A 72,089-nucleotide genomic window follows, 5' to 3' on the forward strand; every position below is an offset into this window, starting at 1 on the left:
ATTTGAGGTCAAAGACTTCCTGGACATCAAGAAGCGTGGTAAGAAGACCTACTATCTTGTGGACTGGAAGGGCTTTGGTCCTGAGGAGAGATCTTTGGAACCAGAGGAAAACATTCATGCTCCGAGCCTGATTAAAAAGTTTCTGTCTCGTCGTGGACTCAAGAAGAGGGGTGGGGGTGGGGGGGTACTGTTCCCCTGCTTACCGCCACAGTCCCTGGCGCTGTGTTCAGTGGTGATCTACGGCCGCTGCAGTCCTGGGCTCTGTCTGTGTAGGTACTGTTGTTCTGGGATCCACTCCACAGTTTGCTCTCAGCCTTGGCCACAGCATGCTTGCTGCTTGTTTTCTGAAGCACTTCCTTAAGGGCCGGCGCGCGTCACTTCCTGGGCTTTATGAGTAAGGTCATGTGACCTCGCTGACCTATCCTAGTCCTCCTGCGCACATATAAGTGTCTCAGCCCCCTTTCCAGATGCCTCAGTGTCAAGGTCCTTGTGTCCTACTAAGGTTCTTGTTCTCAGCTTGTGTTCTTGTGTTCCTGACTCGTATCTGTATTCCTGGACTCTGCTACCTGTTATAGCCCTACCTGCTTGCCTTGACTCTCCTGTTGCCGACCCGGATTGCCTGACCTGTACCTGTGCCGTCTGCCCTGACCTTTTGCCTGTCTGACTACCCCTCTGCCTCATCCTTCAGTCCTGCACCTCTGGTACCTATCTCAGGAACCTCCTGGTCCGCCTGGACCAGCTACCTTGTGTGCAATCCTCCTCAAGAGATAGCGACTAGTGATGAGCGGGAGGTACCATATTCGATTTCGCGATATTTCGCGAATATTCGAATGAATATTCGCATTATTTTCGTCGAAATCGAATATTCGGAATTATTTCATTTTTCGCAAATAATACTGCTCTAACTTCGTCTTTTAGAATATTCGTAATATTCTAAAAGACGGAGTTAGAGCAATATTACGAATATTCTAAAAGACGAAGTTAGAGCAATATTAAGAAATTTCGTATAATACACATAGATTGTAATTTAGCTAATATAGTGCTATAATCCTTTTTTTTTTCTTATCTAATTTTTTTGGCCTCTTCTGAACTTCAGTTTTTGGAAAATATGTACACTATAAAAAAAATTACTTTAGCAGTATATTAGCTGAATTACAATCTATATGTGTATTTTACGAAATTTCTTAATATTGCTCTAACTTCGTCTTTTAGAATATTCGTAATATTGCTCTAACTCCGTCTTTTAGAATATTACGAATATGCCGTATTTTTCGTATTTTTCGAATATAGTGCTATATTCTTGATTTTCGTATATAGCACTATTTTCGAAAAATTTCGAGTCATTTCATCAGTCAAGTATTACTATGCTTATTGCTAATGCTTAAAGCTTGTGTGCGGATCGCATGTTGTAAAGACGTTTTTTTTTCGCAAAGGCAAAGGCTAGGTTATGTTCCATGACAAGCAACCGTGCCGAGAATTCACTTGACATGTAAAAAGTGTTCAGTTACTCATATAATTTTGACTCTTTCTTATATTGTATGCGAAAATTCGCTACCATTAAATTCCTAAAAAAATTCTGTTCGTGTAATGGTTAGCTGGCTCATCCAAACTACTGTTAGCTGCTTTTGCTTACAGCTTGTGTGTGATTTATAATATGTGAGTTGTTCTAAATGCATTGGGCCTAATAAATTATATTTCTATTATTTTATTAACTTAAAAGGAAACGAAATTTCGTTTTAACGAATATAGAGGCAAATATTCTTATTCTTCGCGAATTCTCGAAGTTGCGATATTCGCAATAAAAATTCGCAATTCGAATATTCGCGCTCAACACTAGTAGCGACCTGCTGTACCCCTCAGGAAAGTCTATCCCCACCATCAGGGGTACTGTGAAGATCCAGGGGTTCACTTAGACAACGCACTTAGAGGAGGTAGGACACATGGCACCCCGGAGAACTAGGATGACACCCCGGAGAACTAGGATTAATCATCAGATTTGTTCTCTTTTCATGAAGATCTTCTACTAAGATGTTCCTCACCATTGGAAGACCAAAGAAACTAAGTCTCATGTCATTGATGCGTTCCCTCATTGTGTTGCTGATACTGGATCAGATGCTGTGGGTAAAAGAAGACTCAATAAAACTATACAATGGTTCCACAGATCCCTGACTCGTCTCCTATCTGCTTTTCTGCTGACTCGTCTGCCTCAGAACATTTCTCAGAGCCACTTTCTCCATCATGAGGGAGCAGATTTGTTATGTGGAACCTGTAGAGCATCTGCTGACTGTGTCCTGAGTACATCAGATTATATCAGTGCTAGCGGAGATCTTCTGGTCATGTTCGGTAATCTATGGAGGGTCTTCAAGATGTCATATATTGAGAACACAGATACCACTGCTATATGTACAATGTTTATTATGTTTTAGGAGGAGTATATACAGTGAGAGGGACAAATATAAATAATAACACCCGAGATCCTGTCAGTACCAGAATGATGGATCCTAATCCATATCCCATCTCAAGACATCCAGTCCAATAGTTCATACGACACATCCCACAAAGACCTCATCAGTGTCTGGTGAAGATGTCCTCCTACCCATAGCTTTTCACCATTCATCCTTGGGTGACTCCATGAGTTCCTACAAACAATCATCTCTTGGGATGTCTATGGGTACTTGCCCTTTCATAACATCTCTGGTTTTCTCAGAGCCAACTGGAGCTGTGTTGATTAGGTAGGGAATGGACAGGCCATCTCCAGATGCTATAATGATTGAGCTACATGTGGATGGAGACGGGAATCTGGGCCATTTCCATTAATAAGTTAAAGATCAAAAGCATTCTCAAGAGCTGTGATGGCAACTAAATAAAGACTAGAGAAAAAAAAAAGTGGAGATCATGCCAACCAGCTGGACTGCAGCCAGAGACTATGAATAAAACTAAAGCATAGATAAAAGCACAACTAGTGGAGATCATGCTGATCAGCTGGACCACATCCAGAGATGATGAATAAAACTAAAGAATAGAGAAAAGTACAAGCAGTGGAGATCATGCTGACCAGCTGGACCACAGCCAGAGACGATGAATAAAACTAAAGAATAGAGAAAAGCAGAAGCAGTGGAGATCATGCTGACCAGCTGGACCACAGCCAGAGACGATGAATAAAACTAAATAATAGAGAAAAGTACAAGCAGTGGAGATCATGCTGACCAGCTGGACCACAGCCAGAGACGATGAATAAAACTAAATAATAGAGAAAAGTACAAGCAGTGGAGATCATGCTGACCAGCTGGACCACAGCCAGAGACAATGAATAAAACTAAATAATAGAGAAAAGCACAAGCAGTGGAGATTATGCTGATCAGCTGGACCACAGCCAGAGATGATGAATAAAACTAAAGAATAGAGAAAAGCAGAAGCAGTGGAGATCATGCTGACCAGCTGGACCACAGCCAGAGACGATGAATAAAACTAAATAATAGAGAAAAGTACAAGCAGTGGAGATCATGCTGACCAGCTGGACCACAGCCAGGGATGATGAATAAAACTAAAGAATAGAGAAAAGCAGAAGCAGTGGAGATCATGCTGACCAGCTGGACCACAGCCAGAGACGATGAATAAAACTAAATAATAGAGAAAAGCAGAAGCAGTGGAGATCATGCTGACCAGCTGGACCACAGCCAGAGATGATGAATAAAACTAAAGAATAGAGAAAAGCAGAAGCAGTGGAGATCATGCTGACCAGCTGGACCACAGCCAGAGACGATGAATAAAACTAAATAATAGAGAAAAGCAGAAGCAGTGGAGATCATGCTGACCAGCTGGACCACAGCCAGAGATGATGAATAAAACTAAATAATAGAGAAAAGTACAAGCAGTGGAGATCATGCTGACCAGCTGGACCACAGCCAGGGATGATGAATAAAACTAAAGAATAGAGAAAAGCAGAAGCAGTGGAGATCATGCTGACCAGCTGGACCACAGCCAGAGACGATGAATAAAACTAAATAATAGAGAAAAGTACAAGCAGTGGAGATCATGCTGACCAGCTGGACCACAGCCAGAGACGATGAATAAAACTAAATAATAGAGAAAAGTACAAGCAGTGGAGATCATGCTGATCAGCTGGACCACAGCCAGAGATGATGAATAAAACTAAATAGCAGAGAAAAGTACAAGCAGTGGAGATCATGCCGACCAGATGCACTGCAGCCAGAGGTGATGAATATGCCCGGACTTTTGATATGCTGGAGAGGACTTCAGATAATCCAGGACTTTAGATTCCATTATAGAGCTTCTATGACTTAACAGGCAGGACAGATAACTCCCAGCATCTGTGATGTCACCCACAGGCATGAGGCCTAAACAGTTCCTAATGATCTTGCTATTCCAGGCATGAAAGGCAGTTGAAGACTTCTTGATGGACATTCAGTAAACCATTGAAGAAGTAACCGAAGATAATCAAACCTAAGAAGAACAAGGATAAAATGCATCAGTCATTCCTTTCTTATTGACTATGGATCTTGTAGTGTGGCCCCTTAGCACCTTACATACTTCCAACTTCACTTGAATTCTACTGTCCATAGCTGTCTGCTCTGTGTACATTTATCTGCTCAGTCTTCCCACTTATCACAAATCCCTAATTCTTTGCTTCGTACTTTTCTTCTTGCACTACTCAAGGAGAATTGTGCCCTGAATTGGGTAATATGATGGGTGATTCTTTTACACAAGCAGATCTATTCCCATCCACAATATGGTGGCACTTGTTTACTACATTCACCTGCTGCAATTATCAAGGCTGGGGTCCACACGAACGGTCGTTCACATGATCCTTCCTTCCCTTCTCCTATTTACACTGTGCTGCTGACCACAAATAACTTTTCTAACTTGTGACCAACCGACAAATGGATAAGTTGTAGTTTATCGTTTGCTCACTGGGCATGTTGGGGCAATGTTTGAGAATGAACATTGTAGGAAGAACATTAGTTCGGGTGATCATCACCCCCATGTAAAGGCTCTTATGTTCCTTCTCCACCTAAAGATGAAGCAGCAGAACCGAGACCTACACAAAGCAGGACCCAGCAATAGAAGGGGAGTTGTCCAGCAGAACCTCCTGTAGATGGTTGGTACCTAATCCTTTCTTCAACATCTTTTGAAGTTCATGCATTACTTACTAAAACCACTTGGACCAGAAGAATGAAGCAAGGTTGGTTAGGAGATCTTTTGCAGCAAGAAACGGTTTTTCTACGATGGCATCTGTCTTTTTTGTCACTGCTGGTGGTCTGGTGGTGGGATGCCCATGATTCGCATAGTCTACTAAACATGCAACATACATAGGACTGTTAGTCTTGTTAGTATTGGTTAGTACAGTCATGACTGAAGCGCCATCCCTGTGAAGGTATAATCATTAATGGGTCATACAGAGTTAGTCATGTCATAGTTCAGTGCAAGCACAGACACCTGGAAAGGTGATGGTTCATTTTCTAGTTCTGGACCTCTGGGAAGCCCTGAAGCTACATGCAATCTCCTCAGCTCACAGGGTAAAACTGTCACTTACCTGCTTAGTGGACATTTGTCTTTTGCTGATCCTTAATGTTGTTGAGCAGGGGGGAGGTACAGGCTGTAAACGCCTCTCTTGTACCCTAACTGTCTCCAAAGCTGCTGGAAGCTGGGCTTTACGAGAGATTTACTGATCTTCTGGCTTTGCTCATCATATCCTCCCAAAGATGAAATGTGATTTGTGCGATAAAGAGGAAACACCAGTTGAGACTTTGACCTGGGACATGGGTATAGACAAGGCCTAGGAGCTCGTGCAAGGTGCCAGCTCTGGACAGGACGACCAAAGTATGTCTGCACTGGAGGTCCATCACAGAGCCAAAGATAAAAAAAAAAAATCTGCAGTTACTGAAGAGGATGAAATCAGTGAACTTGTCCTCAGCTAAATCTTCAGTATTTAATCACACAATGCTGTCTGCACATGCTATCACTAATAGATCAGAGGCCCTATAGACAGTCTAGTCTTCTCTATTCTGAACCAGTGGAAGAATAAGGTCCTTCCAGGGGAATAGGAAAGGTCCCTCAGGGATGAGAAAAGCAAAAACTCCAATTGTACAGAACTGGAGGAATCCCCAGTCAGGACGTGGAATGTATGCCCAGACAAGAAATGTCTGCCCAAAACCATGAGATTAGGAACAAGAAACAAATCAATGAAGAATGAAGAGAACAATGGTGCTGCCTCTGAGTAAAGATATACCAGTAATAACAACTACAGCCACGAACTTAAGAATAATGGGAGGTCAGCAGTAGATGATGGATGAATGGATGCAGGTGACAAGCACAGACATCAGGGATTACTTGATTTGTAGATTGCCTTAGATGATGGACAGATAATCAGAGATGATGGATGTATTTGGTGATTTGCAATGATGGATTTGCTATGTGGATGTCAGGGAGGAGGACTGGATGGATGAATGGATGATTGTTTGGAAGATCAGAGATGATTAATGGATGTTTGGAAAATCAACAATAATGGATGAGTGTATAGGTGACTTGCTGGATGGTTGGAAGATCATAGATGATAGGTCCTTAAAAGAAAAATGGATCCATGCTGGGAGGCTGATTACAACGGCAGAGTGGTGAGCTGATCACCTGCTTACGCCATATCCTACATGATAGATGGATGGCTTGTCATGAGGATGATCACAGATGATCACAAAAATCATGATAGATAAACAGAGATGATGGTTGGTTGGATGATCAATCATGGTAGATGGTCAGAGCTGATCAATGAATTCATGGTTAGATGGATGAGCAGCAATGATGCATGGCTGGATGATCAGAGATTATGGAAAGTTTGCCATGTCGATGGTCAAAGATGATGAATAATCAGGGATAAAGGTTCGATGATCAGACATGATGGATAATCATGGGTGGATGATCACTAATGATGGATAGCACCTCATTTTGAATGTAGACAAGGAATAATCAGGACATCAACACTGTAGATCTGCTCCCAGAACTTGACTTTAATAAAGAGTTTCCAAATTGCAGGTCTAGAACATTTCACCTGACTATTGCTTCTGACTACCTCACTAGTACTGCATACTCCTGTCTGACAATTGTGACATAGCAAGGGGTTTTGTTTGTGAGGGCAGGTATTTTCCTCCCAACATGGGCGGCTAGGCTGATTTCCAGCCAGTCCGGGTTTTGGCAGCACCTGGTTATCCTTTAAATAGGCAGCTGGGCTCAGAATCAGAGTCTCTGTATTGGGATCTGAGGCATGGTGCCGTACTAGAGGGCTGAGAGCCGCGTGCGGGGAAACAGGCCCCTAAAGCCTGCTGTGGATGCTGAAAGAACAAGATGACTGTTTTTGTGCTTTGGACTTTCCTTTGTGTGAACGAACACTAAGATTGTCAATGTTGCTTTATTTTTTTTCTCCTGTGTGAATAAACCCTGACGTTTTGTTTTACAAACTGTTTCTTTTGCCTCTGTTCTGCGTCTTCTTACCCTGCCTACCAGAGCGAATCCTCACACGATCCATACCTGATTCTGGCTCCTCTGCCTACTCCATGGTACTTCACAGATTTATGCCTGTAGATTAGATATACACTGGATTGACTGTTGTGTGTACAGTATAGTAACTTCAGGCCTTGTGCTGCATACCTGACCACAGATAAATGATGGCAGCTGACCACCCCCCAAACTCCTCAAAAGTGTTTATGAAGGCTAAACCCTTTGCCTCCTCCAGACTCCTCTGCCCTGTCCACAGAGATCTCTCTGTACCCCTCCAGAACATTGTTGCCCTCCAGACTGTCCCCCTTCAGACTCCAATGTTCCACTACAGACTTCTCAGTCCTCTCCAGACCCCACTGCCCCATCTAGATTCCTGTGTCCCATTAAATATTTCTCAGTCCATTCCAGACCCATCTATCCCCTCCAGACTCATGTGTCCCAATAAAGATTTCTCAGTCCTCTCGAGACTCCTCTGTCCCCTCCAAGCTCTTCATTCCTCCTGTAGACTCCAATGTCCCACTAAAGATTTCTGTCCCCTCCAGACTTCTCTACCCCTCAAGACTCTTCTGCTCTTTCCAGACTCTTCTTCCCCCTTCAGACTCTTCTGCTCCCTCCAGACTCTTCCGCTTCCCCCAGACACTTCTTCCCCCTCCAGACTCTTCTTCCCCCTCCAGACTCTTCTTCCCCCTCCAGACTCTTCTTCCCCCTCCAGACTCTTCTTCCCCCTCTAGACTCTTCTGCCCCCTCTAGACTCTTCTGCCCCCTCCAGACTCTTCTGAAGTAACCCTCCATTCTCCTCAAGACCCATGATTTGGTCATGCTTCATGGAACTTTATCTGCTTTTATTACCCTTTGCTCTGTTCTACCCCTATAGTCCTAGTCTCTGTGAAGTGATCTGTGAAATTTGATTTGTCGTTTGTGAAGTCAAGAAATACAATCCATACATTGGGAGATTTTTCATCACCACCAGTTTCTGTATTGTGGTGAATGTGGTGTTAATCTGGGGTCATATTCACTATAATGGGATCCGATAGGTTTCCATTCGGAAACACACGACTACAACAGGCGATGAAATACAACTACGACAGGCAGTGAAACACAAACAACTACAACAGGTGCTGTAAAATGACTACAACAGGTGATGAAACACACACAACTATGATAGGAGGTGAAAAACATACAACTTGTGTCCCTGCTATTTCAGGACAGGTTCTTGGGATGTTGAGAGTCATGTTGAGAGTCATCTTACCTGCCAGGCCTGATTTATAATCCCGTCTCATGGAAGAGGACAATTGGGTTTTCCATTTGTTTGATGTTACATTCATGTTTTTCTGCTTCTGCTTTTTCTTTTCTGAAGGAGCCTTTGGTGACTGTTGGTCTTTCCGTCTCGCCTGATCTTGGCTGGTTACTGTGTCCACAATTTTCTCCTGGGGTTTGTCTACTAATACAGACATGTCATGTGTTTTCACTGGCTGTGTGGTGGTAACTTTAACTGTTACTGGGATTCTTTGTTTTTCTGTTGGTGTATCTGGTTCATCGTTGAAAAAAACTTTCTCAATGGCAGTCTTATCAATGTGGGGTGTAGCGGTCACTGGAAGAGATGGTCTCACAGAGACAGAAAGGTATTCTTGATCTGGAAAGGCAATGACTTGGCTGGTGGGTTGTACTGATGTCTCTTCTATGACATCTGGACTGGACTTTTCCACTCTCTGTGTTGTGATTATTTCTAGAGGTTCTGTGGTAGTCCGGGTGGACATTAAGTCCTGCACCATCTCTGATGGTGTTAATTTTAATTCCGACTCTAGGTTCAACTCTGCTTGTGTAGGTTCTGGAACCAGCTCTGATTTTGTTGCTTTTTGATCCATCTCTGGTTTTGTTGGTTCAGGGACCATGTCTGACTGTGCAGGTTCTGGGACCAGCTCTGATTTTGTTGTTTTTGAATCTAGCTTTGGTTGTGTTGGTTCTAGGTCCAGCTCTGATTGTGTATGTTCTGGTACCAGCTCTGACTGTGTAGATTCTAGAAACAACTGTGATATTGTTTTTGGATCCGGCTCTGGTTGTGTTGGTTCTAGGTCCAGCTCTGATTGTGTATGTTCTGGTACCAGCTCTGACTGTGTAGATTCTAGAAACAACTGTGATATTGTTTTTGGATCCGGCTCTGGTTGTGTTGGTTCTAGGTCCAGCTCTGATTGTGTATGTTCTGGTACCAGCTCTGACTGTGTAGATTCTAGAAACAACTGTGATATTGTTTTTGGATCCGGCTCTGGTTGTGTTGGTTCTAGGTCCAGCTCTGATTGTATAGGTTCTGGTACCAGCTCTGAATTTTTAGGTTCTAGGAACAGCTGTGATATTGTTTTTGAATCCAGCTCTGGTTGTGTTGGTTCTAGGTCCAGCTCTGATTGTGTATGTTCTGGTACTAGCTCTGACTGTGTAGGTTCTAGGAATAGCTGTGATATTATTTTTGGATCCAGCTCTGGTTTTGTTGGTTCTAGGTCCAGCTCTGATTGTGTAGGTTCTGGATAAGGCTGTGAATGTGTTGTGTCTGACGGAAATTCTGACAACGTTGTGCCCAGTTGAGCTGTGCTGGTTTCTTCCTGCTCTAAGCTTTCATCTGATCATGAATAAAAAGAGAATTTTCAGTTAATTTTTGGGGCAATTGACATATTGTATCTATGATCAAAACTTTTATCACCCAATCAGGATTAGCCTGAACCTTTGTCTACCTCCACTGGACCAGACGGTAAGTATTTGGATACTTCCCGATTGCGGTCCAGGAACACTTCAGATGACGTTGTTTGTATGATGGTCTCCGTTCCTTCATTGACTTGTGTAACCCCGGACTTGATGTCTTCTGTACGATCTTCTTCTGGGAATTGTGTCACCACTAACACTAAGCTCTCATTTGGTATCATGATCCCCAATCGAATCCTCATGGAAGGGATGTTCTTTCTAATTGAACCTGACATTGTAATTACACCAGGATTATCTTTTCTCCATGACTGCCTGTAGAGGAGAAGCCATTGGGCAAGAACACTGTGAAACTCACAGTTGTAGATGACATTGTATGTGGGCCTTGTGGGATCTGGCTTTTTTCCCTATAAAAACCAGAAGCTGCAGTCCAGTTGAAGACTAAGGCTTGTTTCACACTTGCAGTAAGCAGATCCGGCAGGCTGTTCTGGATGGGAACAACCTGCCAGATCTTCTTACTAAAAATGTGAAACCGGGCTAAGCAGTTCAGAGGGACCAGGTTCTCAGTGATAATAGACCTGCCCTTCAGAAAGGAGAAGATTATCCAGGAGGACTGCAGTGAGAACCATCGCGAACGAGGAGAACAGGAAGAAGAGGCGCTTAGATGAAAAGACCTGAGCAAAGGGCAACAATCGAAGTTGAATCAAATGGGGTGAAATTACTAATGGGTGCTAAGTGGACACGAGCCTGCAGCAGCATAAGAGTTGCAGGGGCAGGGATAGGCTTATCAATAGACTGTCTTGTCAGAGTCTCATAGGGGCAATATTTCTGAAGCATGACCATGAACAGGTTAGAAGTCATTGTCCAATCCTCCCATCCACATCTCCATCTCGGAGGAGAGGACAGGAAGGACTCTACTGCAGTCCTGCTGACAAGTGGACTCCTCACTTATGTGGACATCAACACGAAATGTGTCCGGCACAATGCAACACTATAGAAGAAGCTGTAGAGAGCCTTCCGACCTGAGCATGATGTGCACGTCTTAGTGTATCAGAGTGCTCCCATAAAGTGTCAGAGTTCTCCTATAACTGGTGTCCGAGTGCTCCCATTAATGGTGTCCGATTGCCCCTATGTTCTGTTAGAATGATTCCTTAACCAGTGTCCTATAACCAGCATCAGATATGCCCTGTGAGGAATGTGGAATTATGATCTAATGCCAGCCATGATCTAATTCCAGCCATTTGCTGTGAGATAGCAGAGGGAGTGAACTCCGCAGGGGTCCTGGCTTCAAGCAGGCCACATGAGTACAATTCACACCCATGTAGGGGGTCTCAGCTATTCACCAGATCCCTCAAATCCATCAGACACCATGGAACTGGGGGTTAATAAGGAATTATGAATTGCCTGTCCATCACAGGCATAAACCGGTTCCATATCTGCGACCCTGGGACCAAGACGGACATGCCCCTGGTCATAGTTTGGAGGTCGGATGCCGGGAAGGGGAGATGCAAAGATCTCCAAGAAGGAACTTAATAACAGCGCCATGTTTGGTCTCCACCTGTAGACAGAACCCAGGCGAATCCGTTTGTCCCAGAACCATCTACCTGTGACCTTCCGGTCTGGAGCTATGGGCAATAATGGATGTTGATGGTCTTTCTTTGAAGGGGGTCACATCGAGTACTGTGTTTGGAGAGACCGTGGACAAACTGCTGATATCACTGCCCCCATGTGACTACAGCCAAGCATTATAGCACCCCAGAATTCATTATAACCCAAAGGACAACTCGTCCATCTGGTAACTGACTCTTGCTCTCTTTAACTCTGTTGATTCATACCACCTGTATTTGCACATCCGACCACTGTATATATTCTCTGTGTATATCGTGTATTGTCTAGTGCGCTCTTAAGGCAATTAAATATATAATTTAATCTTGTGCTGTTCTTGTATCTCGGTCCACGAATTCCCACTTCCGTATTTTGGCATAGTTATACGCTACCACAGGTCGGTTTCTCACCCTATATAATCCCGATAGCGGACCGGGCTTATATCAAACGAGAAACTGGTGGCAGTCTACAAGGCTGGGAAAGCTCTGTTTCACTGGGGCAGTGAAAAGGCTCTTCAGCTTGTCAGGGTTGTGAGCAAGTGTGGAGTTATGTCAGAGGTCGCGTGGACCACCGTCTCTCACATCCCTGTGCCCACGGGAGGCGTCTGTGTAAACTGTATCAAGCTGACCTTACATGCTCCCAGGGAGGGCATAACGTCACGTCTTGGAAACCAGTGACTAATCTCGTGAGCTTGACGTAGTTGAAGTCGGTGGGGCCGCGAGGCGCGGTATTCATCACATGCCCCCATAAATATTGTTGGAGCACCCCCAGAATCACAGTCAGAGTTCCCCCATACACAGTACCAGAGTGCCCCCTGGAACAATAGAGGGTAGATAGGTGAATCTGTGTGATTATTTACAGATTTGGGAGGTACAATCATTCATCTACAGGACTCTTTACATTGCTGACCATCGGTGATCTTGACCACCACACAAACAAGGACAACAAGTAGCAGCACACTGCTTTATGCACAATGATACAGCAAACCTGGAAACATGAACAAGTGTGAACTGCACCACTGCTGCACCTAAAGAAATGGGGGTGGTCGCGCCCCCAAATATACAATGCAAAAGAGAGTTAGACCAGCACCTCCAAACCACGTGAGAAAGTGCACTGAGCTTGCAGGAAGTCCATACATACAGGAACTCCATACATAGAGTAAGTCCATACATACGAGAAGTCCTTACATAAAGTAAGTCCATACATACGGGAAGTCCATACATGCGGGAAGTCCATACATATGGGAAGTCCATACATAGAGTAAGTCTATACGTACAGGAACTCCATACATAGAGTAAGTCCATACATACGGGAAGTCCTTACATAAAGTAAGTCCATACATACGGGAAGTCCATACATGCGGGAAGTCTATACATATGGGAAGTCCATACGTACAGGAAGTCCATACATACGGGAAGTCCATACATACAGGAAGTCCATACATACAGGAAGTCCATACATACAGGAAGTCCATACATACAGGAAGTCCAGCAGTAATGGAGTTCACACGTATTCTTTGTTGTGTCTTTGTGCATGGGGCAGTATGCTGCTACTTGTAGTCTTTGTTTGTGTTTGCACTGCAGCCATGGTAGCGGCAGAGAGAGAGGCCCAAGGGGAGGTCCAGAATGGGATGGATGAAGTGGCTTAGATAGAGAGAGAAAAGGACAAAGTGGTCGAGAGAAAAAGAGGCCTGAGCAGAGGTCCAGAGAGCGGGACGAAGTGGCCTACAGACAAAGAGGCCCAAGGGAGCATCAGCGTAAAGTGAGGGGGTCCAATGTAGCACACTAGATGGTCAGAAGTGTGGAGGGCTCAGAGCACAATCAGAAACTGAGACCAGCCAGCCCCAGTATGGGTGAACAACTATGGTCGAGCAGAGTAGTTCTCAGGTCCTCCAGGCTTATTGTGTGCACTGTGGAGGAAAACTAGATGATGTACGTAGCAGAACTGCGCTGGATGCCTACATGAATGCTTAAGCAGGGATATGGTCCCTAGTGCCACCCTGTCGAGGTCAGCCCGGCCAGCAGGAACATCTCACTAGAATTTCCCCAAGTTTCTCCAGAAAGCATTCATCAGGTGATGTACCGATACAAGAGTTTGTGGTGTGGTGAAATAGCAACTGTTTATTCCCGAAGCAGTGGTGGGTTAAGACCAGCCTTAACCCATCACTGAAGGTCTGGCCATCTGTCATACCACCAAGAAAGGATGTTAGATGGAGGGTGGAGTGAGTGGCCGATTCCTCGTTCATCAAAAATCCACCAGTCTGTGAGTAGTCTGCTGTGTGAGCAAGACTAGGTCAAGAGAGGTTCAGTTCTTGAACATGGTGGAAAGTGAAGCACATCACTCATCAAAACTGTGTGGTAGTCAGCAACCTGAGTGCGGCTTTCATTTTTCCAGGGAAGAAAGCTGCTCTATCATAGGTTGCTATGGCTAACAAAGACAGTCTGGCAATTAGACAGCTTTGATAAAGGAGGCCCACAGTCTATCTGAAAGCTACAAAACTTTATACCATGGTGAAGTTTTTAGGATTCCGTACTGATTCATCAGTCAAAGTTCACCTTCATGTGAGAAGAGCTTCCCTCCTATGTCCCAATGACAACCCTGCCTGAGTGGAACATGTTATATCAGGTTTATAGACTGTTCTGAGGTGTGACCATGTCCCTGCAGCCATTTCTGGAAGGATTGTGAAGGTAAAGACTAGGGATGAGTGAATCGACTTCGGATGAAAGATCCGAAGTCGATTAGCTCATCCCTAGTAAAGACCCAAGTGAAAGAGGGGACCTGGTGGAAACCTGTTGCAGTCTACAAGATACATGATGCTGGGGAGAAGATTCATCATCCAGCGGAGGGCACTTTTACTAAAAGTTATTTTCAGGAGTAAATAGGTGTATTTATGGTCCCAAACATGATTACCAAAGGAAAAGTCATGAGAAGTGAATTCCTTCCAGGAAAGGCAGCATAGGAACAGGTATCAGCTAGGAGACTGCTTTATCTTCAGGACCAGCCCCATTGGACACATGAAAGGCATGGTCATCCACTAAATGGGGTGTCCTCAGTGTACCACGGCTCCATCACTTTCTAGAGAATAATTTGTTGGAGATTTTATTATTAGCTGTATACACAGGGAATGGCGCCCTGGACCTACTGTACCTGCACATAAAGACTCTCTGCAGACGTGTGAGGATGGACAGGAGGAACAGAAGGCTCCAGGTGTGTACGGCTTCTCTCCTTGAAAGTTTCCCCTGCGGAATGAAACATAAAAGGTTCCGATTAGGCTAGTTTCAGCCTGTCGGATCCGTCCTGCCACTAGTAACCGTGTGCCCCCGGACTGCCGCTCCGTCCCCATTGACTATATTGGGGGCGGGAGCGAAGTTAGCATGTCATACTTTTAGTCCGGCTGCCTCTCGTCGTGCGCTGCCGCCGGAACTCCGGCCCCGCCCCCATTATAGTCAAAGGGGACGGAGCGGCAGTCCGGGGGCACACGGTTACTAGCCGCAGGACTGATCCGACAGGCTGTTCACCCACCGGAGAAGCCTGTCGGACTCCCCTGCCGCTAGTGTGAATGTACCCTTAGGGCTAGGATTAGAGTTCAGGTTTAAATTCAGATTAGGATTAGAGTTCAGGTTAGGTTTAGAGGTCAGGTTAGGATTAGAGGTCAGGTTAGGTTTAGAGGTCAGGTTAGGATTAGAGGTCAGGTTAGGTTTAGAGGTCAGGTTAGGTTTAGAGGTCAGGTTAGGTTTAGCGGTCAGGTTAGGTTTTGGGGTCAGGTTAGGATTAGAGGTCAGGTTAGGATTAGAGGTCAGGTTAGGATTAGAGGTCAGGTTAGATTTAGAGGTCAGGTTAGGTTTAGAGGTCAGGTTAGGTTTAGAGGTCAGGTTAGGTTTAGAGGTCAGGTTAGGTTTTGGGGTCAGGTTAGGTTTTGGGGTCAGGTTAGGATTAGAGGTCAGGTTAGGATTAGAGGTCAGGTTAGGATTAGAGGTCAGGTTAGGTTTAGAGGTCAGGTTAGGTTTAGAGGTCAGGTTAGGTTTTGGGGTCAGGTTAGGTTTTGGGGTCAGGTTAGGATTAGAGGTCAGGTTAGGTTTAGAGGTCAGGTTAGGTTTAGAGGTCAGGTTAGGATTAGAGGTCAGGTTAGGATTAGAGGTCAGGTTAGGTTTAGAGGTCAGGTTAGGATTAGAGGTCAGGTTAGGGTTACAGTTCTGATTAGAGTGAGCGGATTGGTTATGGTTATGGTTATCGTTAAAATTAGCAGATTTTAGGGTTAGTGTAAGAATTAGTATTAAGGGTAGGACTAGTTAGGATTAGGACCAGCTGTGATTAGAGTTAATTGTTGGTGAACAGATATCTCTCCTTAATCCACCATAAACATTCAGACTCCCCAAGAACTGGCGCACTAGGCATGATGAAACCCAACATAACAACTCTTCTCTCCCCAACATCTGGTATCAGATAGGATCCTGGAGGTCCCTGTACCTATTGGATGGTCAGACTGGATCCTCACAAAATTGGTTGGTCACCAACGTATATCTTGTGTGTATGGCCATGCACCTCTTTGTGAACGTCCATGAGATTTAATTTAGGTTTACACTGCTGGGTGTTTAGTCTAACAGTGAGAGCTGGGGTTAGTGTTAGGATTAAGTTAAGATTAGCTGTGATTTGGCGTTAGTATCAGGGTTGGATTTAGGTTTAGTATCTGCTGTGATGTGGGTTTGATATTAAGTAAGGTTTAGTATTACAGTTGAAATTGAATTGAACTCGTGGGAATCTTGCATATGACCATATCCATTTTGCGTTCTGGAAATCACAGATCCACTAACATGGATCCTGGCCGTGTGCATGCCACAGACTACTGTCCGCATCTTTGGAAATGAATGGGTCTGTGTGCTATCCACAAAAAATGAGGATCAGATGATGACTGAGAATACGGTCATGTGTATGAGGCCTTAGGCTTAGTTGTGTTTCTGGCACACATCTCCATGCATTAAGGTTATTATTAGCTGTTATCAGGGTTAGCATCAGCTGTGATTTGGTTTATGTCAGTGCTGAGCTTCAATTTCTCAATGTCCTCTATATGCAGTAGGGTTAGTAGTAGGGTTAAGACTTGGTAAGGCCTAAGGTTAGGATTAGCTCTTAATCCCCAGTTCCCTTGGTATACACTCAGCCTCCTATATGCAGATGATCCAGGTTAATCCACCCTGTAATCATCTGGATTACTGTCCGCTTCTGTCTAGGTTCATCCCATTTATTGGACCCCCTTCTCAGACAGCGGCTTCAGGCACTTTATTGGTCCACAGGATTTTATGAGAAATGTTTGATGTTTTTATGGAGAACTTAATTTTCGTTTTGATATTTTTAGGTACAACTATTCTTTGTGTGAATCAGAGATAACACTTACGGAGGTTCATAGTTACAGACCAGGAGAAACATATTCGTCTCATCAAATCCTTCAAGTTTTTCACAGAAATTCTCTCCACAGCCGACACGCTCAGAATTGCCCCAGACCATCTAAGATATAAAGCAAATGTATGGAGTCAGGGTTAGGAGGATCTGTAAGTATCTAATCTTCAATGTTCTGCTCATGTGGTCACAATAAAAGCAAGGGGATGGGGCGGTTACAGTGTGAAGATCACTAGGCAAAGAGGAGAAGGATGGGGAAGAAAGAGAAGACTGGGCAGTGTGGAGAAGACTGGACAAGATGGAGAAGTGTGGACAGTGTGAAGAAGACTATACAAGATGGAGGGTAGAAGGATTGGCAAAATGGAGAAGACTGGGCAGTGTGTAGATTACTGGGCAGAGGGGAGAAGGATGGGTAAGATGAAGAAGACTGGGAAGTGTGGGGAAAACTTGACAAGATGGAGAAGTGTGGACAGTGAGAAGAGGGGAGAAGAATGGGCAAGATAGAGTAGACTGGGCAGTGTGGAGAAGACTAGACAAGATGGAGAAGTGTGGACCGTGAGAAGATTACTAGGCAGAGGAGAGAAGGCTGGGCACAATGGAAAATACTGGGCAGTGTGGAGAAGACTGGACAAGATGGAGAAGTGTGGGGGAGAAGGCTTGGCAAGATGGAGAAATGTGGACAGTGTGAAGAGAAATTGACAGTGTGAAGATTTTTGGGCAACAGGGATATAGATAGGCAAGATGGAGAAGACTATACAGGATGGAGAAGTTTGTACAGTGAAAAATTAGGATGGGAAAATTGGAGAAGACTGGATAGTATGAAGATTACTGGGTAGGGGGAGAAGGATGGGCAAAAGAGAAGACTATGCAGTATGGAGAAGAGTTGACAGGTATGAGAAGTGTGAAGATGGGCATGATGGAGAAGATTGGGCAATGTAGGGAAGACTGGACAAAATGGAGAAGTGTGAACTGTGTGAAGAAGATTATACAAGATGGAAAAGTGTGGGCAGTGTGAAGATTATTGGACAGAGGGGAGAAGGATTGACAAAATGGAGAAGACTGGGCAGTGTGGAGCAAACCAGACAGACTTGAGAAGTGTGAAGAAGACTGAGTAGAAGGGAGAATGATGGAGAGAACTGGACAGAGTGGAGAAAACTAGACAGAAAAGAAAAGGGTGGACAGTGAGAAGATTCCTAGGTAGAGGGGAGAAGGCTGGGCACAATGAAGAAAACTGGGCAACGTGGAGTAGACTGGACAAGAGGGAGAAGTGTAGACAGTGTGAAAAGCACCGGACAGAGTGAAGATTGCTGGGCAGCAGGCATAAAGCTAGGCAATATTGAGAATACTAGACAGTGTGGAGAAGACTGGGCATGATGGAGAAGTTTGCACAGTTAGAAGATTACTAGGCAAGGGGAGAAGGATGGGCAAATTAGACAGTGTGAAGATTACTGAGTAGGGGAGGAAAAGTTTGGGCAAATTGGAGAAGACTGGGCAGTGTGGAGAAGACCGGACAAGATGGAAAAATGTGCACAGTGTGAAAATTACTGGGTCAGGGGGGTTAAGGATGGGAAAATTGCAGAAGATTGGACACTGTGGAGAAGACTGCACTAGAGGGAGAAGTGTGCACAATGAGAAGATTACTGGGCCGGGCAGGAGAAGGATGGGCAAATTGGACAAGACTAGGCAGTGTAGAGAAGAGTGAACAAGATGGAGAAGTGTACACAGTGTGAAGATTACTGGGCAGAGGGGAGAGAGTCAGGGCAGGAAAGAAAGGACTTGGCATTGTAGAGAAGACAAGACATAGTGGGAAGAGAGGTGGGCAATGCAGATTGTAGTGTCCTGGAAAAGGGGTACTTTGAAGTCTGGACATTTGCCCTTGTTTCTCCCGCAAAGTTATAAACATCTTACTTAATTTCACTTGAAAGGGTTAACATGCACTGTTTAATACTGTGTAACTGCATTTTATATGTATTCTGTGATATACACTGCTCAAAAAAATAAAGGGAACACAACAATAACACATCCTAGATCTGAGTTAATTAAATATTCTTCTGAAATACTTTGTTCTTTACATAGTTGAATGTGCTGACAACAAAATCACACAAAAATAAAAAAATGGAAATCAAATTTTTAAGCCCATGGAGGTCTGGATTTGGAGTCACACTCAAAATTAAAGTGGAAAAACCCACTACAGGCTGATCCAACTTTGATGTAATGTCCTTAAAACAAGTCAAAATGAGGCTCAGTAGTGTGTGTGGCCTCCACGTGCCTGTATGACCTCCCTACAATGCCTGTGCATGCTCCTGATGAGGTGGCGGGCGGTCTCCTGAGGGATCTCCTCCCAGACCTGGACTAAAGCATCTGCCAACTCCTGGACAGTCTGTGGTGCAACGTGACGTTGGTGGATAGAGCGAGACATGATGTCCCAGATGTGCTCAATTGGATTCAGGTCTGGGGAACGGGCGGGCCAGTCCATAGCATCAATGCCTTCGTTTGGCAGGAACTGCTGACACACTCCAGCCACATGAGGTCTAGCATTGTCTTGCATTAGGAGGAACCAAGGGCCAACCGCACCAGCATATGGTCTCACAAGGGGTCTGGGGATCTCATCTCGGTACCTAATGGCAGTCAGGCTACCTCTGGCGAGCACATGGAGGGCTGTGCGGCCCACCAAAGAAATGACACCCCACACCATTTGTCAGGACTCAAACCTGTGGCCAGTCATGTCCCAGGCGGTAGCTCTACCCACTAGGCTACCGTCTCTCCTTGGACTGTTCTCTAGCTAACTTCTAACTACCTCTCTTGTCCTTGCCTTGACCTGCTGATTATTCCAATCTCTTGCACCTGCTACTTCCCTATAAAAACCCAGCCCTTGAACCCAGCCCTTTACTGGTTATTGTGCCTCCAAGCCTGTAGCAAGCTTCCTCTCTGCTCCTCCACCGCTATTGCTGATTTACCATCGTTGCCAACCCGGACCGTTTTGACCTCGCTGAATTGCCGCCTGCATTGACTTACTGCTTACCACCGACCACGCCTCCGTCTACTCCTGCTGTTATCTCGCTGCCATCTCTGCTGCCGACCCGGACTGATCGACCACGCTACCTGCCTTCTGCTTCTGTGGGCCTCTGCCACTGGACTCCATACTTCCAGCTCGGGTGTCCTCAGACTCAGGTGAGCCTCGATTCACACTACTCCGTAACAGAATAACCAGCCCAAAAAAAAATGGAGTCCGCAGTGGCCACCCTGCGCAAGCAGGTGTCTGAGCTGCAAGAGTTTGGCACCACCTACCAGGAGAAATTTTCGCAAATCCAAGGCCTGGTACAGAGTCAACAGGGGGAGATCATTGAGCTCCAACGGCAACTCCTGGACATACGCGGCGCGGCTGCAGACACCCGCATGCCACTACCCTCGAAATTCAATGGAGATCGTCGCCAGTACCGGGGCTTTCTCAATCAGTGCCGTATCTACTTCCGGATGCATCCGGCCCCCTTTTCCACCGACGAGAAGAAAGTATTGTTCATTGTTAACCTCCTGATGGACGAGGCCTTGGCATGGGCGTCTCCATACGTGGAAACCAATAGCCGTCTGCTGCGCGATCTGGATGTTTTCATCACAGCTATGAGCCAGGTCTTTGATGACCCCAATCGCTGTGCGACAGCTGAGGCAAGACTACACAGTCTTCGACAGGGAAGACGCTCTGTCGCCGAGTATGCCGCCGAGTTCCGCCGCTGGGTCTCAGACACCAACTGGAACCCAGCTGCTCAAAGGAGCCAATTTCGGCGAGGTCTATCGGAGGCGATCAAAGATGAACTTGCCAGACTTGAAGCCCCGGATGATTTGGACGACTTCATTCAGGTGTGTGTCCGTATTGATCAGAGGCTCACCGAGAGAAGGAAAGAAAGGCTCTGGTTCCATGGCGACAGACCCACTTACTCTACTACCCAGCAGGTCGCCCAACCTCCCATCGAGCTGATGCTGGTTGACGCAGTGCGCAAGACTCTGTCCGTAGCAGAAAAAGAACGACGCCTGGCCGAAGGCCTCTGCCTCTACTGTGGGGAGCCAGGGCACATTGCCATCAAATGCCCCAACAAATCCCGCAGAACCATTGCCGTCACTAAACTGCGAGAGCAGCGGCAGGCCGCAATTTCACCGGTGACGGCAGAGATAACTGAGTTAGCAGCCACCGGGTCCCACTTCACCATTCCTATTGTCATTACCATCGGGGATCGACAACTTCTCGGTTCTGCAATGCTCGACTCCGGGGCTGGCGACAATTTTATGAATCAAACTTTTGCTCACGAGAACAACATTCCGCTTGTAACCAAGACAGCCCCCATCGATCTGGAAACGGTGGATGGGTCCCCACTCTCCTCGGGACCCGTTACACATCAGACCACAGATTTACAGCTCCACATTAAAACCGACCACCATCGTGGTTAGCCACTCACAACCCTTCGGTGGACTGGGAAACCCGCTGTCTACGGTTCACATCCGAGTTCTGCTCTTCGAACTGTCTGCATGAACCTGCTTCCCCAACACCCAAAGTATCTATCATCTCGGAACCAACGGTCAAGGAGCTGTTGCCTCCACAATATAGTGAGTTTCAGGATGTCTGCGAAAAAAAAAACGCAGACAAGCTGCCCCCGCATCGACCATACGACTGCCCAATTGAATTATTACCTGGGGCTGAAATACCCTTCGGCAGCATCTACTCCCTCTCGGAGCCTGAACTCAAGGCCCTGAAGGACTACTTGGACGAGGACCTAAAGAAGGGCTTCATTCGACCCTCCACCTCCCCCGCGGGAGCACCCTTCTTCTTCGTGGAGAAAAAAGACTCCTCTCTACGCCCTTGCATTGACTACCGCAAGCTGAATGATGTTACGGTAAAAAACCGTTACCCTCTCCCCTTGATTTCGGAACTTCTCGAGAGACTCCGGGCGGCGAAAGTCTTTACGAAACTCGATCTTCGAGGGGCCTATAATCTGTTTCGCATTCGCCCCGGGGATGAATGGAAGACCGCCTTTCGCACACGATATGGACATTTTGAATACTTAGTTATGCCCTTCGGACTTTGCAATGCCCCAGCCACTTTCCACCATTTCATTAATGACGTCCTTAGGGACATGCTGGATCTGTTCGTAGTGGTATACCTGGATGATATTTTAATTTTCTCGGAAAATCTCGATCAACATCGCGAACATGTCCGCAGGGTGTTACAAAGACTTTGCGAGCAGTACCTTTACATCAAGCTCGAGAAATGCGAGTTCGAACAGACCACCACCCAGTTTCTCGGTTACATCATCTCCCCGGAAGGGCTGAGTATGGATCCTCGGAAAATTCAGGCTGTAATAGATTAGCCTCCCCCTAAGAACGTAAAAGAAATACAGAGGTTTGTCGGCTTCGCCAACTTTTACCGAAAATTCATTCGGAACTTCTCAAAAATCATTACTCCAATTACCCACTTAACCAAAAAGACTGTGCCCTTTTCCTGGACACCCGAAGCACAGGAAGCCTTCACCAAGCTTAAATCCCTCTTCACGTCTGCTCCAATTCTGATCCATCCTAATCCCGAACTGCCATTCACAATTGAAGTGGACGCTTCCGATACCGCAGTAGGCGCTGTCCTATCACAACGTACGGGAGAAAAGATGCTTTTACACCCTTGCGCCTTCTTCTCTCGCCAAATGTCCCCCGCAGAGAGGAACTATGATATCGGGAATAAGGAGTTACTGGCTGTAACAGATCCCCTTCCGTTAATGGACGCTTCCTAGCTTGCGCCGAGGACCACAAGCACCGCACTGGACACTACAAGCACCGCAGACTCCACAACCGCCGTAGCTTAACTGGAGCCGCGCCGTCTTCCTTCCACCCTGAATGAACCTCCAGCATTCAGGACCGTGTGGGAAAGATCTCTCCTCCAGGGAATATGCAGAGCATAGCAATCCCCAGCGTGATGCAGCAATTCCCTCCAATAACGAGACGAGGCTGCGTTTTGAAGGGTTAGAAAAACATGAACTGAACATGAACTCTTTATTGAGGGCTACCCGCCCGTATTTATGCAGGTCCCCACAATGCATCATGGTTTCCTCCTCTCTGCCTGGAGACACCCGAAGTGCAATTCAATTATCTCCTAGGACAAAGGGAGACCACCAATACACATGCGGGAACAATAGGAGAGGAATCCCCACCCGAATACACAAAATCCTCCCTTCTGTCTGGGATATAATTATGGATTAACATAACTATCACAGACAGTAAAAATACAGTTTTTAAACATACACGGTAACTTTAAAACCATACATTCCATCTTCATAAAAATTACATATTTAAACTCTGCATACATCAAACATAAACACTTCCAAAAATCACACAAATCCCTCCAGCGGATCAAAAGTTTAGTGGAAGTCCTTTATGACCGACCGCAAGCACAATTTCCTGCCCAAAACAGTTCCATAGATTTGGGCTGTGCGGTCGGTCAATTTCATGCAGAAAACGACTAAGTCCCATCTTCGAACGGAACTTAGTCTCTGGAGCTGAAAGTTCAGTATGGCAGAAGGTAAGGGTCAGCGGCGTTCGTGTATCCGCACATCCGATTCCAGCTCCACAGAATCCCCAGCATACACCGCTGACCGCGTTCGGTCCCACCAACAGTCCAGACATGCGGCACAGTTCTGTCACTGTTCCTGAAGGGCAACATGTCCCGGGGCCATAGTCGTAGGGCAGGAGGCTAGCCATAAATCCTCTACAATGCCCAGTGGCAAATGGCAGTTTGTCACACATCTCCCCTTTGGGGGGAAGACTAACCAGGCACCTGACCTTCTGTCGGTCAGTGCCTCCGTTAGTCGATCCACCAACCCACAGTAACCAGATGCCCGAGTAGCCCACCCACAACAAACAGGTACAAGGGTGACCCACCCACAAGAAACAGTTACTGCACCTGGGTATTTTGCTGTGGTGATGGGGCAACATGCTGTGGGGACTTGAGGGAGGGCAGAGGCCGACTGCACTCTGCCCAGCTGCCAGCTCTTCTGCTGGGGTGCTGAAACCATAGTCCGGCTCAGTAGCCAGAGGAACATGGGAGTCAACAGGGGTTAACATCGCCTCTGTTAACCCTGAGGCCACGTTAGGAGTTAACTGGGGAGGGGAATTTGTACTCACCCCCTCCTCCTGTTGTCCTGGTGAGGGTAGTGGGGGATCTGGACAGGCTGTCCAGCATCCCGGTAGGTCAGGCGCAGAGACCACGGTCCCATCTACGCCATCTGGGCGATTGGTGTCTCCCCTTGTTAGGGTAAGCTGCCGCTAGGGAGAGAGGGTGCTTCGCTCCTCTCCCTGAAACACAGGCTGCCGCTGGGGAAGAAGGACGCCACCTTCAGCTCCCTGGGGTACACACTGCCGCTGGGGAGGAAGGACGACACCTTCAGCTCCCTGGGGTTCACACTGCCGCTGGGGGGGAAGGACGACACCTTCGGCCCCCTGGGGTACACACTGCCGCTGGGGGGGAAGGACGACACCTTCGGCCCCCTGGGGTACACACTGCCGCTGGGGGGAAGGACGACACCTTCGGCCCCCTGGGGTGCACACTGCCGCTGGGGGGGAAGGACGACACCTTCGGCCCCTTGGGGTACACACTGCCGCTGGGGGGGAAGGACGACACCTTCGGCCCCCTGGGGTTCACACTGCCGCTGGGGGGGAAGGACGACACCTTCGGCCCCCTGGGGTACACACTGCCGCTGGGGGGGAAGGACGTCACCTTCGGCCCCCTGGGGTACACACTGCCGCTGGGGGGGGAAGGACGACACCTTCAGCCCCCTGGGGTACACACTGCCGCTGGGGGGGAAGGACGACACCTTCGGCCCCCTGGGGTACACACTGCCGCTGGGGGGGAAGGACGACACCTTCGGCCCCCTGTAACTCACGTTTTTGCTGGGGCGCAGGGACGGAATACTTCGCTATGTCTGCCCGATATTCTGCTTCCTGCTGCAGATACTCCGCCAGTTCTCTCCTCACTTCCGGTACAATTTCCTCTGTTGTACAGTATATAGAGGTGTACAGTGTATAGAGGTGTACAGTATATAGAGGTGTACAGTGTATAGAGGTGTACAGTATATTGAGGTGTACAGTATATAGAGGTGTACAGTGTATAGATGTGTACAGTATATAGATGTGTACAGTGTATAGAGGTGTACAGTATATTGAGGTGTACAGTATATAGAGGTGTACAGTGTATAGATGTGTACAGTATATAGATGTGTACAGTGTATAGAGGTGTACAGTATATAGAGGTGTACAGTGTATAGAGGTGTACAGTGTATAGATGTGTACAGTATATAGATGTGTACAGTGTATAGATGTGTACAGTGTATATATGTGTACAGTATATAGAGGTGTACAGTGTATAGAGGTGTACAGTATATAGAGGTGTACAGTATATAGAGGTGTACAGTGTATAGAGGTGTACAGTATATAGAGGTGTACAGTGTATAGAGGTGTACAGTGTATAGATGTGTACAGTATATAGATGTGTACAGTATATAGATGTGTACAGTGTATAGAGGTGTACAGTATATAGAGGTGTACAGTGTATATATGTGTACAGTGTATAGAGGTGTACAGTGTATAGAGGTGTACAGTGTATAGAGGTGTACAGTGTATAGATGTGTACAGTATATAGAGGTGTACAGTATATAGAGGTGTACAGTATATAGAGGTGTACAGTATATAGAGGTGTACAGTATATAGATGTGTACAGTGTATAGAGGTGTACAGTATATAGATGTGTACAGTGTATAGAGGTGTACAGTATATAGAGGTGTACAGTATATAGATGTGTACAGTATATAGAGGTGTACATTGTATAGAGGTGTACAGTGTATAGAGGTGTACAGTATATAGAGGTGTACAGTATATAGAGGTGTACAGTGTATATATGTGTACAGTATATAGAGGTGTACAGTGTATAGATGTGTACAGTGTATAGATGTGTACAGTATATAGATGTGTACAGTGTATAGAGGTGTACAGTATATAGATGTGTACAGTATATAGAGGTGTACAGTATATAGAGGTGTACAGTGTATAGAGGTGTACAGTATATAGAGGTGTACAGTATATAGAGGTGTACAGTGTATATATGTGTACAGTATATAGAGGTGTACAGTGTATAGATGTGTACAGTATATAGATGTGTACAGTGTATAGAGGTGTACAGTATATAGATGTGTACAGTATATAGAGGTGTACAGTGTATAGAGGTGTACAGTATATAGAGGTGTACAGTGTATAGAGGTGTACAGTATATAGATGTGTACAGTATATAGAGGTGTACAGTGTATAGAGGTGTACAGTGTATAGATGTGTACAGTATATAGATGTGTACAGTGTATAGATGTGTACAGTATATAGAGGTGTACAGTGTATAGATGTGTACAGTATATAGAGGTGTACAGTGTATAGATGTGTACAGTGTATAGAGGTGTACAGTATATAGAGGTGTACAGTATATAGAGGTGTACAGTGTATAGAGGTGTACAGTGTATATATGTGTACAGTATATAGAGGTGTACAGTATATAGATGTGTACAGTGTATAGAGGTGTACAGTATATAGAGGTGTACAGTATATAGATGTGTACAGTGTATAGAGGTGTACAGTATATAGAGGTGTACAGTGTATAGAGGTGTACAGTATATTGAGGTGTACAGTGTATAGAGGTGTACAGTGTATAGAGGTGTACAGTATATAGATGTGTACAGTGTATAGATGTGTACAGTGTATATATGTGTACAGTATATAGAGGTGTACAGTATATAGATGTGTACAGTGTATAGAGGTGTACAGTATATAGAGGTGTACAGTATATAGATGTGTACAGTGTATAGAGGTGTACAGTATATAGAGGTGTACAGTGTATAGAGGTGTACAGTATATTGAGGTGTACAGTGTATAGAGGTGTACAGTGTATAGAGGTGTACAGTGTATAGATGTGTACAGTATATAGATGTGTACAGTGTATAGATGTGTACAGTGTATAGAGGTGTACAGTATATAGATGTGTACAGTATATAGAGGTGTACATTGTATAGAGGTGTACAGTGTATAGAGGTGTACAGTATATAGAGGTGTACAGTGTATATATGTGTACAGTATATAGATGTGTACAGTATATAGAGGTGTACAGTATATAGAGGTGTACAGTATATAGAGGTGTACAGTATATAGAGGTGTACAGTGTATAGATGTGTACAGTATATAGATGTGTACAGTGTATAGATGTGTACAGTGTATATATGTGTACAGTATATAGAGGTGTACAGTGTATAGAGGTGTACAGTGTATAGATGTGTACAGTATATAGATGTGTACAGTGTATAGATGTGTACAGTGTATATATGTGTACAGTATATAGAGGTGTACAGTATATAGAGGTGTACAGTATATAGAGGTGTACAGTGTATAGAGGTGTACAGTGTATAGATGTGTACAGTATATAGATGTGTACAGTGTATAGAGGTGTACAGTGTATAGATGTGTACAGTATATAGATGTGTACAGTGTATAGATGTGTACAGTATATAGATGTGTACAGTATATAGATGTGTACAGTATATAGATGTGTACAGTATATAGAGGTGTACAGTATATAGAGGTGTACAGTATATAGATGTGTACAGTATATAGATGTGTACAGTGTATAGAGGTGTACAGTATATAGAGGTGTACAGTATATAGATGTGTACAGTGTATAGAGGTGTACAGTGTATAGAGGTGTACAGTATATAGAGGTGTACAGTATATAGAGGTGTACAGTATATAGAGGTGTACAGTATATAGAGGTGTACAGTATATAGAGGTGTACAGTATATAGAGGTGTACAGTATATAGAGGTGTACAGTATATAGATGTGTACAGTATATAGATGTGTACAGTGTATAGAGGTGTACAGTATATAGAGGTGTACAGTGTATAGAGGTGTACAGTGTATAGAGGTGTACAGTGTATAGAGGTGTACAGTATATAGAGGTGTACAGTATATAGAGGTGTACAGTGTATAGATGTGTACAGTATATAGAGGTGTACAGTGTATAGATGTGTACAGTATATAGATGTGTACAGTATATAGATGTGTACAGTATATACAATGTTGGTGGATAGGACTGCTCTTTGTGGATAGGACTGCTCTGTATGGATAGGACTGCTCTGTATGGATAGGACTGTTCTGTATGGATAGGACTGCTCTGTGTGGATAGGACTGCTCTGTGTGGATAGGACTGCTCTGTATGGATAGGACTGTTCTGTATGGATAGGACTGCTCTGTATGGATAGGACTGCTCTGTATGGATAGGACTGCTCTGTGTGGATAGGACTGTTCTGTATGGATAGGACTGCTCTGTATGGATAGGACTGCTCTGTGTGGATAGGACTGCTCTGTATGGATAGGACTGCTCTGTATGGATAGGACTGCTCTGTATGGATAGGACTGTTCTGTGTGGATAGGACTGCTCTGTATGGATAGGACTGCTCTGTATGGATAGGACTGCTCTGTATGGATAGGACTGCTCTGTATGGATAGGACTGCTCTGTATGGATAGGACTGCTCTGTGTGGATAGGACTGCTCTGTGTGGATAGGACTGCTCTGTATGGATAGGACTGCTCTGTGTGGATAGGACTGCTCTGTATGGATAGGACTGCTCTGTGTGGATAGGACTGCTCTGTATGGATAGGACTGTTCTGTATGGATAGGACTGCTCTGTATGGATAGGACTGTTCTGTGTGGATAGGACTGCTCTGTATGGATAGGACTGCTCTGTATGGATAGTACTGCTCTGCATGGATAGGACTGCTCTGCATGGATAGGACTGCTCTGTATGGATAGGACTGCTCTGTATGGATAGGACTGTTCTGTGTGGATAGGACTGCTCTGTGTGGATAGGACTGCTCTGTATGGATAGTACTGCTCTGTATGGATAGGACTGCTCTGTATGGATAGGACTGCTCTGTATGGATAGGACTGCTCTGTGTGGATAGGACTGCTCTGTATGGATAGTACTGCTCTGTGTGGATAGGACTGCTCTGTATGGATAGGACTGCTCTGTATGGATAGGACTGTTCTGTATGGATAGGACTGCTCTGTATGGATAGGACTGCTCTGTATGGATAGGACTGCTCTGTATGGATAGGACTGCTCTGTATGGATAGGACTGCTCTGTGTGGATAGGACTGTTCTGTGTGGATAGGACTGCTCTGTATGGATAGGACTGCTCTGTATGGATAGGACTGCTCTGTATGGATAGGACTGCTCTGTATGGATAGGACTGCTCTGTATGGATAGGACTGCTCTGTGTGGATAGGACTGCTCTGTGTGGATAGGACTGCTCTGTGTGGATAGGACTGCTCTGTGTGGATAGGACTGCTCTGTATGGATAGGACTGCTCTGTGTGGATAGGACTGCTCTGTATGGATAGGACTGTTCTGTATGGATAGGACTGCTCTGTATGGATAGTACTGCTCTGCATGGATAGGACTGCTCTGCATGGATAGGACTGCTCTGTATGGATAGGACTGCTCTGTATGGATAGGACTGTTCTGTGTGGATAGGACTGCTCTGTGTGGATAGGACTGCTCTGTATGGATAGTACTGCTCTGTATGGATAGGACTGCTCTGTATGGATAGGACTGCTCTGTATGGATAGGACTGCTCTGTATGGATAGGACTGTTCTGTATGGATAGGACTGCTCTGTATGGATAGGACTGCTCTGTATGGATAGGACTGCTCTGTATGGATAGGACTACTCTGTGTGGATAGGACTGTTCTGTATGGATAGGACTGCTCTGTATGGATAGGACTGCTCTGTATGGATAGTACTGCTCTGTATGGATAGGACTGCTCTGTATGGATAGGACTGCTCTGTATGGATAGGACTGCTCTGTGTGGATAGGACTGCTCTGTGTGGATAGGACTGCTCTGTGTGGATAGGACTGCTCTGTGTGGATAGGACTGCTCTGTGTGGATAGGACTGCTCTGTATGGATAGGACTGCTCTGTGTGGATAGGACTGCTCTGTGTGGATAGGACTGCTCTGTATGGATAGGACTGCTCTGTGTGGATAGGACTGCTCTGTGTGGATAGGACTGCTCTGTGTGGATAGGACTGCTCTGTATGGATAGGACTGCTCTGTATGGATAGGACTGCTCTGTATGGATAGGACTGCTCTGTATGGATAGGACTGCTCTGTATGGATAGGACTGATCTGTATGGATAGGACTGCTCTGTATGGATAGGACTGCTCTGTATGGATAGGACTGCTCTGTATGGATAGGACTGCTCTGTATGGATAGGACTGCTCTGTGTGGATAGGACTGCTCTGTATGGATAGGACTGCTCTGTGTGGATAGGACTGCTCTGTGTGGATAGGACTGCTCTGTATGGATAGGACTGCTCTGTGTGGATAGGACTGCTCTGTATGGATAGGACTGCTCTGTATGGATAGGACTGCTCTGTATGGATAGGACTGCTCTGTATGGATAGGACTGATCTGTATGGATAGGACTGCTCTGTATGGATAGGACTGCTCTGTATGGATAGGACTGCTCTGTGTGGATAGGACTGCTCTGTATGGATAGGACTGTTCTGTATGGATAGGACTGCTCTGTATGGATAGGACTGCTCTCTATGGATAGGACTGCTCTGTATGGATAGGACTGCTCTGTATGGATAGGACTGCTCTGTATGGGTGTCACGAGGGTATCTAGAGCCACGTCTGACTCCGTTATACCCGGGGTCAGGAGGTCGCAGCGGGTGGCTGCGCGCTCTATATCTAAAGATCACGTTGTTTCTTAGTGATTGTTTTCTGTGTTTGCCTTGCTATCCTTTTTGTCTCTCTCAGGGATCCGTAGCTTCTCCTCTTCAGCTGTTTCGTGTCTGCCACTCCCAACCTCCTTATATTCTCCCCTCACACTTCTCTAGTTGCCAGTTATAGAGCTTCCTGCCTGGACATCTATACTGACCCACTGGAGTTGTGAATCCTGGTTGTCGTTCCAGAGTGCTTCCCTCCGGATCCCTGTTGGGCTTCTTGTTGTCTCCTGTTGTCGCCCACCTGGGATTATATGTTGAGTCTGTGTTGTCTGTCCTCCCCTTGGCGTTTTCCCTTAGAGTTAGTGGTGCGGACTAGTGTTCCCACCGCCCTGTTCACTACCTAGGGCTCAGCTCAGGGAAAGCCAGGGCTTTAGGCACGTGATCGGCGTACGGGTGAGGAACCCGTCTAGGGACGTCAGGGCAGCCAGGTGCCAGCCGCTAGGTGAGTCAGGGGTCACCACCTTCCCTCTCACTTGGGCAGGGCCTTCCTCGTTCCCTCCCTCTGTGTCACGTATGTGATAGCCACGCCGACCGTGATATTATAACTGGCCCTTACTTTTTGAGAAAAAAAAAATAAAAAAAAAATATTTTTTTTTTTAAATGTTGTTATTTTTTTCTCTCTCTACTTAGAATCCAATATGGATCCTATTGATGCCTTGGCAGAACAGCTTCAAGGCCTGTCTTTGGAGGTGGCAGGATTGAAGGCGTCTGTTCTCCAACAACAGCAGCAAATGCAGCAGACCGCACCCCCAGCGGTTGCTATGGGTAACCAGGTTGTCACTGAACCCAAGGCTGCTCTTCCTGACAGATTCTCTGGGGGAAGGGACAAATTTGCGACGTTCCGTGAGGCCTGCAAATTATATTTTAAGTTGCGCCCTTACTCCTCAAGTAATGAAGAACAGCGGGTAGGGATTGTCATTTCCCTGCTTCAGGGGGATCCGCAATCCTGAGCGTTCTCGTTACCCCCTGGTTCTCAGGCTCTTCGGTCAGTGGAGGGATTTTTTGGGGCTTTGGGTCTCATATATGATGACCCTGACCGAGTCGCCCTGGCTGAGTCGAAGTTCCGGAGACTCCTACAGGGAGATCGGTCAGCAGAGGAATATTGCTCAGAGTTCCGTAGGTGGGCTACGGATACTCAGTGGAACGACCCGGCTCTCAGGAGTCAGTTCTGCTCTGGGTTATCTGAAAGGGTTAAGGATGCACTGGCGCTGTATGAGACCCCCCTTTCCCTTGATGCTGTTATGTCCCTTTCTATCAGAATAGATAGACGTCTTAGGGAGAGATCGAAAATTCCGGAGCAATTGGTTACCTCTCCCAAGCAACAGTCAGCCTGTACGGACTTAGACGAGCCTATGCAGCTAGGCGGAACTTCTCGTCAGGTCCGTCCTCCCGAGGTTCACCGCAGGGGGGGGGGGGCTTGTTTTTTCTGTGGGGGGAAGGGTCATTTCATTAATGTCTGTCCCTCTTTTCTCAAAAACAAAAGACCATCGGAACTACTAACCCCGGGCTGTGCGGAGGATGTCAGCCGGGGGGTATACGTTTCCTCCATACGAACATCTCAATTTGTGTTACCAGCGGTCATTGTTTTTGGTGTTAAGACGGAGTCTATTTCTGTTTTTCTAGACAGTGGAGCAGGGGTAAACTTGATAGATGCCCATTTTGCCCGCACTATGGGTTTGTCTCTCTGTACGCTGCAGAGACCTATTCCCGTATTCGCTATTGATTCTGCTCCTCTGTCTCAGAGAAACCTCACCCACATTGTTCGTAATTTACACCTTCGGGTAGGGGACCACCATAACGAGATGCTTTCATGTTACGTTCTGGAGGGCCTTCCCTCTCCTGTGGTATTGGGTCTTCCCTGGTTGGTAGCGCACAATCCAGTGGTGGATTGGCAGGCCAGGGAGATATTGGAGTGGAGTGAGCATTGCAGAGAGAATTGCTTAAATAACAATTGCTTAATCGCCTCCATAGCTTCCCTACCTACATTTATTTCGGACTTTGAGGACGTTTTTTCTGAAAAGGGTTGTCAGAAACTACCACCTCATCGTCCTTATGATTGCCCGGTTAACCTGATTCCCGGTGCAAAATTACCCAAGTCCAGGTTGTATAATCTTTTGGGTCCCGAGAGACAAGCCATGAAAGATTATATCTCCGAGAGTCTGGCTAAGGGACACATCAGACCCTCTTCTTCACCCGTGGCTGCAGGGTTTTTCTTTGTTAAAAAGAAAGATGGGGGCCTGCGTCCTTGCCTAGATTTCCGTGAGTTAAACCAGATAACCATCCGAGACCCATACCCTCTTCCTCTCATTCCTGACCTTTTTAACCAGATTGCGGGTGCTAGGTGGTTCTCCAAACTTGATCTTAGGGGGGCCTACAATCTGATTCGTATCAGGGAAGGGGATGAGTGGAAGACAGCTTTTAACACCCCTGAGGGGCATTATGAAAATCTTGTTATGCCTTTCGGTCTGACCAATGCCCCCGCTGTCTTCCAACATTTCGTTAATGATATTTTTAGTCATCTCATCGGCAGGTTTGTAGTCATATACCTAGATGATATCTTAATTTATTCGTCTGATCTGAAAACACATGAGGTGCATGTCAGGCAAGTACTGCAGGTCCTACGGACGAATAAATTATATGCGAAAATTGAAAAATGTGTCTTCGCCGTTAGGGAATTACAGTTCCTGGGATATCTATTATCTGCTTCAGGTTTCCGTATGGATCCTGGGAAGGTCCAGGCAATTTTAGATTGGGATCTTCCTGAGAACCTTAAAGCCCTACAACGGTTTTTGGGTTTCGCTAATTTCTATAGAAAGTTCATTAAAAATTATTCAGTGATCGTTAAACCCCTTACCGACATGACTAGGAAGGGGACGGATTTTTCCAAATGGTCTGACGCCGCTAAAGATGCATTTTCCTCTCTAAAGGAGAGGTTTACCTCGGCACCTGTTCTAATTCAACCTGATGTCTCCCAGCCTTTTATTGTCGAGGTAGATGCGTCAGAGGTGGGAGTGGGAGCTGTATTGTCTCAGGGTCCGTCTCCTGGCAAATGGCGTCCTTGCGCTTTCTTTTCCAAAAAATTATCTTCTGCGGAGAAAAATTATGATATTGGAAATAGGGAACTGTTGGCGATTAAGCTAGCGCTTGAAGAGTGGCGTCACTTCTTAGAGGGAGCAATCCACCCCGTCACGGTGATTACGGATCACAAGAACCTTCTGTACCTAGAATCGGCTAAGCGTCTCACCCCTAGACAGGCTAGGTGGTCGCTATTCTTTACCAGATTTAACTTTGTAATCACCTATCGTCCTGGGGCAAAAAATACCAAGGCAGACGCGTTATCTCGTAGTTTCCCTGGAGGGGGTAATGTTAGTGATCCGGTACCTATTTTACAAAGAGGAGTGGTTGTCTCTGCTGTACACTCTGTTCTAGAGGGAAAGGTGTTAGAGGCCCAGGGGGACGCCCCGGCCTCTTGCCCCTCAGAGAAATTGTTTGTACCGTTAAACCTGCGTCTTGAATTATTAAAAGAACATCATAATTCGGCACTTGCTGGACACCCGGGTAGTAAAGCAACTTTGGAGCTTTTATCTCGTCGTTTTTGGTGGCCAAGGTTGCGTCAGGATGTAATGGATTTCGTGTCTACTTGCTCTACTTGTGCACGCGCGAAAGTCTTGCATACACGTCCAGCAGGGTCTTTATTGCCACTTTTCATCCCCAATAGGCCATGGACACATCTGTCAATGGATTTCATCACTGACTTACCGTTGTCTGCGGGTAAAACAGTTATCTTGGTAGTAGTAGACAGGTTTAGCAAAATGGTACACTTTATTGCGCTACCCGCACTTCCTAATGCTAAAACTCTCGCTCAGGTGTTTATCAGTGAAATCGTGAAGCTTCACGGGGTCCCTTCCGATGTGGTTTCGGATCGGGGAACCCAGTTTATTTCTAAGTTTTGGAAAGCTTTTTGTTCACTTGTTCACTTGTCCTTTTCCTCAGCTTTCCATCCTCAGTCGAATGGACAGACTGAGCGTACCAACCAAAACCTAGAAACATATTTAAGATGTTTTGTGTCTGAAAACCAAGAGTTGTGGTCATCATATTTACCGTTAGCTGAGTTTGCCATAAATAATCATTATCAGGAGTCCACTGGCAAGTCACCATTCCTTGGTGCATACGGTTTTCATCCCCAATTTTGTACTTTCAAAGAGGGGGGGTCTTCTGGGGTTCCCGAAGAGGAAAGGTTTTCTTCATCTCTTTCATCTGTATGGCAGAAGGTGCAAGTTAACTTGAAAAAGATGAGTGGTAAATATAAATGCATGGCCGATAAGAAACGGTCGCCAGGTCCGGACCTAGGAGTGAATGACTATGTGTGGTTGTCTACTAGGAATATTAAGTTGAAGGTTCCCTCTTGGAAACTGGGTCCTAGGTTCATTGGTCCTTACAAAATAGTAGCCGTCATTAACCCTGTGGCTTTTCGCCTGGAGCTACCTCAGACTTTTAAGATCCATAACGTCTTCCATAAATCGTTACTCAAGAAGTATGTTCCACCTTCATCGCCGCTGCCACCTCCTCCTGTTATTGTGGATGGTAATCTGGAGTTTCAAATAGCCAGAATTGTTGATTCTCGTCGGGTCCGCCGCTCTCTTCAGTATCTGGTGCATTGGAGGGGTTACGGTCCCGAGTAAAGAATGGGGGTTCCAGCGTCAGAGGTAAACGCCAACAGGTTAATTCAGGCTTTCCATGTCTCTCATCCAGAGAGACCTGGTCCTGAGTGTCCGGAGGCCCCTCGTGAAAGGGGGGGTACTGTCACGAGGGTATCTAGAGCCACGTCTGACTCCGTTATACCCGGGGTCAGGAGGTCGCAGCGGGTGGCTGCGCGCTCTATATCTAAAGATCACGGTGTTTCTTAGTGATTGTTTTCTGTGTTTGCCTTGCTATCCTTTTTGTCTCTCTCAGGGATCCGTAGCTTCTCCTCCTCAGCTGTTTCGTGTCTGCCACTCCCAACCTCCTTATATTCTCCCCTCACACTTCTCTAGTTGCCAGTTATAGAGCTTCCTGCCTGGACATCTATACTGACCCACTGGAGTTGTGAATCCTGGTTGTTGTTCCTGTGTGCTACCCTCCGGATCCCTGTTGGGCTTCTTGTTGTCTCCTGTTGTCGCCCACCTGGGATTATATGTTGAGTTTGTATTGTCTGTCCTTCCCTTGGTGTTTTCCTTTAGAGCTAGTGGTGCGGACTAGTGTTCCCACCGCCCTGTTCACTATCTAGGGCTCAGCTTAGGGAAAGCCAGGGCTTTAGGCACGTGATCGGCGTACGGGTGAGGAACCCGTCTAGGGACGTCAGGGCAGCCAGGTGCCAGCCGCTAGGTGAGTCAGGGGTCACCACCTTCCCTCTCACTTGGGCAGGGCCTTCCTCGTTCCCTCCCTCTGTGTCACGTATGTGATAGTCACGCCGACCGTGATAATGGATAGGACTACTCTGTGTGGATAGGACTGCTCTGTATGGATAGGACTGCTCTGTATGGATAGGACTGCTCTGTATGGATAGGACTGTTCTGTATGGATAGGACTGCTCTGTATGGATAGTACTGCTCTGCATGGATAGGACTGCTCTGTATGGATAGGACTGCTCTGTATGGATAGGACTGCTCTGTATGGATAGGACTGCTCTGTATGGATAGGACTGTTCTGTGTGGATAGGACTGCTCTGTGTGGATAGGACTGCTCTGTATGGATAGGACTGCTCTGTATGGATAGGACTACTCTGTGTGGATAGGACTGTTCTGTATGGATAGGACTGCTCTGTATGGATAGGACTGCTCTGTGTGGATAGGACTGCTCTGTGTGGATAGGACTGCTCTGTGTGGATAGGACTGCTCTGTATGGATAGGACTGCTCTGTATGGATAGGACTGCTCTGTGTGGATAGGACTGCTCTGTATGGATAGGACTGCTCTGTATGGATAGGACTGCTCTGTGTGGATAGGACTGCTCTGTGTGGATAGGACTGCTCTGTATGGATAGGACTGCTCTGTATGGATAGGACTGCTCTGTATGGATAGGACTGATCTGTATGGATAGGACTGCTCTGTATGGATAGGACTGCTCTGTATGGATAGGACTGCTCTGTGTGGATAGGACTGCTCTGTATGGATAGGACTGTTCTGTATGGATAGGACTGCTCTGTATGGATAGGACTGCTCTCTATGGATAGGACTGCTCTGTATGGATAGGACTGCTCTGTATGGATAGGACTGCTCTGTATGGGTGTCACGAGGGTATCTAGAGCCACGTCTGACTCCGTTATACCCGGGGTCAGGAGGTCGCAGCGGGTGGCTGCGCGCTCTATATCTAAAGATCACGTTGTTTCTTAGTGATTGTTTTCTGTGTTTGCCTTGCTATCCTTTTTGTCTCTCTCAGGGATCCGTAGCTTCTCCTCTTCAGCTGTTTCGTGTCTGCCACTCCCAACCTCCTTATATTCTCCCCTCACACTTCTCTAGTTGCCAGTTATAGAGCTTCCTGCCTGGACATCTATACTGACCCACTGGAGTTGTGAATCCTGGTTGTCGTTCCAGAGTGCTTCCCTCCGGATCCCTGTTGGGCTTCTTGTTGTCTCCTGTTGTCGCCCACCTGGGATTATATGTTGAGTTTGTATTGTCTGTCCTTCCCTTGGTGTTTTCCTTTAGAGCTAGTGGTGCGGACTAGTGTTCCCACCGCCCTGTTCACTATCTAGGGCTCAGCTTAGGGAAAGCCAGGGCTTTAGGCACGTGATCGGCGTACGGGTGAGGAACCCGTCTAGGGACGTCAGGGCAGCCAGGTGCCAGCCGCTAGGTGAGTCAGGGGTCACCACCTTCCCTCTCACTTGGGCAGGGCCTTCCTCGTTCCCTCCCTCTGTGTCACGTATGTGATAGTCACGCCGACCGTGATAATGGATAGGACTACTCTGTGTGGATAGGACTGCTCTGTATGGATAGGACTGCTCTGTATGGATAGGACTGCTCTGTATGGATAGGACTGCTCTGTATGGATAGGACTGCTCTGTATGGATAGGACTGCTCTGTATGGATAGGACTGCTCTGTATGGATAGGACTGCTCTGTATGGATAGGACTGCTCTGTATGGATAGGACTGCTCTGTATGGATAGGACTGCTCTGTGTGGATAGGACTGCTCTGTGTGGATAGGACTGCTCTGTATGGATAGGACTGCTCTCTATGGATAGGACTGCTCTGTATGGATAGGACTGCTCTGTATGGATAGGACTGGTCTGTATGGATAGGACTGCTCTGTATGGATAGGACTGCTCTGTGTGGATAGGACTGCTCTGTATGGATAGGACTGCTCTGTATGGATAGGACTGCTCTGTGTGGATAGGACTGCTCTGTGTGGATAGGACTGCTCTGTGTGGATAGGACTGCTCTGTGTGGATAGGACTGCTCTGTGTGGATAGGACTGCTCTGTATGGATAGGACTGTTCTGTATGGATAGGACTGTTCTGTATGGATAGGACTGCTCTGTATGGATCGGACTGCTCTGTGTGGATAGGACTGCTCTGTATGGATAGGACTGCTCTGTATGGATAGGACTGCTCTGTATGGATAGGACTGCTCTGTGTGGATAGGACTGCTCTTTGTGGATAGGACTGCTCTGTATGGATAGGACTGCTCTGTATGGATAGGACTGCTCTGTATGGATAGGACTGTTCTGTATGGATAGGACTGCTCTGTATGGATAGGACTGCTCTGTGTGGATAGTACTGCTCTGTGTGGATAGTACTGCTCTGTGTGGATAGTACTGCTCTGTGTGGATAGGACTGCTCTGTGTGGATAGGACTGTTCTGTGTGGATAGGACTGCTCTGTATGGATAGGACTGCTCTGTGTGGATAGGACTGCTCTGTATGGATAGGACTGCTCTGTGTGGATAGGACTGCTCTGTGTGGATAGGACTGCTCTGTATGGATAGGACTGCTCTGTGTGGATAGGACTGCTCTGTGTGGATAGGACTGCTCTCTATGGATAGGACTGCTCTGTGTGGATAGGACTGTTCTGTGTGGATAGGACTGCTCTGTATGGATAGGACTGCTCTGTGTGGATAGGACTGCTCTGTATGGATAGGACTGCTCTGTATGGATAGGACTGTTCTGTATGGATAGGACTGCTCTCTATGGATAGGACTGCTCTGTGTGGATAGGACTGTTCTGTGTGGATAGGACTGCTCTGTATGGATAGGACTGCTCTCTATGGATAGGACTGCTCTGTGTGGATAGGACTGCTCTGTGTGGATAGGACTGCTCTGTATGGATAGGACTGTTCTGTATGGATAGGACTGCTCTGTATGGATAGGACTGCTCTGTGTGGATAGGACTGTTCTGTATGGATAGGACTGCTCTGTGTGGATAGGACTGCTCTGTGTGGATAGGACTGCTCTGTATGGATAGGACTGCTCTGTGTGGATAGGACTGTTCTGTGTGGATAGGACTGCTCTGTATGGATAGGACTGCTCTGTGTGGATAGGACTGCTCTGTATGGATTGGACTGCTCTGTGTGGATAGGACTGCTCTGTATGGATAGGACTGCTCTGTATGGATAGGACTGCTCTGTATGGATAGGACTGCTCTGTATGGATAGGACTGCTCTGTATGGATAGGACTGCTCTGTATGGATAGGACTGTTCTGTATGGATAGGACTGCTCTGTATGGATAGGACTGCTCTGTGTGGATAGGACTGCTCTGTATGGATAGGACTGTTCTGTATGGATAGGACTGCTCTGTGTGGATAGGACTGCTCTGTGTGGATAGGACTGCTCTGTATGGATAGGACTGCTCTGTGTGGATAGGACTGTTCTGTGTGGATAGGACTGCTCTGTATGGATAGGACTGCTCTGTGTGGATAGGACTGCTCTGTATGGATTGGACTGCTCTGTGTGGATAGGACTGCTCTGTATGGATAGGACTGCTCTGTATGGATAGGACTGCTCTGTATGGATAGGACTGCTCTGTATGGATAGGACTGCTCTGTATGGATAGGACTGCTCTGTATGGATAGGACTGTTCTGTATGGATAGGACTGCTCTGTATGGATAGGACTGCTCTGTATGGATAGGACTGCTCTGTATGGATAGGACTGCTCTGTATGGATAGGACTGATCTGTATGGATAGGACTGCTCTGTATGGATAGGACTGCTCTGTGTGGATAGGACTGCTCTGTATGGATAGGACTGCTCTGTATGGATAGGACTGCTCTGTGTGGATAGGACTGTTCTGTATGGATAGGACTGCTCTGTATGGATAGGACTGCTCTGTATGGATAGGACTGCTCTGTATAGATAGGACTGCTCTGTGTGGATAGGACTGCTCTGTGTGGATAGGACTGTTCTGTATGGATAGGACTGCTCTGTATGGATAGGACTGCTCTTTGAGGATAGGACTGTTGTATGTGGATAGGACTGCTGTATTCAGATAGGACTGTTCTGTATAGATAGGACTGCTCTGTATGGATAGGACTGCTCTGTATGGATAGGACTGCTCTGTGTGGATAGGACTGTTCTGTGTGGATAGGACTGCTCTGTATGGATAGGACTGCTCTGTATGGATAGGACTGCTCTGTATGGATAGGACTGCTCTGTATGGATAGGACTGCTCTGTATGGATAGGACTGTTCTGTGTGGATAGGACTGCTCTGTATGGATAGGACTGCTCTGTATGGATAGGACTGCTCTGTATGGATAGGACTGCTCTGTATGGATAGGACTGATCTGTATGGATAGGACTGCTCTGTATGGATAGGACTGCTCTGTATGGATAGGACTGCTCTGTATGGATAGGACTGCTCTGTATGGATAGGACTGCTCTGTATAGATAGGACTGCTCTGTATGGATAGGACTGCTCTGTATGGATAGGACTGCTCTGTATGGATAGGACTGCTCTGTATGGATAGGACTGCTCTGTATGGATAGGACTGCTCTGTATGGATAGGACTGCTCTGTGTGGATAGGACTGCTCTGTGTGGATAGGACTGCTCTGTGTGGATAGGACTGCTCTGTGTGGATAGGACTGCTCTGTATGGATAGGACTGTTCTGTATGGATAGGACTGCTCTGTATGGATAGGACTGCTCTGTATGGATAGGACTGCTCTGTATGGATAGGACTGCTCTGTATGGATAGGACTGCTCTGTGTGGATAGGACTGATCTGTATGGATAGGACTGCTCTGTATGGATAGGACTGCTCTGTGTGGATAGTACTGCTCTGTATGGATAGGACTGCTCTGTGTGGATAGGACTGCTCTGTGTGGATAGGACTGCTCTGTGTGGATAGGACTGCTCTGTGTGGATAGGACTGCTCTGTGTGGATAGGACTGTTCTGTATGGATAGGACTGCTCTGTATGGATAGGACTGCTCTGTATGGATAGGACTGCTCTGTATGGATAGGACTGCTCTGTATGGATAGGACTGCTCTGTGTGGATAGGACTGCTCTGTGTGGATAGGACTGCTCTGTGTGGATAGGACTGCTCTGTATGGATAGGACTGCTCTGTGTGGATAGGACTGCTCTGTATGGATAGGACTGCTCTGTATGGATAGGACTGTTCTGTATGGATAGGACTGTTCTGTATGGATAGGACTGCTCTGTATGGATAGGACTGCTCTCTATGGATAGGACTGCTCTGTATGGATAGGACTGTTCTGTATGGATAGGACTGCTCTCTATGGATAGGACTCCTATTGTCTGATCGGACGCTGCAGATAGGATCTCTGTGTGGACAGGACTGCTCTTTGAGGATAGGACTGTTGTATGTGGATAGGACTGCTGTATTCAGATAGGACTGCTCTGTATGGATAGGACTGATCTGTATGGATAGGACTGATCTGTATGGATAGGACTGATCTGTATGGATAGGACTGATCTGTATGGATAGGACTGATCTGTATGGATAGGACTGATCTGTATGGATAGGACTGATCTGTATGGATAGGACTGCTCTGTATGGATAGGACTGCTCTGTGTGGATAGGACTGCTCTGTATAGATAGGACTGCTCTGTATAGATAGGACTGTTCTGTATGGATAGGACTGCTCTCTATGGATAGGACTGCTCTGTATGGATAGGACTGCTCTCTATGGATAGGACTGCTCTCTATGGATAGGACTGCTCTCTATGGATAGGACTGCTCTGTATGGATAGGACTGTTCTGTATGGATAGGACTGCTCTGTGTGGATAGGACTGCTCTGTGTGGATAGGACTGCTCTGTGTGGATAGGACTGTTCTGTATGGATAGGACTGCTCTGTATGGATAGGACTGCTCTGTATGGATAGGACTGTTCTGTATGGATAGGACTGCTCTGTATGGATAGGACTGCTCTGTATGGATAGGACTGCTCTGTATGGATAGGACTGCTCTGTATGGATAGGACTGTTCTGTATGGATAGGACTGCTCTGTATAGATAGGACTGCTCTGTATGGATAGGACTGCTCTGTGTGGATAGGACTGCTCTGTATGGATAGGACTGCTCTGTATGGATAGGACTGCTCTGTATGGATAGGACTGCTCTGTATGGATAGGACTGCTCTGTATGGATAGGACTGCTCTGTATGGATAGGACTGCTCTGTATGGATAGGACTGCTCTGTATAGATAGGACTGCTCTGTATGGATAGGACTGCTCTGTATGGATAGGACTGCTCTGTATGGATAGGACTGCTCTCTATGGATAGGACTGCTCTCTATGGATAGGACTGCTCTGTATAGATAGGACTGCTCTGTATGGATAGGACTGATCTGTATGGATAGGACTGCTCTGTATGGATAGGACTGCTCTGTATAGATAGGACTGCTCTGTATGGATAGGACTGATCTGTATGGATAGGACTGCTCTGTGTGGATAGGACTGCTCTGTGTGGATAGGACTGCTCTGTATGGATAGGACTGCTCTGTATGGATTGGACTGCTCTGTAGGGATAGGACTGCTCTGTATGGATAGGACTGCTCTGTGTGGATAGGACTGTTCTGTATGGATAGGACTGTTCTGTGTGGATAGGACTGCTCTGTATGGATAGGACTGCTCTGTGTGGATAGGACTGCTCTGTGTGGATAGGACTGCTCTGTATGGATAGGACTGCTCTGTATGGATAGGACTGCTCTGTGTGGATAGGACTGCTCTGTGTGGATAGGACTGCTCTGTATGGATAGGACTGCTCTGTATGGATAGGACTGCTCTGTATGGATAGGACTGCTCTGTATGGATAGGACTGCTCTGTATGGATAGGACTGCTCTGTGTGGATAGGACTGCTCTGTGTGGATAGGACTGCTCTGTGTGGATAGGACTGCTCTGTGTGGATAGGACTGCTCTGTATGGATAGGACTGCTCTGTATGGATAGGACTGCTCTGTATGGATAGGACTGCTCTGTATGGATAGGACTGTTCTGTATGGATAGGACTGCTCTGTATGGATAGGACTGCTCTGTGTGGATAGGACTGTTCTGTATGGATAGGACTGTTCTGTGTGGATAGGACTGCTCTGTATGGATAGGACTGCTCTGTATGGATAGGACTGCTCTGTATGGATAGGACTGCTCTGTATGGATAGGACTGCTCTGTATGGATAGGACTGCTCTGTGTGGATAGGACTGTTCTGTATGGATAGGACTGCTCTGTATGGATAGGACTGCTCTGTGTGGATAGGACTGGTCTGTATGGATAGGACTGCTCTGTATGGATAGGACTGCTCTGTATGGATAGGACTGCTCTGTATGGATAGGACTGCTCTGTATGGATAGGACTGCTCTGTATGGATAGGACTGCTCTGTGTGGATAGGACTGCTCTCTGTGGATAGGACTGCTCTGTATGGATAGGACTGCTCTGTATGGATAGGACTGCTCTGTATGGATAGGACTACTCTGTGTGGATAGGACTGCTCTGTATGGATAGGACTGCTCTGTATGGATAGGACTGCTCTGTGTGGATAGGACTGTTCTGTGTGGATAGGACTGCTCTGTATGGATAGGACTGTTCTCTATGGATAGGACTGTTCTGTATGGATAGGACTGCTCTGTGTGGATAGGACTGCTCTGTGTGGATAGGACTGTTCTGTATGGATAGGACTGTTCTGTATGGATAGGACTGATCTGTATGGATAGGACTGCTCTGTGTGGATAGGACTGCTCTGTATGGATAGAACTTCTCTGTGTGGATCGGACTGCTCTGTATGGATCGGACTGCTCTGTATGGATAGGACTGATCTGTGTGGATAGGACTGTTCTGTGTGGATAGGACTGCTCTGTGTGGATAGGACTGCTCTGTGTGGATAGGACTGCTCTGTATGGATAGGACTGCTCTGTATGGATAGGACTGCTCTGTATGGATAGGACTGCTCTGTATGGATAGGACTGTTCTGTGTGGATAGGACTGCTCTGTGTGGATAGGACTGCTCTCTATGGATAGGACTGCTCTCTATGGATAGGACTCCTATTGTCTGATCGGACTCTGCAGATAGGATCTCTGTGTGGACAGGACTGCTCTTTGAGGATAGGACTGTTGTATGTGGATAGGACTGCTGTATTCAGATAGGACTGTTGTATGTGGATAGGACTGCTGTATTCAGATAGGACTGTTGTGTGTGGATAGGACTGCTGTTTTCAGATAGGACTGCTCTTTTCAGAGGGACTCCTCTTGTCTGATCGGACTCTGCAGATAGGACTTCTGTGTGGACAGGACTGCTCTTTGAGGATAGGACTGCTGTGTGTGGATAGGACTGCTGTTTTCAGATAGGACTGCTTGGGCAGGACGGTATATAGCAGTTTAGGTGTAATCTGAGATGGCAGACAGAGATCTAGAAATCATTGATCTGTACCACGCTCTGCAGGGCCGTACCCTCTGTCCTGGACATCACGATGGATGCCAGTGGGTTGTGTGGAGAGGAGCTGTACCTGGGTGTAGTGTCCACACATCTGTCCTTCCTGACAGGCTTCAGTGGTGAAGTTGTAGTAGTCGCGCTCTCGGTGCCAGTCAGCCAGACCCAGCTCCACATCCAGACTGGATCCGGACATTATGAAGAGGTTCTCTCCTCGGAACCCGCGCTCCTCGTTATGATCCCAGATACATTTTGCAGCGTAAGACTTTGCCAGGTCTTCGAGCGTCTGGTCCCATCGCTGCAAATATACAAAAACAACTGGAACTACAGTACTGACCGCCATTAAAGGGTTCCTCAACATTCATCAATCACACCAGTAACCGATCCATGTAAAGGAGCTCAGGTAGGTATATACAACGACTGGAGTACACATCATGATTAGGTTATTGGTCATTTACTCAGGGCCTCTCCCTTAAACCTCTAGATTTTTCCCCAACCCCAGCCTTCCAATAAACACACACAATCACTGTTCGGATTAAATCGGCCACAGCAGCCGTCCTATTAATAAAGTAAATACATAACACAAATAAAATAACATTAACCCTGACGAGGGAGATCGTAGAAGCCCCAAAATTTTACATCCATAAAAACCCAACATGGCACTTCCATCTTGCCTCCAGCTGTAAAAACACAAGCTGGGAGACACCAACTGATAGACACCTCTCCGAACCAACCAAGTGCCTTAACTATGAGAGTCCAGCCCCACCATTGAGGCCCTCCCATTTCCCAATACCGTTCTATACCACCAACTTCTAGGATCTCCCAACACCTCGACTGCAACTCAACATGAACAATTCAAAACCCTATAAAAAACCACGCCACCACCACTCGATATAACCCATGTTGGTGTTCCAGTATCCTTACAAATGTTCAACCCCTCCACACCGGTCACTGGACTGTAGATGTGATGTGTACACCGGTCACTGGACTGTAGATGTGATGTGTACAGCGGTCACTGGACTGTAGATGTGATGTATACACCGGTCACCGGACTGTAGATGTGATGTATACACCGGTCACCGGACTGTAGATGTGATGTGTACACCAGTCACTGGACTGTAGATGTAATGTGTACACCAGTCACTGGACTGTAGATGTAATGTGTACACTGGTCACCGGACTGTAGATGTGATGTGTACACCAGTCACTGGACTGTAGATGTAATGTGTACATCGGTCACTAAACTGTAGATGTGATGTGTACATCGGTCACTATACCTTTTACTGGACATACATCACATCTACAGTCCAGTGACTGATGTACACATCACATCTACAGTCCGGTGACTGATGTACACATCACATCTACAGTCCAGTGACCGGTGTACACATCACATCTACAGTCCGGTGACCAGTGTATACATCACATCTACAGTCCAGTGACTGGTGTACACATCACATCTACAGTCCAGTGACCAGTGTACACATCACATCTACAGTCCAGTGACTGGTGTACACATCACATCTACAGTCCAGTGACCGGTGTACACATCACATCTACAGTCCAGTGACCGCTGTACACATCACATCTACAGTCCAGTGACTGGTGTACACATCACATCTACAGTCCGGTGACCGGTGTATACATCACATCTACAGTCCGGTGACCGGTGTACACATCACATCTACAGTCCAGTGACTGGTGTACACATCACATCTACAGTCCGGTGACCGGTGTACACATCACATCTACAGTCCAGTGACCGGTGTACACATCACATCTACAGTCCAGTGACCGGTGTACACATCACATCTACAGTCCAGTGACCGGTGTACACATCACATCTACAGTCCAGTGACCGGTGTACACATCACATCTACAGTCCAGTGACCGCTGTACACATCACATCTACAGTCCAGTGACTGGTGTACACATTACATCTACAGTCCAGTGACTGGTGTACACATCACATCTACAGTCCAGTGACTGGTGTACACATCACATCTACAGTCCAGTGACTGGTGTACACATCACATCTACAGTCCAGTGACTGGTGTACACATCACATCTACAGTCCAGTGACTGGTGTACACATTACATCTACAGTCCAGTGACTGGTGTACAAGTCACACTTCCATTTCTTGCTGAGGTCAGTGTGGGTGACTGTTTTGGCAATTTAACGCTCGCAAGATAATGTCTAAACAATGTAAAAGTTGAAAAAGTTAAATGGAGCGTTCAAATTAAGCAGAAAAAATGTATACAACATTGATACAATTAGAGGATTCCAAGGGTCACAGAGGAAATCACTAAACACCAGCAACTAAGCCATAGAATGTACCACTGACCACCAAGTGATAAAATGTACCACTGACCACCAGCCAGCAAGTCATAGAATGTACCACTGACCACCAAGTGATAAAATGTACCACTGACCACCAGCCAGCAAGTCATAGAATGTACCACTGACCACCAAGTGATAAAATGTACCACTGACCACCAAGTGATAAAATGTACCACTGACCACCAGCCAGCAAGTCATAGAATGTACCACTGACCACCAAGTGATAAAATGTACCACTGACCACCAGCAAGTAAGTCACAGAATAAACCACTGAACACCAGCCAGCAAGTCATAGAATGTACCACTGACCACCAGCCAGCAAGTCATAGAATGTACCACTGACCACCAGCCAGCAAGTCATAGAATGTACCACTGACCACCAGCCAGCAAGTCATAGAATGTACCACTGACCACCAGCCAGCAGGTCCTAGAATGTACCACTGAACACAAGCCACCCACCAAGTTATGGAATGTATTACAGACCACCAGCCACCAAGTCACAGAATGTGACCACGAGCCGCCAAGTCACAGAATGTACCACTGACCACCAGCCAGCAAGTCATAGAATGTACCACTGACCACCAGCCAGCGAGTCATAGAATGTACCACAAACCACCAAACAGCAAGTCATTGAATCTACCACTGACCACCAGCCAGTAAGTCCTAGAATGTACCACTGACCACCAGCCAGGTAGTCATAAAATGTACCACTGACCACCAGCCAGGAAGTCACAGAATGTACCACTGACCACCAGTACCCAAGTCGTAGAATGTACCACTGACTACAAGCCACCAAGTCATAGAATGTACTACTTACCCCCAGCCAGCAAGTCTAGAATCTACCACTGACCACCAACCAGCAAGTCTAGAATGTACCACTGACCACCAACCAGCAAGTCATAGAATGTACCACTGATCACCAGCCAGCAAGTCGTAGAATGTACAACTGACCATCAGCCTGCAAGTCATAGAATGTATTACAGACCACCAGCCACCAAGTCATAGAATGTACCACTGACCACCAGCCAGCAGGTCATAGAATGTACCACTGAACACAAGCCACCCACCAAGTTATGGAATGTATTACAGACCACCAGCCAGCAAGTCATAGAAATACCACTGACCACCAGCCACCAAGTCACAGAATGTACCACTAACCTCCAGCCAACAACTCATAGAATGTGACCACGAGCCGCCAAGTCACAGAATGTACCACTGACCACCATTAACCAAGTCATAGAATGTACCACTGACCACCAGCTAGCAAATTATAGAATGTAGCACTGACCACCAGCTAGCAAGTCATAGAATGTACCACTGACCACCAACCAGGAAGTCATAGAATGTACCACTGACCACCAGTACCCAAGTCGTAGAATGTACCACTGACCACAAGCCACCAAGTCATAGAATGTACTACTTACCCCCAGCCAGCAAGTCTAGAATCTACCACTGACCAGCAAGTCTAGAATGTACCACTGACCAGCAAGTCATAGAATGTACCACTGATCACCAGCCAGCAAGTCGTAGAATGTACAACTGACCATCAGCCAGCAAGTCTAGAATATACCAGTAATCACAAGCCAGCTGACCACTGACCCCAGCCAGGAAGTCATAGAATGTACCACTGACCACCAGTACCCAAGTCGTAGAATGTACCACTGACCACAAGCCACCAAGTCATAGAATGTACTACTTACCCCCAGCCAGCAAGTCACAGAATGTACCACTGGCCACCAGCTAGCAAATCATAGAATGTACCACTGACCACCAGCCAGCAAGTCATAGAATGCACCACCGACCACCAACCACAAAGTCATAGAATGTACCACTGACCACCAGCTAGCAAGTAATAGACTGTACCACTGACCGCCAACCACAAAGTCATAGAATGTACCACTGACCACCAGCCAGCAGGTCATAGAATGTACCACTTACCACAAGCTAGCAAGTCATAGAATTTACTACTGACCACCAGCCAGGAAGTCATAGAATGTACCACTGACCACCAGTAACCAAGTCGTAGAATGTACCACTGACCACAAGCCACCAAGTCATAGAATGTACTACTTACCCCCAGCCAGCAAGTCTAGAATGTACCTCTGACCACCAACCAGCAAGTCATAGAATGTACCACTGACCACCAACCAGCAAGTCATAGAATGTACCACTGACCACAAACCAGCAAGTCATAGAATGTACCACTGACCACCAGCCAGCAAGTCTAGAATGTACCAGTAATCACCAGCAACCAATTCATAGAATGTACCACTGACCACCAACTAGCAAGTCATAGAATGTACCACTGACCACCAACTAGCAAGTCATAGACTGCACCACTGACCACCAACTAGCAAGTCATAGAATGTACCACTGACCACCAACTAGCAAGTCATAGAATGTACTACTGACCACCAACTAGCAAGTCATAGTATATACTACTAACCACCAGCAACCAAGTCATAGAATGTACCACTGACCACCAGCTAGCAAGTCATAGAATGTACCACTGACCACCAGCCAGCAAGTCATAGAATGCACCACCGACCACCAACCACAAAGTCATAGAATGTACCACTGACCACCAGCTAGCAAGTAATAGAATGTACCACTGACCGCCAACCACAAAAGTCATAGAATGTACCACTGACCACGAGCTAGCAAGTCATAGAATGTAGCACTGACCACCAGCCAGGAAGTCATAGAATGTACCACTGACCACCAGCCAGCAGGTCATAGAATGTACCACTTACCACAAGCTAGCAAGTCATAGAATTTACTACTGACCACCAGCCAGGAAGTCATAGAATGTACCACTGACCACCAGTAACCAAGTCGTAGAATGTACCACTGACCACAAGCCACCAAGTCATAGAATGTACTACTTACCCCCAGCCAGCAAGTCTAGAATGTACCTCTGACCACCAACCAGCAAGTCATAGAATGTACCACTGACCACCAACCAGCAAGTCATAGAATGTACCACTGACTTCCAGCCAGCATGTCGTAGAATGTACAACTGACCACCAGCCAGCAAGTCTAGAATGTACCAGTAATCACCAGCAACCAATTCATAGAATGTACCACTGACCACCAACTAGCAAGTCATAGAATGTACTACTGACCACCAACTAGCAAGTCATAGAATGTACCACTGACCACCAGCAACCAAGTCATAGAATGTACCACTAACCACCAGCAACCAAGTCATAGAATGTACCACTAACCACCAGCAACCAAGTCATAGAATGTACCACTGACCACCAACTAGCAAGTCATAGAATATACTACTGACCACCAGCCACCAAGTGTTGGAATGTTCTTCTGTCCACCAAGCCTGTAATGATCTAGTGCATCAGCTACTGATCTTATCGGTCTATATGAATGGACTGTGGTTCAGACACTGAAGATAAATATGACTGGACTATGGGTCAGGCCTAGAAGGTACAAATAACTAGACAATGGGTCAGATATGAAGGTCTATATGACTGAACTATGGGTTAAACTGTGAAGATTCATATGACTGGACTTTGGGTCAGACCTAGACGATCCATATGCCTGTCCCCCTAGAAGCATTGTCACCTGTCACTCCCCATGTCATGGATTGTCTGATCTGTCAGGTATTGGAGAAGTCATTATTCCCAGACGTGTCCTCATCTTACCAGAGCCTTCATGTCAGCCGCTGGTGGTTCTGCCCTGGCGCGATAGAAATTGTGCTTCTCCACAATGGTCTTCTTCTCTTCATCTGTCAGTGCTGTGATCAGGTGAACCAGGCAGAGCAGCATGTATTGGGGCCCTTGCATCCTGGATCCAGGAGTCCACGTTCTGCGATGTCATGTAGCATATGAGGAGGCCCAGGTAGTGTGAGGGACTGTGAGGCCTGACACTGTGTGACTATACAAAGGAGTCAGAGGCTATAAAGTTTGTGGCAGGGTGGGACGCGCGTCATCTCTCCACCCGCTGATGTATTGTGCTGGAAGCAGAAATATTGTCTTTTAGGGACCAGGGACTGGGCAGAGCCGCAGAACGAGCCGAGCCTCCAGCCAGGGATTAGCAACACGGCTGTAAAAGTTTATGTTCTCCTATAGAATGTGGAGAGCAGTCCATCGGAGGCTACACCTTAACCCTTCCTTCCCTGGTCTGGAGTTAATCACCTGCTGTTACCCTCAGGCGTTAATCCGGCACAGATGGAGTGTTACTAGTAATTGGCCTCTTTACTGGTGGAGCTGTCCATGTGCCAGGGTCAAGCATGATGCCAGGAGGCTGAAAACTGAAAACCATCCTCAACTCCAAAGGTGGAACCTGCTGGGGAAAGCTGGACAGACCTCCCGGTGCTGTGCCGAGGGGGGCTTCTGGTGACAACCGAGAAGGGCCCTTCACAGGGGGACACACAAGGGTGTGAACAATGTGGGCAATGGGGGACCTAGAAGTTGCAGCAAACAACTGGCAAGCACATAGTTAATTTCACAATGGTTGCTTAAAGGGAGTCGTTATGTTACTGGTGCCGAGTTCAGTCCAGGACACCAGGGCGGTCCAGCTGTATGTCCTAGGACACCTTATTTAATGCACAATGTCTATAGCTCCCCCCATATTAGTGGCTCTGTACCCCAGGGGCCCTGTCCATCTGGTCTGGTCAGTAGACACTCGCTCAGGTGCTGCCTCCGTTATCCAGAGCGATGGTGCTGACCGCGATCTCCGCTGACGTCTCTGGTATCCGTCAGTCCGCGAGATGACGCTTTGTCTCTGGCGGAAAGAACTTCATTAGCAGCAGCAGCGACGATGATTCTGCTGCCCGGACAGTGAATGAGAAGATAATCCATCCGCTCGTCTCCTCCGAAATCAGTGGACCAAACACCGAACATAGGACAGAAGGGGCTCCACCGATCACCGGGCCCCTGTGTCCCCCACATATAATCCAAGGGGCAGAAGAGTATAAGCAGTGATACTCCATTGTAGTGTTCAAGAGGAGCAGTGTCATCTCCACCCAAGTGAGCTGTTGCATTGCTTGTTTTGTTTAACAGTCTTGTTCTAAGCCATAGCAACGTGCCCCTGCGCTTTGGGATGTGCTGGCTGACCCCCTTTTTCTTCATCTCCACCCACCCATAGACCCTGATGTGTCCTGTAGATGGCCCTCATCACTCCGGGCTCCACACTATGTCAAGTCATGTGTCTGGTGTCCTGTAGATGGCGCTCATCACTCCGGGCTCCACACTATGTCCAGTCATGTGTCTGGTGTCTGTAGATGGCGCTCATCACTCCGGGCTCCACACTATGTCCAGTCATGTGTCTGGTGTCCTATAGATGGCGCTCATCACTCCGGGCTCTACACTATGTCTGGTCATGTGTCTGGTGTCCTGTAGATGGCGCTCATCACTCCGGGCTCCACACTGTGTCCAGTCATGTGTCTGGTGTCCTATAGATGACGCTCATCACTCCGGGCTCCATACTATGTCCGGTCATGTGTCTGGTGTCCTGTAGATGGCGCTCATCACTCCGGGCTCCACACTATGTCCAGTCATGTGTCTGTTGTCCTGTAGATGGCGCTCATCACTCCGGGCTCCACACTGTGTCCGGTCATGTGTCTGTTGTCCTGTAGATGGCGCTCATCACTCCGGGCTCCACACTATGTCCAGTCATGTGTCTGGTGTCCTGTAGATGGCGCTCATCACTCGGTGCTCCACACTATGTCCAGTCATGTGTCTGGTGTCCTGTAGATGGCGCTCATCACTCCGGGCTCCACACTGTGTCCAGTCATGTGTCTGGTGTCCTATAGATGGCACTCATCACTCCAGGCTCCACACTATGTCCGGTCATGTGTCTGGTGTCCTGTAGATGGCGCTCATCACTCCGGGCTCCACACTATGTCCGGTCATGTGTCTGGTGTCCTGTAGATGGCGCTCATCACTCCGGGCTCCACACTGTGTCCGGTCATGTGTCTGTTGTCCTGTAGATGGCGCTCATCACTCCGGGCTCCACACTATGTCCAGTCATGTGTCTGGTGTCCTGTAGATGGCGCTCATCACTCCGGGCTCCACACTATGTCCAGTCATGTGTCTGGTGTCCTGTAGATGGCGCTCATCACTCCGGGCTCCACACTATGTCCGGTCATGTGTCTGGTGTCCTGTAGATGGCGCTCATCACTCGGTGCTCCACACTATGTCCAGTCATGTGTCTGGTGTCCTGTAGATGGCGCTCATCACTCCGGGCTCCACACTGTGTCCAGTCATGTGTCTGGTGTCCTATAGATGGCACTCATCACTCCAGGCTCCACACTATGTCCGGTCATGTGTCTGGTGTCCTGTAGATGGCGCTCATCACTCCGGGCTCCACACTATGTCCGGTCATGTGTCTGGTGTCCTATAGATGGTGCTCATCACTCCGGGCTCCACACTGTGTCCAGTCATGTGTCTGGTGTCCTGTAGATGGCGCTCATCACACCAGGCTCCACACTATGTTCGGTCATGTGTCTGGTGTCCTGTAGATGGCGCACATCACTCGGTGCTCCACACTATGTCCGGTTAGGTGTCTGGTGTCCTGTAGATGGCGCTCATCACTCCAGGCTTCACACTATGTCCGGTCATGTGTCTGGTGTCCTGTAGATGGCGCTCATCACACCAGGCTCCACACTATGTCCGGTCATGTGTCTGGTGTCCTGTAGATGGCGCTCATCACACCAGGCTCCACACTATGTCCAGTCATGTGTCTGGTGTCCTATAGATGGCGCTCATCACTCCGGGCTCCACACTATGTCCGGTCATGTGTCTGGTGTCCTATAGATGGCGCTCATCACTCCGGGCTCCACACTATGTCCAGTCATGTGTCTGGTGTCCTGTAGATGGCGCTTATCACACCAGGCTCCACACTATGTCCGGTCATGTGTCTGGTGTCCTGTAGATGGCGCTCATCACTCCGGGCTCCACACTATGTTCGGTCATGTGTCTGGTGTCCTGTAGATGGCGCACATCACTCGGTGCTCCACACTATGTCCGGTTAGGTGTCTGGTGTCCTGTAGATGGCGCTCATCACTCCAGGCTTCACACTATGTCCGGTCATGTGTCTGGTGTCCTGTAGATGGCGCTCATCATACCAGGCTCCACACTATGTCCGGTCATGTGTCTGGTGTCCTGTAGATGGCGCTCATCACTCCGGGCTCCACACTGTGTCCAGTCATGTGTCTGGTGTCCTATAGATGGCGCTCATCACTCCGGGCTCCACACTATGTCCGGTCATGTGTCTGGTGTCCTATAGATGGAATTCATCACTTCGGGCTCCACACTATGTCCGGTCATGTGTCTGGTGTCCTGTAGATGGCGCTCATCACTCCGGGCTCCACACTATGTCCGGTCATGTGTCTGGTGTCCTATAGATGGCGCTCATCACTCCGGGCTCCATACTATGTCCGGTCATGTGTCTGGTGTCCTGTAGATGGCGCTCATCACTCCGGGCTCCACACTATGTCCGGTCATGTGTCTGGTGTCCTATAGATGGCGCTCATCACTCCGGGCTCTACACTATGTCTGGTCATGTGTCTGGTGTCCTGTAGATGGCGCTCATCACTCCGGGCTCCACACTGTGTCCAGTCATGTGTCTGGTGTCCTATAGATGACGCTCATCACTCCGGGCTCCATACTATGTCCGGTCATGTGTCTGGTGTCCTGTAGATGGCGCTCATCACTCCGGGCTCCACACTATGTCCAGTCATGTGTCTGTTGTCCTGTAGATGGCGCTCATCACTCCGGGCTCCACACTATGTCCAGTCATGTGTCTGGTGTCCTGTAGATGGCGCTCATCACTCGGTGCTCCACACTATGTCCAGTCATGTGTCTGGTGTCCTGTAGATGGCGCTCATCACTCCGGGCTCCACACTGTGTCCAGTCATGTGTCTGGTGTCCTATAGATGGCACTCATCACTCCGGGCTCCACACTATGTCAGGTCATGTGTCTGGTGTCCTGTAGATGGCGCTCATCACTCCGGGCTCCACACTATGTCCGGTCATGTGTCTGGTGTCCTATAGATGGCGCTCATCACTCCGGGCTCCACACTGTGTCCAGTCATGTGTCTGGTGTCCTGTAGATGGCGCTCATCACACCAGGCTCCACACTATGTTCGGTCATGTGTCTGGTGTCCTGTAGATGGCGCACATCACTCGGTGCTCCACACTATGTCCGGTTAGGTGTCTGGTGTCCTGTAGATGGCGCTCATCACTCCAGGCTTCACACTATGTCCGGTCATGTGTCTGGTGTCCTGTAGATGGCGCTCATCACACCAGGCTCCACACTATGTCCGGTCATGTGTCTGGTGTCCTGTAGATGGCGCTCATCACACCAGGCTCCACACTATGTCCAGTCATGTGTCTGGTGTCCTATAGATGGCGCTCATCACTCCGGGCTCCACACTATGTCCAGTCATGTGTCTGGTGTCCTGTAGATGGCGCTCATCACACCAGGCTCCACACTATGTCCGGTCATGTGTCTGGTGTCCTGTAGATGGCGCTCATCACTCCGGGCTCCACACTATGTTCGGTCATGTGTCTGGTGTCCTGTAGATGGCGCACATCACTCGGTGCTCCACACTATGTCCGGTTAGGTGTCTGGTGTCCTGTAGATGGCGCTCATCACTCCAGGCTTCACACTATGTCCGGTCATGTGTCTGGTGTCCTGTAGATGGCGCTCATCACACCAGGCTCCACACTATGTCCGGTCATGTGTCTGGTGTCCTGTAGATGGCGCTCATCACTCCGGGCTCCACACTATGTCCAGTCATGTGTCTGGTGTCCTGTAGATGGCGCTCATCACACCAGGCTCCACACTATGTCCGGTCATGTGTCTGGTGTCCTGTAGATGGCGCTCATCACTCCGGGCTCCACACTATGTCCGGTCATGTGTCTGGTGTCCTGTAGATGGCGCTCATCACACCAGGCTCCACACTATGTCCAGTCATGTGTCTGGTGTCCTGTAGATGGCGCTCATCACTCCGGGCTCCACACTATGTCCAGTCATGTGTCTGGTGTCCTGTAGATGGCGCTCATCACTCCGGGCTCCACACTATGTCCAGTCATGTGTCTGGTGTCCTGTAGATGGCGCTCATCACTCCGGGCTCCACACTATGTCCAGTCATGTGTTTGGTGTCCTGTAGATGGCACTCATCACTCCGGGCTCCACACTGTGTCCAGTCATGTGTCTGGTGTCCTGTAGATGGCGCTCATCACACAGGGCTCCGCACTATGTCCAGTCATGTGTCTGGTGTCCTGTAGATGGCGCTCATCACTCCGGGCTCCACACTATGTCCAGTCATGTGTCTGGTGTCCTGTAGATGGCGCTCATCACTCCGGGCTCCACACTATGTCCAGTCATGTGTCTGGTGTCCTATAGATGTCGCTCATCACACAGGGCTCCGCACTATGTCCAGTCATGTGTCTGGTGTCCTGTAGATGGCGCTCATCACACTATATCTGGTCAGGTATCTGGTGCCCTGTAGATGGAGCTCATCATACCAGGCTCCACATTATGTTTGGTCATGTGTCTAGTGTCCTGTAGATGGCGCTCATCACTCCGGGCTTCACACTATGTCATGTCTCGTGTCCTGTAGATGGCGCTATTCACACAGGACTCCACCGTATGTCCGGTCATGTGTCTGGTGTCCTGTAGATGGCGCTCATCACTCCGGGCTCCACACTATGTCTGGTCATGTGTCTGGTGTCCTGTAGATGGCGATCATCACTCCGGGCTCCACGCTATGTCCGGTCAGGTGTATGGTGTCCTGTAGATGGTGCTCATCACTCCAGGCTCCACACTATGTCTGCTCATGTGTCTGGTGTCCTGTAGATGGCGCTCATCACTCCGGGCTCCACACTATGTCTGCTCATGTGTCTGGTGTCCTGTAGATGGCGCTCATCACTCCTGGCTCCACACTGTGTCCAGTCATGTGTCTGGTGTCCTGTAGATGGCGCTCATCGCTCCAGGCTCCACACTATGTCCGGTCATGTGTCTGGTGTCCTGTAGATGGCGCTCATCACTCCGGGCTCCACACTATGTCCAGTCATGTGTCTGGTGTCCTGTAGATGGCGCTCATCACTCCGGGCTCCACACTATGTCCAGTCATGTGTCTGGTGTCCTGTAGATGGCGCTCATCACTCCGGGCTCCACACTATGTCCAGTCATGTGTCTGGTGTCCTATAGATGTCGCTCATCACACAGGGCTCCGCACTATGTCCAGTCATGTGTCTGGTGTCCTGTAGATGGCGCTCATCACTCCAGGCTCCGCACTATGTCCAGTCATGTGTCTGGTGTCCTGTAGATGGCGCTCATCACACTATATCTGGTCAGGTATCTGGTGCCCTGTAGATGGAGCTCATCACACTATGTCCGGTCGTGTGTCTGGTGTCCTGTAGATGGCGCTCATCATACCAGGCTCCACATTATGTTTGGTCATGTGTCTAGTGTCCTGTAGATGGCGCTCATCACTCCGGGCTTCACACTATGTCATGTCTCGTGTCCTGTAGATGGCGCTATTCACACAGGACTCCACCGTATGTACGGTCATGTGTCTGGTGTCCTGTAGATGGCGCTCATCACTCCGGGCTCCACACTATGTCTGGTCATGTGTCTGGTGTCCTGTAGATGGCGATCATCACTCCGGGCTCCACACTATGTCCGGTCAGGTGTATGGTGTCCTGTAGATGGTGCTCATCACTCCAGGCTCCACACTATGTCTGCTCATGTGTCTGGTGTCCTGTAGATGGCGCTCATCACTCCGGGCTCCACACTATGTCTGCTCATGTGTCTGGTGTCCTGTAGATGGCGCTCATCACTCCGGGCTCCACACTATGTCTGGTCATGTGTCTGGTGTCCTGTAGATGGCGATCATCACTCCGGGCTCCACACTATGTCCGGTCAGGTGTATGGTGTCCTGTAGATGGTGCTCATCACTCCAGGCTCCACACTATGTCTGCTCATGTGTCTGGTGTCCTGTAGATGGCGCTCATCACTCCGGGCTCCACACTATGTCTGCTCATGTGTCTGGTGTCCTGTAGATGGCGCTCATCACTCCTGGCTCCACACTGTGTCCAGTCATGTGTCTGGTGTCCTGTAGATGGCGCTCATCGCTCCAGGCTCCACACTATGTCCGGTCATGTGTCTGGTGTCCTGTAGATGGCGCTCATCACTCCGGGCTCCACACTATGTCCAGTCAGGTGTTTGGTGTCCTGTAGATGGCACTCATCACTCCGGGCTCCACACTGTGTCCAGTCATGTGTCTGGTGTCCTGTAGATGGCGCTCATCACTCCGGGCTCCACACTATGTCCAGTCATGTGTCTGGTGTCCTATAGATGTCGCTCATCACACAGGGCTCCGCACTATGTCCAGTCATGTGTCTGGTGTCCTGTAGATGGCGCTCATCACACTATGTCCGGTCGTGTGTCTGGTGTCCTGTAGATGGCGCTCATCATACCAGGCTCCACATTATGTTTGGTCATGTGTCTAGTGTCCTGTAGATGGCGCTCATCACTCCGGGCTTCACACTATGTCATGTCTCGTGTCCTGTAGATGGCGCTATTCACACAGGACTCCACCGTATGTCCGGTCATGTGTCTGGTGTCCTGTAGATGGTGCTCATCACTCCAGGCTCCACACTATGTCTGCTCATGTGTCTGGTGTCCTGTAGATGACGCTCATCACTCCGGGCTCCACACTATGTCTGCTCATGTGTCTGGTGTCCTGTAGATGGCGCTCATCACTCCTGGCTCCACACTGTGTCCAGTCATGTGTCTGGTGTCCTGTAGATGGCGCTCATCGCTCCAGGCTCCACACTATGTCCGGTCATGTGTCTGGTGTCCTATAGATGGCGCTCATCACTCCGGGCTCCACACTATGTCCGGTCATGTGTCTGGTGTCCTGTAGATGGCGCTCATCACTCCGGGCTCCACACTGTGTCCAGTCATGTGTCTGGTGTCCTGTAGATGGCGCTCATCACACCAGGCTCCACACTATGTCCGGTCATGTGTCTGGTGTCCTGTAGATGGCGCTCATCACTCGGTGCTCCACACTATGTCCGGTTAGGTGTCTGGTGTCCTGTAGATGGCGCTCATCACTCCAGGCTTCACAGTATGTCCAGTCATGTGTCTGGTGTCCTGTAGATGGCGCTCATCACTCCGGGCTCCACACTATGTCCAGTCATGTGTCTGGTGTCCTGTAGATGGCGCTCATCACACCAGGCTCCACACTATGTCCAGTCATGTGTCTGGTGTCCTGTAGATGGCGCTCATCACACCAGGCTCCACACTATGTCCGGTCATGTGTCTGGTGTCCTGTAGATGGCGCTCATCACTCCGGGCTCCACACTATGTCCGGTCATGTGTCTGGTGTCCTGTAGATGGCGCTCATCACACAGGGCTCCGCACTATGTCCAGTCATGTGTCTGGTGTCCTGTAGATGGCGCTCATCACACTATATCTGGTCAGGTATCTGGTGCCCTGTAGATGGAGCTCATCACACTATGTCCGGTCGTGTGTCTGGTGTCCTGTAGATGGCGCTCATCATACCAGGCTCCACATTATGTTTGGTCATGTGTCTAGTGTCCTGTAGATGGCGCTCATCACTCTGGGCTTCACACTATGTCATGTCTCGTGTCCTGTAGATGGCGCTATTCACACAGGACTCCACACTATGTCCGGTCATGTGTCTGGTGTCCTGTAGATGGCGCTCATCACTCCGGGCTCCACACTATGTCTGCTCATGTGTCTGGTGTCCTGTAGATGGCGCTCATCACTCCTGGCTCCACACTGTGTCCAGTCATGTGTCTGGTGTCCTGTAGATGGCGCTCATCACTCCTGGCTCCACACTGTGTCCGGTCATGTGACTGGTGTCCTGTAGATGGCGCTCATCACTCCGGGCTCCACACTATGTCCAGTCATGTGTCTGGTGTCCTGTAGATGGCGCACATCACACAAGGCTCCACACTATGTCCAGTCATGTGTCTGGTGTCCTGTAGATGGCGATCATCACTCCAGGCTCCACACTATGTCCGGTTAGGTGTCTGGTGTCCTGTAGATGGCGCTCATCACTCCAGGCTTCACACTATGTCCGGTCATGTGTCTGGTGTCCTGTAGATGGCGCTCATCACTCCGGGCTCCACACTATGTCTGCTCATGTGTCTGGTGTCCTGTAGATGGCGCTCATCACTCCTGGCTCCACACTGTGTCCAGTCATGTGTCTGGTGTCCTGTAGATGGCGCTCATCACTCCTGGCTCCACACTGTGTCCGGTCATGTGTCTGGTGTCCTGTAGATGGCGCTCATCACTCCTGGCTCCACACTGTGTCCGGTCATGTGACTGGTGTCCTGTAGATGGCGATCATCACTCCGGGCTCCACACTATGTCCAGTCATGTGTCTGGTGTCCTGTAGATGGCGCTCATCACACAATGCTCCACACTATGTCCAGTCATGTGTCTGGTGTCCTGTAGATGGCGATCATCACTCCAGGCTCCACACTATGTCCGGTTAGGTGTCTGGTGTCCTGTAGATGGCGCTCATCACTCCAGGCTTCACACTATGTCCGGTCATGTGTCTGGTGTCCTGTAGATGGCGCTCATCACTCCGGGCTCCACACTATGTCCGATCATGTGACTGGTGTCCTGTAGATGGCGCTCATCACTCCAGGCTCCACACTATGTCCGGTCATGTGTCTGGTGTCCTGTAGATGGCGCTCATCACTCCGGGCTCCACACTATGTCTGGTCATGTGTCTGGTGTCCTGTAGATGGCGCTCATCACTCCGGGCTCCACACTGTGTCCAGTCATGTGTTTGGTGTCCTGTAGATGGCGCTCATCACACCAGGCTCCACACTATGTCCGGTCATGTGTCTGGTGTCCTGTAGATGGCGCTCATCACTCCGGGCTCCGCACTATGTCCAGTCATGTGTCTGGTGTCCTGTAGATGGCGCTCATCACACTATATCTGGTCAGGTATCTAGTGCCCTGTAGATGGAGCTCATCACACTATGTCCTGTCGTGTGTCTGGTGTCCTGTAGATGGCGCTCATCATACCAGGCTCCACATTATGTCTGGTCATGTGCCTAGTGTCCTGTAGATGGCGCTCATCACTCCGGGCTTCACACTATGTCATGTCTCGTGTCCTGTAGATGGCGCTATTCACACAGGACTCCACCGTATGTCCGGTCATGTGTCTGGTGTCCTGTAGATGGCGCTCATCACTCCGGGCTCCACACTATGTCTGGTCATGTGTCTGGTGTCCTGTAGATGGCGCTCATCACTCCGGGCTCCACACTATGTCCGGTCAGGTGTCTGGTGTCCTGTAGATGGTGCTCATCACTCCAGGCTCCACACTATGTCTGCTCATGTGTCTGGTGTCCTGTAGATGGCGCTCATCACTCCGGGCTCCACACTATGTCTGCTCATGTGTCTGGTGTCCTGTAGATGGCGCTCATCACACCGGGCTCCACACTATGTCTGCTCATGTGTCTGGTGTCCTGTAGATGGCACTTATCACTCTGGGGTCCACTTTATGTCTGGTCATGTGTCTGGTGTCCTGTAGATGGTGTTCATCACACTATGTCCGGTCATGTGTCTGGTGTCCTCTAGATGGTGATCATCATACCAGGCTCCACACTATGTCAGCTCATGTGTCTGGTGTCCTGTAGGTGGCGCTCATCATTCCGGCCTCCACACTATGTCTGGTCATGTGTCTGGTGTCCTGTAGATGGTGCTCATCACACCAGGCTCCACACTATGTCAGCTCATGTGTCTGGTGTCCTGTAGGTGGCGCTCATCATTCCGGCCTCCACACTATGTCTGCTCATGTGTCTGGTGTCCTGTAGATGGCGCTTATTACTCTGGGCTCCACACTATGTCTGGTCATGTGTCTGATGTCCTGTAGATGGTACTCATCTCACTATGTCCGGTCATGTGTCTGGTGTCCTCTAGATGGCGCTCATAACACTATGTCCGGTCATGTGTGTGATGTCCTGTAGGTGACGCTCATCACACTATGTCTGGTCATGTGTCTGATGTCCTGTAGATGGTGCTCATCACACCAGGCTATACACTATGTCTGGGCATGTATCTGGTGTCCTGTAGATGGCGCTCATCACTCCGGGCTTCACACTATGTCTGGTCATGTGTCTGGTGTCCTGTAGATGGTGCTCATCATACCAGACTCCACACTATGTCCGGTCATGTGTCTGGTGTCCTGTAGATGGCGCTTATCACTCTGGGCTCCACACTATGTCTGGTCATGTGTCTGGTGTCCTGTAGATGGCGCTCATCACTCCGGGCTCCACACTATGTCTGGTCATGTGTCTGGTGTCCTGTAGATGGTGCTTATCATGCCAGGCTCCACACTATGTCCAGTCATGTGTCTGGTGTCCTGTAGATGATGCTCATCATACCAGACTCCACACTATGTCCGGTCATGTGTCTGGTGTCCTGTAGATGGCGCTTATCACTCTGGGCTCCACACTATGTCTGGTTATGTGTCTGGTGTCCTGTAGATGGCGCTCATCACTCCGGGCTCCACACTATGTCCGGTCAAGTGTCTGGTGTCCTGTAGATGGCGCTTATCACTCTGGGCTCCACACTATGTCCGGTCATGTGTCTGGTGTCCTCTAGATGGCGCTTATCACACTATGTCTGGTCATGTGTCTGGTGTCCTGTAGATGGCGCTCATCACACCAGGCTCCACACTATGTCTGGTCATGTGTCTGGTGTCCTGTAGATGGCACTCATCACTCCGGGCTCCACACTATGTCCGGTCAGGTGTCTGGTGTCCCGTAGATGGCGTTTGTCACACTATGTCCGGTCATGTATCTGGTGTCCCGTAGATGGCGTTTGTCACACTATGTCCGGTCATGTGTCTGGTGTCCTGTAGATGGCGCTTATTACACCAGGCTCCACACTATGTCTGGTCATGTGTCTGGTGTCCTCTAGATGGAGCTCATCACACTATGTCTGGTCACGTGTCTGGTGTCCTGTAGATGGAGCTCATCACACCAAATCCCACACTATGTCTGGACATGTGTTTGGTGTCCTATAGATGGCGCTCATCACACCAGGCTCCACCGTATGTCTGGTCATACTATGACTCTGGCAGGCAGAGGTTTTTTTTCACTGAATCATACATGTATCAGCATTTTCCTCTTTTATCTAAGCAGTCATGAGGTTGAGGTCACTCTCTGTCTCTCTCATAACTTCTGGTGAATCCATTACTGATGAACGATCAGCATTTCCCACACCTGCTCCATCCTGAGCTGTACATCAGGCCTATAATCTGGCGATGTGTCAGGCCCCGGGCAGTGACCTCAGCATTCTCCATACATGGTGTCCACACCCTGAATATAGGACGATGGAGGGAGAAGCCGAGCCTTGGTCTCCTGCCAGCTCCTATCATCAGGTGATAAGTAGACGGGAGGGTCTCCCACTGGACTCTTGTTTTGTACAAGGATTATTCTCAGATATCAGTGGGATATTTTTCTCATGAGAACATAGTAATAATGTACCTGGGGCAGTAAAACGAAACTATCAGCAAGTTATTAAAAACAAATCACTGTCCAGAATATCCCAGATGAAATCCTCAGAACAGCCCAGGAGACACCAGGAGAGCTCAGAACACTGCAGAACAGCCCAGCCCGGACAGAACAGCCCAGACAACTCAGGTGAGTCCAGAACCTGAGAACGCATCAAAACAGTAAAGAACCTCAGTACACAACAAAGCAGCCGAGAACATCTTACGGCAACCAAGGTGAATCCAAAACTACAGAACACAGAAAAACAGAACAGAACCTCAGAACAGGGATAGTGATTAAGGTTGGAAAAATACTAAAGTCCATCAAGTCCAACCTGTAATCCTGCTGTACTGGTCCTTGGAACAAATCCCTGGCTCAGCGTTCATCTTCCCTTAAGGCTGGGTTCAGACCTGAGCGTATTTAATATGCGCGTTTAACGCGCGTTTTTGTCGCGCGTTTTTATGCACGTTTTTTGCAATAGTAAACGCGCGTTTGACGCGCGTTTGTGTGATTGACTGCAGTGTCCTATGGCCACAAACGTGCGTCAAAATGCCCCAAAGAAGCTCAAGAACTTGTTTGAGCGTAGGGCGTTTTTCAGCGCGTTCAAACGCGCTGTAAAACGCTCAAGTGAGAACCAGGGCCATAGGGAAGCATTGGTTTTCATGTGTTGAGCGTTTTACATCGCGTTTGAACGCGCTGTAAAACGCTCAAGTGTGAACCCAGCCTTAAGGAGGTATTGGGCCAAATGGAAAGGGTGTGCAGAAGGTGATTTCTATACGTTGTCAGAAGCCTTGATGTTATTGTGAGATATAAAGTCATCTAAACCTTCTCTGAAGCATCTCCTGTATCTGCTGTGAGCGGATCCTGCTTCTTCTCACCTCACTATATCCACAGCCGCCCCTCTGTCCAGGCTTCTACTCACCTCACTACATCCACAGCCACCCCTCTGTCCAGGCTTCCACTTACCTCACTACATTCACAGCCGCCCCTCTGTCCAGGCTTCTACTCACCTCACTACATCCACAGCCGCCCCTCTGTCCAGGCTTACACTCACCTCACTACATCCATAGCCACCCCTCTGTCCAGGCTACTACTCACCTCACTACATACACAGCCGCCCCTCTGTCCAGGCTTCTACTCACCTCACTACATCCACAGCTGCCCTCTGTCCAGGCTTCTACTTACCTCACTACATCCACAGCCACCACTCTGTCCGGTCTACTACTCACCTCACTACATCCACAGCCGTCCATCTGTCCAGGCATCTACTCACCTCACTACATCCACAGCCGCCCCTCCGTTCAGGCTTCTACTTACCTCACTACATCCACAGCCGCCCCTCTGTCCAGGCTACTACTCACTTCACTAGATCCACAGCCGCCCCTCTGTCCAGGCTTCAACTCACCTCACTAGATCCACAGCCGCCCATCTGTCCAGGCTACTACTCACTTCACTATATCCACAGCCTCCCCTCTGTACAGGCTTCTACTCACCTCACTACATCCACAGCCGCCCCTCTGTCCAGGCTATTACTCACCTCACTACATCCACAGCTGCCCCTCTGTCTAGGCTTCTATTAACCTCACTACATCCACAGCCGCCCCTCTGTCCAGGCTACTACTCACCTCACTACATACACAGCCGCCCCTCTGTCCAGGCTACTACCCACCTCACTACATCCACAGCGGCCCCTCTGTCCAGGCTTCTGCTTACCTCTGTATATACACAGCTGCCCCTCTGTCCAGGCTTCTACTTACCTCACTACATCCACAGCCGCCCCTCTGTCCAGGCCACTACTCACCTCACTACATCCACAGCCGCCCCTCTGTCCAGGCTACTACTCACCTCACTACATCCACAGCCGCCCCTCTGTCCAGGCTTCTATTCACCTCACTACATCGATAACCACCCCTCTGTCCAGGCTACTACTCCCCTCACTACATTCACAGCCTCCCCTCTGTCCAGGCTTCTACTCACCTCACTACATCCACAGCCGCCCCTCTGCCCAGGCTTCTACTTACCTCACTACATCCACAGCCGTCCCTCTGTCCAGGCCTCTACTCACCTCACTACATCCATAGCCACCCCTCTGTCCAGGCTTCTACTCACCTCAATACATCCACAGCCGACCTTCTGTCCATGCTACTACTCACCTCACTATATCCACAGCCGCCCCCTCTGTCTAGGCTACTACTCACCTCACTACATCCACAGCCGCCCCTCTGTCCAGGCTACTACTCACCTCACTATATCCACAGCCGCCCCTCTGTCCAGGCTTCTACTTATTTCACTACATCCACAGCCGCCCCTCTGTCCAGGCTTCTATTAACCTCACTATATGTACAGCCGCCCCTCTGTCCAGGCTACTACTCACCTCACTACATCCACAGCCGCCCCTCTGTCCAGGCTTCTGCTTACCTCTGTATATACACAGCCGCCCCTCTGTCCAGGCTTCTGCTTACCTCTGTATATACACAGCTGCCCCTCTGTCCAGGCTTCTACTTACCTCACTAGATCCACAGCCACTCTTCTGTCCAGGCTTCTACTCACTTCACTACATCCACAGCTGCCCCTCTGTCCAGGCTTCTAATTACCTCACTACATCCACAGCCGCCCCTCTATCCAGGCTACTACTCACCTCACTACATCCACAGCCGCCCTCTGTACAGGCTACTACTCACCTCACTACATCCACAGCCGCCCCTCTGTACAGGCTTCTACTCACCTCACTACATCCACAGCTGCCCCTCTGTCCAAGCTTCTACTTATTTCACTACATCCACAGCCTTCCCTCTGTCCAGGCTTCTATTAACCTCACTATATGTACAGCCGACCCTCTGTCCAGGCTACTACTCACCTCACTACATCCACAGCCGCCCCTCTGTCCAGGCTTCTGCTTACCTCTGTATATACACAGCTGAACCTCTGTCCAGGCTTCTGCTTACCTCTGTATATACACAGCTGCCCCTCTTTCCAGGCTTCTACTTATTTCACTACATCCACAGCCTCCCCTCTGTCCAGGCTTCTATTAACCTCACTATATGTACAGCCGCCCCTCTGTCCAGGATACTACTCACCTCACTACATCCACAGCCGCCCCTCTGTTCAGGCTTCTACTCCCCTCACTACATCCACAGCCGCCCCTCTGTCCAGGATACTACTCACCTCACTACATCCACAGCCGCCCCTCTGTCCAGGCTACTACTCACCTCGCTACATTCACAGCCGCCCCTCTGTCCAGGATACTACTCACCTCGCTACATTCACAGCCGCCCCTCTGTCCAGGATATTACTCACCTCACTACATCCACAGCCGCCCCTCTGTCCAGGCTACTACTCCCCTCACTACATCCACAGCCGCCCCTCTGTCCAGACTACTACTCACCTCACTACATCGACAGCCGCCCCTCTGTCCAGGCTACTACTCCCCTCACTACATCCACAGCCGCCCCTCTGTCCAGACTACTACTCACCTCACTACATCCACAGCCGCCCCTCTGTCCAGGCTACTACTCCCCTCACTACATCCACAGCCGCCCCTCTGTCCAGACTACTACTCACCTCACTACATCCACAGCCGCCCCTCTGTCCAGGCTACTACTCCCCTCACTACATCCACAGCCGCCCCTCTGTCCAGACTACTACTCACCTCACTACATCCACAGCCGCCCCTCTGTCCAGGCTACTACTCACCTCACTACATCCACAGCCGCCCCTCTGTCCAGGCTACTACTCCCCTCACTACATCCACAGCTGCCCCTCTGTCCAGACTACTGCTCACCTCACTACATCCACAGCCGCCCCTCTGTCCAGGCTACTACTTACCTCACTACATCCATAGCCGCCCCTCTGTCCAGGCTACTACTCACCTCACTATATCCACAGTCGCCCCTCTGTCCAGGCTTCTACCCCCTTCACTATATCCACAGCCGCCCCTCTGTCCAGGCTTCTACTCACCTCACTATATCCACAGCCGCCCCTCTGTCCAGGCTGCTACTCCCCTCACTACATCCACAGCCACCCCTCTGTCCAGGCTACTACTCCCCTCACTACATCCACAGCCGCCCCTCTGTCCAGGCTTCTACTCACCTCACTACATCCACAGCCGCCCCTCTGTCCAGGCTTTTGCTTACATCTGTATATACACAGATGCCCCTCTGTCCAGGCATCTACTTACCTCACTACATCCACAGCCGCCCCTCTGTCCAGGCTTCTATTAACCTCACTATATGTACAGCCGCCCCTCTGTCCAGACTACTACTCACCTCACTACATACACAGCCGCCCCTCTGTCCAGGCTTCTGCTTACCTCTGTATATACACAGCTGCCCCTCTGTCCAGGCTTCTACTTACCTTAACTAGATCCGCAGCCACTCTTCTGTCCAGGCTACTACTCTCCTCACTACATCCACAGCCGCCCCTCTGTCCAGGCTACTTCTCACCTCACTATATCCACAGCCACCCTCTGTCCAGGCTTCTACTCACCTCACTACATCCACACCCGCCCTCTGTCCAAGCTTCTAATTACCTCACTATCTCCACAGCCGCCCCTCTGTCCAGGCTACTACTCACCTCACTACATCCACAGCTGCCCCTCTGTCCAGGCTTCTAATTACCTCACTACATCCACAGCTGCCCCTCTGTCCAGGCTTCTACTCACCTCACTACAGCCACAGCCACCCCTCTGTCCAGGCTACTACTCGCCTCACTACATCCACAGCCGCCCCTCTGTCCAGGCTTCTACTTACCTCACTACATCCACAGCCGCCCCTCTGTCCAGGCTTCTACTCACCTCACTACATCCACAGCCGCCCCTCTGTCCAGGCTTCTACTCACCTCACTACATCCACAGCCACCCCTCTGTCCAGGATTCTACTCACCTCACTACATCCACAGCCACCCCTCTGTCCAGGCTTCTACTCACCTCACTACATCCACAGCCACCTCTCTGTCCAGGCTACTACTCCCCTCACTACATCCACAGCCGCCCCTCTGTCCAGGCTTCTACTGACCTCACTACATCCACAGCCGCCCCTCTGTCCAGGCTATTACTCACCTCACTACACCCACAGCCGGCCCTCTGTCCAGGCTACTACTCACCTCACTACATCCACAGCCGTCCCTCTGTCCAGGCCACTACTCCCCTCACTACATCCACAGCTGCCCCTCTGTCCAGGCTACTACTTACCTCACTACATCCACAGCCGCCCCTCTGTCCAGGCTTCTACTCACCTAACTACATCCACAGCCGCCCCTCTGTCCAGGCTACTACTCACCTCACTACATCCACAGCCGCCCCTCTGTCCAGGCTTCTACTCACCTCACTATATCCACAGCCTCCCCTCTGTCCAGGCTACTACTCACCTCACTACATCCACAGCCTCCCCTCTGTCCAGGCTTCTTCTCACCTCACTACATCCACAGCCGCCCCTCTGTCCAGGCTACTACTCACCTCACTACATCCACAGCCGCCCCTCTGTCTAGGCTACTACTCCCCTCACTACATCCACAGCCGCCCCTCTGTCCAGGATTCTACTCTTCTCACTTAGTTTGATAGCCAACATGTTTTTACTAAGAACAGAAGCTATCGCTTTATTATATTATTTACTGGTACATTATCCTGTATTTCGTCCCGTAGAAACCTCCCAAAATTTTTTCCACTATGGATGTTACGCGTACTGGTTGATAATTTCCTGGTGAATACCTACCACGCTTTTTGAAAATGGGCACCACATTCGCCTTGCGCCAAAAACCCGGGGAATTTTCTCCCTTCTGCAGCGGAGGCAGAACCATGTTCCATAGGTTTGGACAATTAAAATCTCTCATTATCAGCACTGTGCCGCCTGCGCCGCCCGCTCCAATTGCACATACAATGATCTTCTATTTCATCAGTTATACTGGGGGGTCTATAGATCACACCAAGAGTTATTTTTTCATTATTTTCTTCCCTCAGTAATTTCACCCACAAGGTTTCATCGTGCACAATAGTTTCTTTCACACTCACATTGATATCACCCCTAGCATACAGACAGACATACACCACCACCTCTGCGGTCAGCCCTATTGGACATAACCTCCACCTCTGCGTACATACACCACCACCACTGCTGTCAGCCCTATCGGACATACACCACCACCACTGCAGACATATACCACCACCACTGTGTACATACACCACCACCTCTGCAGTAAGCCCTATCGGACATACACCACCACCACTGCGGACATACACCACCACCACTGCGGACATACACCACCACCACTGCGGACATACACCACCACCACTGCGGACATACACCACCACCACTGCGGACATTTACCACCACCTCTGCGGACATTTACCACCACCTCTGCGGACATTTACCACCACCACCTCTGCGGACATACACCACAACCTCTGCGGACATACACCACCACCACTGCGGACATACACCACCACCACTGCGGTCAGCCCTATTGGACATAACCTCCACCTCTGTGGACATACACCACCACCACTGCTGTCAGCCGTATCGGACATACACCACCACCACTGCAGACATACACCACCACCACCTCTGTGTTCAAACCTATCGGACGTACACCACCACCTCTGCGGACATATACCACCACCTCTGCGGTCAGGCCTATTTGACATACACCACCACCACCCCTGCGGACATACACCACCCCCTCTGCGGACCTATACCACCACCTCTGCGGTCAGCGTAATCAAACATACACCTCCACTTCTGCGGACATACACCACCACTGCTGCGGTCAGCTCTATCGAACATACACCTTCACCTCTGTGTCACGGCTGTATGAGAGCAACAAGAGCATACACAGTAAATAGAGCTACTGACCGTACCCAAACTAGGGAGGATAAAGGGTGACCCCTGTCAGACCCTCAAAGCTCTCCCTATGCTGCTAAGCACATGCCCGGATCCAAATGGTGGAACGAGGCATGCCCGTGTACCTAAGACTGATGACCACTGTAACCCCTACAATAGTGGAAGGGGCACGGCCACCGGTGCCCTGCTCAGTATATGGAGGGAACCGTGGTCGCCTCGGATCCAGTCAGAAAATAAACAGATACACTACAATGTCTGCACACTTAGCTGAAGGAGCTGCAGCAGCAGAGAAGACGGATCCAAAGACAGCTGGCAATATCCGGAGTACTTGCTGCAGCAGAACACAGGTCCAGTGAAATGATAGCTTACAAGTGAAGATACTCAAGCAAGAGCTACAACTCAAATGAGAAATATAATCCACACCCTACAAAGGAGGAGGGGTGATTTAAAGGCAGGGAAATCAAATGCAGGAGGAACAGCTGGGAGGAAGGAAACAGAAAGTAAAGACCTCATCACAGGGGCGGAGAAACAGAGCAGTGAGAACTCCTCCAAGCTCTAGTAGTGACATCATCACAGGGGTGGAGAAACAGAGCTGTGAGAACGTCTCAAAGCTCTGGTAGTGACACTCTGCAACACCACGTCTGCAGACATATACCACCACCTTTTTGGACATATACCACAACCTCTGCGGACATATACCACCAGCTCTGCGGTCAGCCCTATCGGACATACACCACCACCACCAGAAGATTTACAGTATCCACTAGGGCTGCCATTTCTGAAACACCCTTGAATCATTGCCCAACTTGCCAATTTTGCTTGTAAGCACAGAAACAGGATTGGCGTTCAGAAGTGCAGGTGGCGCATGCGCCAGGACAGACATCCTCAGGAGCAGCAATACACAGCCTGAGGAGGAAGGAGACAGAGTCATATAGCCACGAGGATCCAGCATTCAGAAGTACAGATGGCACATTCACCAGGACAGACATCCTCAGGAGCAGCAATACACAGCCTCGGGAGGACACAGATTACAGAGTCATATAGATCCAGCATTAAGACGTACAGACAGCACATTTACCAGGACATACATCCTCAGGAGCAGCAATACACAGCCTCAGGAGGAAGGAGCCAGAGTCATACAGCCACGCGGATCCAGCGTTCAGAAGTACAGACTGCACATGCACCAGGACAGACATCCTCAGGAGCAGTAATACACAGCCTCGGGAGGAAGGAGACAACAGAGTCATACAGTGACGAGGATCCAGCATTCAGAAGTACAGATGGTGCATGCGCCAGGACAGACATCCTCAGGAGCAGTAATACACAGCCTCGGGAGGACACAGATTACAGAGTCATATAGCCATGAGGATCCAGCATTCAGAAGTACAGACGGCGCCTACACCAGGACAGACATCCTCAGGAGCAGCAATACACAGCCTCGGGAGGACACAGATTACAGAGTCATATAGCCATGAGGATCCAGCATTCAGAAGTACAGACG

The 72,089-nt window shown here is 48.6% G+C and overlaps 1 protein-coding gene across 1 annotated transcript; it reads right to left on the reverse strand.

Annotated features, from left to right (window-relative positions):
* Positions 1-2,431: 2,431 nt before the first annotated feature.
* LOC120990592 (peptidase inhibitor 16-like) lies at positions 2,432-51,115 on the reverse strand. The gene is made up of 7 exons (XM_040419508.1): positions 50,901-51,115; positions 44,974-45,195; positions 17,192-17,301; positions 14,950-15,041; positions 8,759-10,120; positions 5,553-5,852; positions 2,432-4,463 (listed from the first exon to the last, which is right to left on the reverse strand). The coding sequence occupies exons 1-6, from the start codon at positions 51,039-51,041 to the stop codon at positions 5,587-5,589; spliced, it is 2,193 nt and encodes a 730-aa protein (XP_040275442.1). The 5' UTR covers positions 51,042-51,115; the 3' UTR covers positions 2,432-4,463; positions 5,553-5,586.
* Positions 51,116-72,089: the final 20,974 nt, after the last annotated feature.

Source organism: Bufo bufo, chromosome 2 (genome assembly GCF_905171765.1).
Source record: "Bufo bufo chromosome 2, aBufBuf1.1, whole genome shotgun sequence".
NCBI classification, from domain to species: Eukaryota; Metazoa; Chordata; class Amphibia; order Anura; family Bufonidae; genus Bufo; species Bufo bufo.

Excerpts from the sequence above, each read along its gene's own strand:
- LOC120990592 (XM_040419508.1), bottom strand. The coding sequence starts at position 51,041 with ATGCAAGGGCCCCAATACATGCTGCTCTGCCTGGTTCACCTGATCACA. Across the intron at positions 10,121-14,949 it reads CAGAGAGTCTTTATGTGCAG|ATGAAAGCTTAGAGCAGGAA; the intron begins GTACAGTAGGTC and ends ATTCATGATCAG. Across the intron at positions 5,853-8,758 it reads TTATAAATCAGGCCTGGCAG|TGCAGACATACTTTGGTCGT; the intron begins GTAAGATGACTC and ends ATGGACCTCCAG.